The 70,397-nt window shown below is 44.0% G+C and overlaps 5 protein-coding genes across 6 annotated transcripts; 3 read left to right on the top strand and 2 right to left on the bottom strand.

The window, feature by feature from the left end:
* The first annotated feature begins 23,743 nt into the window (after positions 1-23,743).
* On the top strand, positions 23,744-26,221 carry tbxta (T-box transcription factor Ta). Its single transcript, XM_070921897.1, has 8 exons — positions 23,744-23,928; positions 24,246-24,510; positions 24,830-24,964; positions 25,067-25,128; positions 25,220-25,281; positions 25,419-25,592; positions 25,698-25,821; positions 25,963-26,221. The coding sequence occupies exons 1-8, from the start codon at positions 23,744-23,746 to the stop codon at positions 26,219-26,221; spliced, it is 1,266 nt and encodes a 421-aa protein (XP_070777998.1).
* Positions 26,222-33,042: 6,821 nt separating this feature from the next.
* On the bottom strand, positions 33,043-37,917 carry nudc (nudC nuclear distribution protein). 2 transcript variants are annotated; one of them, XM_070921880.1, is made up of 9 exons: positions 37,750-37,917; positions 36,908-36,985; positions 36,589-36,798; positions 36,411-36,512; positions 36,221-36,328; positions 35,394-35,588; positions 35,193-35,276; positions 34,968-35,086; positions 33,043-33,353 (listed from the first exon to the last, which is right to left on the bottom strand). In XM_070921880.1, exons 1-9 carry the CDS (start codon positions 37,822-37,824, stop codon positions 33,302-33,304), a joined length of 1,023 nt encoding a protein of 340 aa, XP_070777981.1. In that variant the 5' UTR covers positions 37,825-37,917; the 3' UTR covers positions 33,043-33,301. The 2 variants fall into 2 exon arrangements, with proteins under 2 accessions (XP_070777981.1, XP_070777980.1); XM_070921879.1 differs by having other exon boundaries at positions 36,221-36,334; positions 36,426-36,512.
* A 1,452-nt stretch (positions 37,918-39,369) lies between these two features.
* LOC139299339 (nuclear receptor subfamily 0 group B member 2-like) lies at positions 39,370-40,264 on the top strand. The gene is made up of 2 exons (XM_070922235.1): positions 39,370-39,916; positions 40,023-40,264. The coding sequence occupies exons 1-2, from the start codon at positions 39,370-39,372 to the stop codon at positions 40,262-40,264; spliced, it is 789 nt and encodes a 262-aa protein (XP_070778336.1).
* Positions 40,265-42,377: 2,113 nt separating this feature from the next.
* Positions 42,378-46,931, bottom strand: kdf1b (keratinocyte differentiation factor 1b). The gene is made up of 4 exons (XM_070922279.1): positions 46,814-46,931; positions 44,746-45,695; positions 44,563-44,649; positions 42,378-43,137 (listed from the first exon to the last, which is right to left on the bottom strand). The coding sequence occupies exons 2-4, from the start codon at positions 45,674-45,676 to the stop codon at positions 43,043-43,045; spliced, it is 1,113 nt and encodes a 370-aa protein (XP_070778380.1). The 5' UTR covers positions 45,677-45,695; positions 46,814-46,931; the 3' UTR covers positions 42,378-43,042.
* A 2,539-nt stretch (positions 46,932-49,470) lies between these two features.
* Positions 49,471-57,649, top strand: zdhhc18b (zinc finger DHHC-type palmitoyltransferase 18b). Its single transcript, XM_070921715.1, has 9 exons — positions 49,471-49,721; positions 50,429-50,589; positions 51,659-51,808; positions 52,051-52,188; positions 52,597-52,648; positions 52,762-52,864; positions 53,196-53,305; positions 53,535-53,628; positions 57,293-57,649. Exons 1-9 carry the CDS (start codon positions 49,471-49,473, stop codon positions 57,647-57,649), a joined length of 1,416 nt encoding a protein of 471 aa, XP_070777816.1.
* The last annotated feature ends 12,748 nt before the right edge of the window (positions 57,650-70,397 follow it).

Raw genomic sequence — 70,397 nt, 5'->3', positions numbered from 1 at the left:
ACCAGTGTTACCAGTTCCAGCCCTCGTGTAGCTGGTGTGTCTGGCGCTCTCACAGTTGAGCCAGAGATAGTCAAGTCTAGATAGAGGTCATAGTACAGCAACCGCTCCCTCCGACACACAGGCAGCTCATTAGCACATGGCGGCTAAAAACAGTAAAGCCGATTGAAATACAAAAGACTTTACATTCACGTTTCGGTGTCACACATTTGTTAGGCCGCATGGAACACTCTCGCACTTCCCTCTGCTAATTTCCCACTTTTAAAATGCGTTTTTGTGTCAGATTAAAATCAAACTCCTGTCCGGGTTTTCCGCGAAGCCGGAGCCTCAATTTACTGTGTGTGCTTTCAGCGCCGCAGCACTCACTGGCAACCTTAAGGATTCCTCCGCGGCTCACTTGTGTGTGCGTGTATGTGACTCTTGTTTTACAGCACAAAACGACAGCAAACGCAACACGTAGCGTCGCGCAAAACCAACTGTAATAGTTAATTTTGATCGTCTTTCAACGGGGTGGTAAATATAATGCGTTTCAACCTCCGTAGGTCAGGTTTGGGGAACTTGGCGCACTATTTTGCCCCAGCTGTCCTGTCTTTCTAACGCATACAATACATTCCTGTGTTGTTCCGCGGTGTGACACGGCCCTGCCTGCCTGCTGTTCCTGTAAACTCCCGCCTTGACTCAATGAGCGAGAGAGGCCGAGAGACACAGGCAGACAACGGAGAGAGTGAGTGGAAAAGCCCTATAAAACAACCAGTCCCACAGCACCCACTCTGGAGTTCATATTCCATTATAGAGCACGCATCAAGTTTGCAGGGTGTAATGAACACAGTAATCACATAATAAAATAATGACTCACACACATCAGTGGAGAAATATCAATTTACTCAACAGAACTGCCCACATGACATATTATTCAGCACTCATTGTTCACTACGTGCTAACAGACAACAAATGAGTAGCTGTACACATTGAAGTATGTATGAATAAACCCCCCTTTATCAGCAGGGATATGTAACTTTTCATCGCCTTAGAATGATGGGATGCAATATTGCGGAAATCAAATAGAATATATTTTAATTCTCGTTATTACAAGCTCAAAATGTCATTCAACTGACATTTAAACCCAAACTGTAACTATTTGGTGTTTAGATCATTTCATTTTGGTAACTAAACCCTGAGGAGGCGATTAGAATAAAGGCTCTCCAATAAAAAAGACACTCATATTCCTGTAGGGACTTTAAAGTACATCTCTGTGTAGTAGTGCCTTTGTCTTATATTTTATCGCCTGTCATATCCCTAAAATATTCCCATAACATGGGGTTTAGAGCTAGTTTTGCCGCTATGTGACCAGGCCTTACTTTTGGTGGTTTTTCTTGGGAGCTCCCCGGAGGAAGCAGCCCCTTATCGGCTTTGCATCTTAACCATCGATTCATTTCTGACCAGGTTCGCAGTGGCGTGATGCGTTTGTATGATGGCCCATGCTGTCGCAGTCAGATTGCGTGCTAAACCAGATTCCACTGCCCCTAAAGTGACAGTTTATGGTCTCTGATTTGGTTTGGCCAGGAGATTGCCAGGCAACAAAACTACCCTGAGTCCTGAATGAAGCAGCCATCTGTTCCACAGGCCGGTAAAACTGAATTCATTTGACGCAGGGCCTAATCCTGGAATTCAGCTGTAGATTAATTTTTTAGACCGGAGTAACGACAAAAAAAAAAGTAGGTTACACCAAAGAACACAGTGACCACGGCGAGACTTGAACGCACGCTGAGAGTATTGCTTGGTCACATCTTTGCTGTACTGCAAAAAAAAACCAAAAAAAAAAACCCCACACTTTGAGGAAGATGGGATGCATGAAACTTTATGGCGAATGAAAAACAAAAGGAGAGGCTATTGTTGGCGATGACTGTAAAGCAGGTCATAGCATGCTAATCCCCTTGTCTGGCCTGTTAGCCACTGGATGCTGGCCATTCCTTGCTCTTCATATAGACCAGAAGACTTCATAAAACTGAGAGATGGTTTAGAGCATGGTAGACAACACATTCAAAGGAATACGACTAATTAGAGCCGATGCTGAAAGCTGCACATATGATCACAGCTCCAAGTTGGTTCAGGAGAGTGGGCTGCAGCCAGCTCCTGTCAGCGACCTTCCCCCCCCCCCCCCCCCCCCCTGCAGATTACCCCGCTGCCCTTGACCCGCGGCACACTGAGGGCAAGGCCCCTTGGCTCGGACGACAACCTCTCCTTCCAGCGTCCCACGGCTTTATCCGCCCCGCTTCATGCCTGTTAAACCTATATGGATTGTTTTACCCTCCGATCCGCGGGGCCGCACAATGCCCATTGAGAGGGAGAGGTCAGAGGCTCACCGCTGCGACCCCCTTTTGTATGGAGCCAAGCTTGTATCCCATTCTCCACCCCGGCTCAAATCATGTAGCCGGGCACAAGACACACTTCTGGGCTCACACTAAATCAGCTTCATAAAGGGTGCAGCCACAATGGGGACAGGGCTGATCATCCGGCTGCTGTTGTCTCCCCTTCTCGAACAGTTGTAGGGTTAACTCGGATGGATCACACTTCTTTTTCCTCTCCTCTCTCTCTCTCTGTGATATTAAACCAATGCTGAGGGAGCGGGGCTGACACTGACAAATCTACTAATACTGCCACGGTGTCAGACACACTTCCAGGCTATCTCCCTGTCACAGCTGGTGAAAGTGCCTGATAACCTACATGCCCCCCCCCCCCCCTTTTCTTTTTCATCTCAGATGTTGTCTAGTGCTCATGCGGGTCGTGAGGTGCAGCAGCAGCAGGAGACAAACCTGCGTGGTGATTATGACCCCTTTGGTTTCCCTGAAAAATGAGTAACAACAACTTGAGTGCTGCCCTTCCTCTTGGTGTGGAGAGCTGCTGTATTCAAATGGGAAAACCAGCAGAGATATGTTTGATTCCCTCAGTTTCTCTCATCCTTTATAATAAGATCACTTTGAAGGGAGAGATAATTAGCAAAGAGGGTCAGGAGGAGAGGGGCAGCTGCTATTTTCAGTGTTGATTTACTGCAATAAGCTCCATTTAAAAAAAAAAAATTCTTGATTTGCAAACTGCTTTGACAGCAAAACAAGAGTGTCTATCTCAATCAGAGGAGCGATGATGGTCTGTGAGGCGCGAGCAGAACAAACAGCTCCCTCTTTTATGCCAGTAATTAAACCAGCAGTGGGTGGGAGAGTGTGGGAAAGAAGCAGGGAGGATGCGAGAGGGCTGGTTGGGGATCACCACCTAGTGGTGTGGCAGGCATAGTGCAGGATAGGACATGCAAAGTGCTTTGTTTCAAGGCTCTTTCTGTTGTTACAGAATGCGCTGAGTGGGCATTGTCAAATGATATTAGTGCACGGTGGAGACACCTCTCCTGAACCCGGCGCTCGCCCTCCTCCAGTGTGTGAAGGCACCCACTGGCAGGATCTCCAGGATCTATCTTCTCCTTATGAATGGCAAAAAAAAAAAAATAATAATTGAATCGGGTGACCCACACTTGGCAGCTGAAGTGGAGGATGGATTCTGATCCCTGTAATAAGTAGGGCTCAATAAAGCGCTCCAGGAAGCCCCAGCTCGGCTCCAGCAGGAGAATGACTGGGTCAGATTAAGGTGGAGGAGTTTAATTATGAACAAGGAAATGAAGTTCTCCAAATCTCGGGCTCGTGGGATAATTTTAGCCGAGAGACGGCAGCGGGTGTCTCGGTCCCCGTCTTCTCTCTGTCTGCACGCCGTAGCTGAAGCATCTTCTGCCACTTCACAATCAGAAGCCTCCTGAAGGATGAGGAGGGAGGAGGAGGAGGAGGAGGAGGGGTGGGGGGGGGTGGGGGGGGGGGGGGGGGGGGGGGGTGAGATGAGGAGGGAAGGGGGGGTGTAGAAGAAGAAGGAGACAGGGATGAAGTGCCACTTAGGATATTGCTTCAAGGACTGCTCCCCTTGTTAAACTCATTGCTGTGGGCATAAATATAGCCAGGCGTCAGATGATTTATTGACACGCGCTCCCTCTCCTCCTCCTTCCTGCCTAACAAGCCTGTGGACAAATGAATTGTCGAACTGGAGGAATTTTGCCTTGATTTACACTCAGCTCCCAGTGCCTGTGGGAGATTGTAAGGGAAGGAGCTGAGTAGTGTCTAACTGTGTGTGTGTGTGTGTGTGTGTGTGTGTGTGTGGGAAACTTGGATTGAGAGTGATAAAAGTTAGGGGACGTAGATCGTTTGTTCACCAGAAACCAAAAAATACAAAACTATTTAGTGTTCGTTTTGTAAAACTTTGTCCTGAAGGGGAACGGCGTCAACTTTCCACATACAGGTCAGGCGTACTTGCCGTGGTGATTACTATTCAGCCTGGGGAAGACGGTTGCATAATGGCTTGTGGTGCTCTTTGTTGGGGAAAATAACCCCCTGATGATGGCAATTACCAGACAGCGAGGTGTCTGAGGAAAAGATGCTATGTGTTGCATGATGGGAAATGTAGGATCCAGTGTGTTTGGAGTTTGAGCCTATTGTAGGAGGGCTCTTTTGTTTCCATTTCTTTTTTTATTCTGCCTCTTGTGAGTCCCCCAACTTTATGGAAGTGCATTACTTGATCGTCAAATGTGCCCCTTTAAATAAATGGACTTCTCAAATTTCCATTTTCATCTTCCATTTCCAATAACCAGATTCTCTGTGCTGATTCCTCAAGATCACCAGTTTTACATTCGCCGTGGACCGATCACTCATGCGTGATGTGTGAAAGGTGCCACTCGCAGAGAGTTATCACCCAGCCAGCAGTTTCCCTGAGCTACACGAAGCGTTTTAGCCTCTTTCAGCTAATTGTGTTGGTTTTCTGGCTGACAAACTGCACTCTGATCAACGCTGTTGCCGACAGCTGTATTCTACCTTCCCAACATGGCAGACAGTTTCTCAGGTGGGAGACTAAAACAGAGCTAAACGGAGGGCGAATACGGGAGTCACATCTGTTAGATGCTTCACATGAACAATCATTTTGCTCCGTATCTGTCTGCTTGATGTGTAAATAGGCAACTCTTTGCCAACACGTTCCCTGTAGCAACTTCATAAGGCTACGTTCATGCACTGTCAGCAAAACGGGAAGAATGGAAAAACCTGCTGCTATTCCGAGTCGGAAGTGTTCGTGTTTTCCCCCTTCTGGGTTTACTTCCGCCTGTGTGCGCCCTCTCAGCCCATAGACTTTACATTGGGATGAGGTCACGCGCTTCAAATAGAGTAGATGTTTTCAGAGAAAGTTGTACAAACATAAAAACCTTACTGGTTTAAAAATTCACAATAGAAAGAGCAAAAGTTGACCTTGTTCGCGGTTGGAGGCGTCCTGGCAACAGCTTTACAGACATCTCTTTTATAATGGCGGTCTATGGGGAAAATGCTTTTTGAGTGCCATATCCAGCTCTCTTAACTCACCCATGGGTCAGTCCAGGTGAATAGCGTACATTAGCTACTTCTATTATGTGTTTTTGCAGTGGTTCGTTAACAAGCTAAACCATGACGCATGAAGTGTGCAGCCCTATTTAAATTAACTGAATCGGTTGTATTTTCATTTCGAGGCCAGGGTCTGTTGATTTCTCCCTAGTTCTTTTCACCAAGTAGGAAGTGTCATAGTGTGAATGGGTTTTTGTCCTACTAGGCTGTTCATAGTTTGCAGATATGAAGGTTAGAAAATCCTAGATGTTACCATTTTAGCGTGGCCCCAAGTGGCCAAAAAAAGGAATGAATGCAGCTTTAAAACAAACATTTTAGACAATGCATGAGCACAGATAAAGTTATTGTAAAATCTTTCTCGGGTCTTTTACGTCTGGTTTTGCCGTCTTGTCTCAAAAGCAGAAGTGAGAAAAAGCAGACTGCAGCTATTAATAAGCTTAAAGCCAAACGGTGGAAATCAATATGTGAGACTTTTTCTCAACTTCAATCATAAATGCTTGTTCCACACCTACATGAACGTTGGCTGCAGTCAGGGAGGACTGTTTACATCGTAATGGTGAGGTAAGATCGTGTTTGTCAGAAACACAGGGAGGCCTGTAAGAGAAGAGAGGCTAATCTCGAGCAAATCCTGGGGAACTCTTCAGAACTTCCTCAGGTTTCCTCCTCCTCCTCCTCTTCCTCACACCGCTGTGAATCTCGACTGCTGAACATCGACTGCATGAAGAGCAGATGAAGACAAAACGATTGTCGACTGCTCGGTGCCACAACGCTGTGCTTTACCCGGGTTGAAGCCAATAATTGTACATCTCATAAGCTGTCAGCACCATGTGCTCACATGTAATTTCTTTGTCTCTCTTACTCCTCCCCCCTCTCTCCCTCTCTGTTTTCTTCTTCTTCATCCTTCCTTCCTCACAGTGTCAGTCCCCACCGTGGGTAGGAGGGTGGCACGTTGGGACTGATTCGCTCTGACAATGAGCCACTCGCACTAATTTACTCATTTATTCTAATATGATTGACATTTCATTTCAGCACACTCCCCTCCCCTGCCACTGATAGGGCCGGCCGCGGCAGCCAGTAATCACTGACAGGCCCATTAAAGGGAGATTGCATGCAATTATCTCGCTAATTCAGAGGGTTCTTTTAATTTGGCAGCATAAAATTGTCAATCTTGGAAGTGTAATCGGCCTCATTCCCGTTTGAGGCCAGGACTAAAAATAAATAAGAGCAGGGTATGTTTCGCTTCTCTGTGGTCTAGTGACAAACGAAGATGCCGAGGCAGCGAATGAAGAGGATGGAGGCCGCCGCCTGTTGTCCGTCCATGCTGACAGGCGTCAGGATGATGCATGGAGGGCAGGGAATGAATATTGTTTTTACCATCACGTCGCTTTTATTGCTGTGAAGCCATCTAGATGAAAGGTTTCATTTTGCATTGTATATTCACCATCATAGACACGTCCGTAAGCAGTAACTGACCCCTGTGTATCACATGCGCGTGATAAAGTGAAACTTAATGATCACTAAGGGAATCAGGGACGCTGCAGGGATGCTGCAAAGAAAAGTATCAGTGAAAACACAGCTAACGGGGTTCAAACTTCAAAGACACCTGAACGTTACATCCTGCAAAATCACCCCAAAGCTGCTGGATGGGGGTTGAGGTCAGGGTGTGTATTTTTCCAACTGCTAAAAGGGGAAATTTTGGACTTAAGGTAAAGGATAAAAGTTAAAAATCCTTAAATTTCGGAAAGCTCCAGTTCTTTTGGTTAAGAGTAGATCCTCAGTGGCGGAGCTGAGTGACACTACAACCCCCCTGTTCATTTCTCTGATACCTCCTTTACTTATCTTTCTTTGTTTTTCATTACATTTCCTACTATTTCATATCCATGTGTATATTTATATGATAAGCATGTGTTAGATTGTTAACTTTACATGTTAAATGCTACTGGGACACAAAAAAATACTAATAATCAGTAATAACATAATCAGTCAAATAAATAATGAATAAAAAGCATGACCAATATGGCAGCTGTAAGGTGAACCCTTGTCTCTGATTGGCTGATCTTGCTGTAGGCATGTATGTGATTGTATGTGAGCAAGTTGCTTGATAAATGTGTCTTATTCTTCATTTTTTGGCGAGGAACGTGTTAACTCCAAAGCGTTCTTAAGTGGAACTCTTGTATATTACAGACATTACAGGCCCAGGCCTCTGTGCAGGCCAGTCGAGCTCTTTAACCACTCCTTTACGGGCCTTCCCCAAACTGTTACCACACACTAGGAAGCAAACTGTCGTCTCAAATGTCAGCGTCTGCTGTAGCTTTAACATTTCTTTTAACTGGAGCTAAGGGTTTGAGCCCAAACCATGTCGGATTCAAAGCACTTTTGGCCACCTAGTATACATGAATGTCTGATCAAAACACGCTGAATAGACTGGTTGAAAAAAAACCCCGAGCATTATGAGAGTATTATGTCAGCATTATGATATGAGGCGAAGGAATAAATGGAAATTAGATTTCAGTGCACCAAAGTTGGAATAAATTACATTCAGAAAACACATTACTTGCAGCATGTAGGGATTCCTATACTGAACGCGTGTTATATTCACATTAACAGGGTGTGTAGATGTGTGTGTGTAGCTGCATTTGCCTCATCAGTACATTCAATTTGCACATGTAGATAACACATGACATTTGCATCTCACCACTGTCCCAATGCATTTCTCAAGCCTGCTTTAGAGGATTGCACAGCAGCAGTTCATCCTATTCCACATTCCCACAGACTGTCATTTCCCCCACCCCTTCTTCCGTGACTAGTTCTCAGGATTTCCAGATGAAGGAGTGATTGGTCATTTCCCCATAAGTGCGAGCCCCACTCCCCCACCCCCACCCCCAACCCCATTCAGCAGCCATCAAACGGGCCCGGAGAAACACTGGAGTGGATGGGAAAGGCTGCGAGAAGTGGACTCTACATGAATGAGAGAGCAAACCCTTGGCATTCAGCGCTTGAAAATGGCTTTTCATGCCACACTCTCGGAGAAGCCAATTGGGGCTGCAATGCGTGGCACGTCCCCTCTCCCCCTCACTGCAGGCGATTCAATTACCTCCCATGCAAATTGGCCGAGGCTTTCATTTCTGGGAGGCAACCCCGGTAACTCATAAGGCATCTCGTTGGTAATCTCAGCAATTAGGGGCGCTAATGCACCTGTTTGTCATGGTTTGGAGAGAGTGAAAGACACTGGTGCAAAATGAAAGTGTCCAATTCAGAGAGCGGTGGGGAAAAGTGGGTCCAACGTGAATGCAAACTCACTTATATAAATTCCATGAAGCCTGATGAGATGTGTTCAGAAATGTCTCCCTCTGAAGTCCAAATCTTCAAAGCAGGGAGGCATATCTCGCCTGCTGCTGCTGACATCAGAATTCAAATTACATTCAGGCTGGGGAAATGTATACATTTCCAAGCGATAAGACTAAGAATGAACGATTATACAACAATCTAATGTGTTTGCTCCTCTCGCGAATCTATTGTGCGGTGGGTGTTTTACGTTTCAGCTGAGATTTTATTGTTTATCTAAGCCCTCATGAATAAAACATCCCCTAGTCATTTTTATTTTTTTTTACTGCATGCTGTTGCATTATATCAATCATTCACACAGCCTGCGCCTGTAATTTGATTCTCAGTGTAATATTCATGGCAACAAAAGCAGGCCTGGAAAAGTGAAACTGTGGAGACACGTGTGTTTTTGTCGCCTCTCTTTATGATTTGTGGCTTATTCATCATCAATCTTGTGCATGCAACATTGTACATTGTTTGGGAGATTGCATTATTGTAACCAGCATAATGCTCAGTAACGTGGAAGGATGGTGCATGAGAATACATCTACTGCAACACAGAGCATTGTGGTGACTATTGTGGCCACCAGAGGGTGACCATGCATTGTTTAAAGACTGGCCAGTGTGTGCGGGAAAGCAAAAAGTCAATAGGCAAACCAAACTGCAAATGAGCATTAAGTCACAACAAGCTGCTGGGGCTGAAACAGCACACAACCAAACATCTTATTCAAAACTCCCTTTAGATTTTTGCACATTTTCCCCGGCTTTTCTGCGCACACCTCAGACAGCTGTATCCGAGCTCTGAGCAGACTCGTCCCAACCCTTCATTTGTACAGATGTTTTTCCTCTCCCCTGTCATAAACACCAGGGGTCCATTTAGCCAGAGATCACCGCGAGGATCAATGAAAATGTCACCAAACGTCGAAAGAGTGTCGGCAGCTGTGTCTCTTAAAAGCAGCGGAGGAGCGACGGCAGAGTTGGGAGAGGCCCTGTGTAAGGGCCCGGTGGTCGATGTTAATCAGCTGGCTCATCTGAATGGCAGCATTTACCTTGTGTCAATTAGTCGTCAGTCACTGTGGCACTGCAGAGGGTGTATCTAAAATCCAGCTTTTTGAAAGTCCACATGTAAAGTATTTCCTTTTGATGTAAAGGTGCAGTCATATAGAAAAGGTGGCATCTTGAATTTGTGTGTTGTATAATAACTTGAGGATGAGACCAAAGCTTAGCTGAAAAATAACTCAGAAATAATAATTCAAAAAGTCTCATCTGAAGGTCCATTTCACTCTTTCTGGAGCTTTCAACTCCGCCTGGATGGAGTTTGCCAAGTTGCCATGGAGATGGCTCCGATGCCGTCACGTGACCGACCGTAATAAGAAACTTTGATAACGCGTCTCGGTTAATAAATGGTCTCTCATTAATGGTTCCACAAAAACAACTAGTAAGTGGACCTTGATTTTTACCATTGTTCCTTTGCGGAATTGTCCTTGTTTTAATTGATTTATTAATTAACAAGACTTCACTTTTGCTCTCAACATTAAAACCCCTGAAAACTTGGATTCAAGTCAAGTCCTAGTCAGGTATTCCTCAGCATTCGTAAGAATGAGAGAAACAATCAAATTTAAAGTTCTGAAAAAAAACCAACCAATTTTTAGTTATTTATAAAAAGTTTACCTAATCAGCTCCTTTAGTTTGAGTCCTGCTTGAGACCCCCCCACCCCCCCCACCCCCCATCTGTCTCTTGCTTGATTTCCTGTCAGCCCTTTACTGTCACAAGCTAATAAAGGCGGAAATGTACCAAAGACACTTAGAAAACTCAACAACCCGTTCTCTTGTCACCAAACCAAGTACAAGAGAACAGTGTCGGGCTCTTTCAACACGCTAAAGCACTTCTGAGAGAACAGTAGCTTAAATGTCAGAAAGCAGTAAAAATGTCAATGAAACCAGAGCTGACAGCCGTGTCTTCAACCTTGCAGTCCAAAACCCCAAAATATTGAATTAGCAGTGATATAATAACAACCCAGAACAGCACATTCTCACATCTGAGAGGCCAAAATGAAATATTTGGCATTGATACATGGTTTAAACAATTTTTTGATTAATGACTAATTTCCTGTCGATCGACTAATCGCTCACTACTAATTTCAGTTTCAGACTATTAGAAAAGTATATTGCTGATGTATATTCATATCATATGTATATTTCACTTAACATATTGGCAATATATTTACAAAGTCATCAGCTGTTGAACTCATATATAATCTATATCAATAAATAATAATGGCGATGATAATAATAATAATAGACAGATAAAGGTATTATGAAGATCTGGGGGATATGTCAATATAATATATGCAGCTGGAATATAGACTGACAGAAATGAATTGCCTCACAATGCTATTAGTGGTTTGCTCATTATGTGTAGATTACTTAACAAGACATCATGTATATTATAACTGTAATCTTTCTGCTATAGAAATGGCTGTATGTAATATGTAATGCAATGAAGGTCTTTACCAGCTCTGGATCATGTTAGGTGTGTGTGTGTGTGTGTGTGTGCGTGTGTGTGTGTGTGTGCGTCTCCCCTGTTGACAGCCGTGGCTGGCCGACTGGTAAAAAAAAACAAAAAACGATTACAGTGCAATATATCATCCCGGGAACCTGCTACCTTTACTGTCACCTGGGATAAAACAATCTCCAAAGCAAATAAACAGGAGGCCTGCTGTGGTGACGGGAGCAACGGCTGAGCCCGCGGCCCGCTCCCAGCCTCGGTGGCTCCCCCCGCAACAAAAGAGCAGACGGTGATTCCGACCTGGCTTTTTTGTCGGGGCCCGCATGGGGCCATGATTAAAACAGTTCAACTCACCGAGGGGGTCCGCTGGCCCTCCCCTTTCCCCTGACAGCAGCACTACCTGCGGCCTTCCCATGGAGGGCCTCAGGAAACCGGGGAGACAGGAGTGTTTCTGCCTGAAGTTTGCCCTTCATCAGGGTGGGAGAGCATCCGAAGCCACTGACATCCACACAGATGATATAAACGAATCCAGTTAAATCAATGCATAACCTACATGTATCATGTGCAGGTATCCTACCAAGCGAGTGTGTGAATCCACATGTTTGACTCTGGTTGTTTGCACGTACCCACGCTGCTCTTGATAGGGCCACTGAGGCTCAGAGGCGGCCGGTCGTTCTCTCCGCATAGATTTATTCTGTTGTCGCTGCATTATCCTCTCGTCACCTCGGAGGTTCAAAGTGAGGCAGAGGAGGCCTGTGATAGGGCACAGTGTGAGAGTGTGAGAGTGTGTGTGTGTGTGTGTGTGTGTGTGTGTGTGTGTGTGTGTGTGTGTATCCCCTCTCCGGCCCTGTTTCTCAAGTGTTGATTCCAGGCGCTCCTTTGACATGTCTCTATTTTGCTAGGTGTGTGTGTTTATTTCAGAATCCACGTGAATGTCCTGTGTATTTGCTCCTCTTGTCAGATTAAAAATAAATAAGCAAGAAGAAAAGTTTCTTGCATATTTCATCCATTACTGGTAGTTAACACACACACAACTGCTTAAAATGTAGCGTACGTGTTATTTATATGTCTATTGGTCTTGGCTGAACTATTTGCTGCGGTGATCCAGTTTCCCCACAGGAGCCATTAATGTTTCCTCACTCTTTACTGGATGATTTACAGGCAAATAATAATAAACCAACGCACTCACCACCCAGCTATACCACTGTGCGTGGATGGGTGCTGAATTCTCAAAATCCAAAATCATAAGCAGGAAAGCTTATTGACTTTATTGACAAAACCACACAGAGGAAAAACATTCTTTTATTTGCTACTGTACAAAAAAAAATGTATCCATCATTTGGTGATTCCGAATTTCACGATAATGTGTCTCTGACTTCTTAAGCTCAATGAACCATTTAAAAACTGTTGGGTTAGCTGACAAATACACTGTCACAAAGCTGCAAACAAGGCTTTATTTTTTTAAATCCCAGCTAATGAAACGTTGATGTTTTGGAGATACGTGGTTGCCACAGGACAGCGATATGTAAATATATAGCGAATGGGGTTATTTCCATCGGCACATAATGTACTCTGGTGTAATATAGAAAACAGCCTCATTCAAACATGCATAAATGGCAGTTTTATCAGAAGAACGAGGTATAAAATACATGAGCAATTGTATGGCAATAGCGTGTATTCTAGCAGTATAAAAGTGTGCTGAAACAACAGCTATAAATCATAGAAATAACACAATGAATGCAAATAAATATTAACTAGGGCCGGCATGAAACAAGTACAAATGGATACAAATATAAATATACATACCTCGTGTTGCTGTGAAAACGATGATAAAGTGATCAGTGGGTGTGTTTGCAGTCGCTGAACTTGATCAGTCAGACATGTCCTCCATCTGAGGTCAGGTCAAAGGTCAGGAGTGTCTCAGGACCCTCCAGTACAAACACTGCTGTGATGCTCTGGAGCGTTTGGGTTGCATTTGGAAGGTGGGAAAGATTCATTTCTATGCCCCTTTTCTTCTAATAATTTCAACATGTAGTGTAAAGAGTGTACGAAGAGAACAGGAGTTTGGTTTCTGCACCCTGAGACGGTCTACATACGATCCCGCCTTGTAAGTCACAGTCTGCATGGACTTCTCAGAGACAGATAGATGGAGAGGGATTGAGCAAGAGAAGAAGGAAAGGGGGGTAAAAAAAAAGAAAGAAGAGACACTCCAAGATGAAGGGGCAGCAGAAGAAAAGGGGCAATTACTGTTCCTTTCTTATGGAAATGGTAATGAAGTGGGACATGGGGCTCGGGACAATAGAGGGCCACAGGCAGGTTGAGCGTCACCGTGTAAACTGCTTCCTGTTAGGGAGCCATTTAGCCCTCACTTTTACTGACTAACAAGCCATCTCCAGGCCAAACTACAAAGAGGCTTCCCCATCAAAGCTGGAGGCTGCTGCTGTCTGCGGAGTCCAGATAGGCTGTTCCCAGGCCAGCTCACATCTAACAGCGCAGCGCAGGCCTTCGGGGTGCTGCTTTCAACTGTGTGTGTGTGTGTGTGTGTTTTCTATCCATTTGCAGGGGATGAGCGATGACGTCTTTTACATCCTCTGACTGATGCGGAAACTCTTGTGCAAGTCACTTTAGGCACCTGGTTTGAAATTCAAAGCGCACATCAGAGACGTAGCCAATCAGTGGTGTAGCTGACGTGAGGATGGGGAAGTGTGAGGCAGCTGTAGTGCAGCCATGGATTTTTGTTTCAGCTTTGAAGTTGTTTTCCTCATAATGATCACTGACTGAGAGAAATTCTAATAATAACAATGACTTTATTACAAAGTGCATCATTACCGTCAGCTGCGCATCTGACAGGTCCCTGTACTGACAGCTGGGGGGTGATACTCGGCTCATGTCAGGCAGATATGTACCGATAATAAGACGTGAAATGAAAGGATAGCGCTCTACCTTCGGTGTGCCATCATCGAAGTTTATTCTATAATTAACCAGGCAGCTTCACTCTCAAGAACGTTTATTTTTCCGGAGAAACTAGAGAAAGAAAGAACCCTTAAGAAAACCACAGGTGCACTGCACATCTGAGAAACAAACAATTGCTATAAAGTCAGAAAAATATGAGACACCATTGCTTTAAAATGAGGGTAATCAGTGACATGGTGATAATCAATAGTGTGTCACGTTAGCGTCATGTCAAACAATTAAAAAAGCAAATAATATAATAAAAATAAGACAATGAAAACACAATGAAAATGATCAAACCACCCACCTTCCATGTTCCATCCTTGAAGGACCATTTGAGTGTGTTTGTGTTTTCTTTTAGCTTTTTTATCTACAAATCGGGTATATTTGACATTTTAATACAGTTTCAGATTTTTTTTCTAGGCAGCCATTGGTTCCCACTCATTTCCATGCGAGTTGTAAATCCATGGGGATGAAATGAACAGTCTGCATTACCTCACAACAATAATGACAAACGTTAATGCAGACTTGATATTCACAGTGATTGATTACACACCAATTTCATGGGTCTGCTAAGTGATTTCCATAGTGTATGAAAATGAATGGAAGCTAATGGATGCCATGAATGGCAAAAAAAAAAGTACATTCAGATTACTACAGTATTGTAGCGTGTTTGCAAACTGATACAGGGAGCTCTGATCTAAAGTGTAGGTGATCCGTAGTAAATGTCTGTGGCACCATTTGTTCCTACTGAAGACATACATCTTTAAAAACAGGTCATAAGTATATACTTTGTTTTAAAAAAGAAGAACACCTTTCTCAAAATAACTGGGCACAGTAGTTTTTAGCTAACGTCACTCAAACGGGAGGAAATTGTGCATTCGTCGAGGGACTATTTTTACCAGCGGATTAATACACATTTGATGTTCTAGTGAGTATTTCCAGCAGCAGGATGTGTGTATGAAATAGTGTTCAATTCATTGTTGGCTTTGGTCTTTTCATGAGGTTTGCAATAAGAACATTTTACCGTATCACCAGATTGATCCTTTAAGGCAGTGGTTCCCAACCTAGGGCTCGGGACGCACACAAGGGGTCACAAGACAAATCTGAGGGGTCACAAGATATTTAAGCGGATAGGAAAGCTACACCAAATGATGTTTCATTTTCAGACTTTCCTTTAATCTTTGCTTTTTTTTCTTGTGAATTAGCAGATCATTATACCTCTAAAACGTATTCAGATAAAACAAGGGGAAAAAGGGTCACTCTTTAGATGAACTGGTCACAACCAGTAAACAAATGCAATCTGTGAAGAAGGGTCGCAAGCAGACATTGCTGTATTTGAAGGGGACACAGGTCAAAAAGGTTGGGGACCAAAATTCAGAATTTGAACTAACCAGTGCTAAGACCTGTTCCCATTATAACTGGATTGGGAGGTTATATGAATGTTGATTTGTTAATGAGATGAACTTGATGATGCTCCTTAAAAACATCAGACGACATCGCCTTTAGCGATAATTAACAATAAATCATAAATAAACGGTCTTTTCGCTCACTGACAAAACCTTAGACGTAGACCTTCTCCTGCCTGTTCTGCTCATAAGAGGACTGGAGCCTGGATGGAGCTGCAGTCCTCCCCTTTCAGCACCACACTGCACGCAGGGGAGATGCAGTGGAGCTGGGAGGGCTGTGTGTTGTGGTAAAAGCCCTGGCAGGACTCAAGGAGGGGGGGGGGGGCAGGGGAGATGAGGAGGAGGGCTTGCATCTATTGTCTTTTAATGAGAGCCTTTGATGTGGCCCCACTGTTTGCTGTTTGTACACCTGGGTCACTGCGCCTGCATTCAGATTGGCTGTCGGCTGGTGGAGGGGGGCCTACTCGGCATATTCCAGGTAACACTTTCCAGTCAGCTGGTGCTGCTGCCTGGCGTGGGAAGGCAGTAAAAGCAGCCCGGCCCCCTTTGTTTATCCCCCCCTCCAGTTTACGGTGTAGCCCCCCACCCCCCCCCCCCATTTTCCTTACTATAGTCCTGCCTGGCCTCCAGACTCAGGCAGACAGCTTGCTGCCTCTTTGGGGCCTCTGGACACCCGTAGAGGTACAGCTATAAGCAGCGATACAGGAAATGAGTGTTACCTGACAACAGGGCCGATACAGAATACAGATCACGAGGGAACAAAGGGTTTTGTGTGTAAAGCAATATGGAGTTATGGCCACAACACCAAATACAGTTACAGTAGCAGCTACCTTTCTAGATGATGACGACGTCCCAGATACCCTGAGTAATCCACAGATCTCACTGTGAACTGTTTTCATGTGAACTCTTTCTAATGAAAAAAATAGTCCCAATGAAAATAATGGATCCACAACAACTGGGACAGTATTTCTGGTGTCATGTTTTCAGTGGTTTGAGTAATGCAAAATTCCATTGACCTCCATTGTACATCTCAAAACCTCAGCAAATAAAAGCTTTTAATGCTGAAGACAGTCAATAGTTTGGGTTTGAATGGAGGAATTTGGAGTCAGATGATGCTCTAAATGTGTTTTCAGGGTCATTCTGACAAGAATATTAAAACAACTGGATATTGATCAGTGGATCCCAATCTTTTAAAATAAAAAAAATATCTATTTGTCACGTTTGCATATTGCATTTTATATTTTCATTCAATCTCCTACTTAATCAGGTGGTCTCACTGTGATCCAGAGGGACCTGTGCAAGTACAGTACATGCATGGACAAACACACGATGCATTTACACACACACCATAGACAATAGTTCTACATTAAAGTCCCCCTCCACTTACGCATTTTTTTGCTTGTTGTCACTCCACTTGGATGTTTGAGCTTCGCTGCGCAGAGTTTGTTTTCACATTCATCTGCTGAAGGGGGCAAAGTTTCTCTGCGCTCACCTGAACTCTGATTTTAACAGGTGCACGTATGAGCAGGATTTAGTGACATCACAACTAGTTCGGAGGCAACGTATGCAAACTGGAGACCTCCGGTGCACACTCACTGGGAATGGACTTGTTCATTCAACGCAAATATACCAAAAAGCTCAAACAGTGTGTCTGTGAAGTGCAAGGACTTTAATAATCAGCCTGTCTGATCCTACTTTTTCTTTGTCTTCGCTGCTCTTTCATTTTTCTGTTTTCGCTGTTGCTTCTTTTTGGCTCTATGGCAGCTGAGCCCCACACGTTTCCATCGTATTGTGATAATTTCTGGTCGCTATAACTTGTGAAATGAATGACCATAATGCTTTGCGTAGATACTCAAGGTTGAAGGCAGACATCAGTGTGTTACCTGACCTGTCTTTATGCCATCGTCCTTCTAACCCCCCGTGCCTGGGGCTCCTGTCATGTTTGTGTTATGTTGTAATCATTAATAAAATAAAAGAGAAAAAGAGTACAGTATTTGCTATAGAGTCATAGATTCTGCATTTTTAATGAGGGAGAAGGAGTAGATGAGAGGATAAGATGGAGGTAATTGATTTTTTTGTGTGGATAAATGATCAGACTCACAGCGGCCTGGAGGAGATATGAAAATGCTTGAACACAATGTTACATAATGTTTCATTTTACATTATTCTGAGCATTTCTTTCAAATCCACATGCAAAGAGCATCTCATTTAAAACCAGTTTTAAGCTTGCAATCCAGTGCTAAAGTTAAAATGTCTTGTCACTTGACACCATGACCACTGTTAGAAGGCCGAAGATGTAAAATTAGGCAGTAATTAACAGACAAAAAACAAAACAAAACAACACACAATTTTGTGGACAAAAGCAAAAAAAACAAACAAAGAAAAACAACCCCTGACCCTGCAGATTTAACTTGCGACTCTTGTGAGGGCCCCAACCCTTAGGTTGACAACCACAGGTTTAGGTGGAGGCTTTGTGGATTACTAACAGTGACACCTGTGTTGTCTTGGTTAATAACCTTTAGTTAGTTCGCTCCTTTCTCGCTGACATTTCCACGTACTGTGCATGAGATGCTATTATTAGCCGTCCATACTGCTGTCATTACCATTATATTATGTGATCAGCAAGTGAGACGCTGACAGCTCATTGGCCATGCATTAGAAGGCGACGCCGCGTTGTGTGAACATCTCATTTTAATTGTGCATTTATAGAGAGAGGAAGTGCCGCCAGAGGAAGAGGGTGATGAGCTCTCAGGTCACACGTCCTCTGACTCTGGGTAAATAATGTTCCTGGCTGCACCTATCATTAATCCTCTGTCTTTAACACTTACTGTTTGTCAGTGGAAACTGGCCTCGCTCCTTTTGATCTACCCCCACCCACCACCCCCCCCCCCCCTGCCCATTCAACCCTCCCACTAAAAACCTCACCCAGAGCAGAGGCAGAGAGAGAGAGAGAGAGAGAGCAGAGACTGAGGTGGTTTTTTAAAAAGTCTTCCCGGGCAGACAGCGGGGCCCGGGTTATGATGATCCGCCCCAAAGCCATGATTAATATCTGCTAATATTTGCTAATGTCTTTCACGGCTTCCCAGCACAGCCGAAGTCGGTCCCTCTTCACGTCAGGAGGAGATGGGCTGAAGTGTGATCTCACTCCACAGGGTCTACTGTTAATATATGTGTCTGTGTGTGTGTGTGTGTGGGTGGGTGCATGTGCACACAGCTGGGGGGCTGCTGCTGCTGCTGCTGCTGTGAGGAGATTTAACTGTGTTTTCTCACACACTGGTGTCCGCTGACCTCAGCTGCTCATATTTACATCAGGCAGCACCGATCGCTGTGGAGAAGGAAAAAAAAAGAAAGAAAGAAGAGGAAACAGGCAAAAACAAACCTGCGAGGAAGAAACTGTGTGTGAAATACAACTTCACTATCTGCTGGGGTGGAAAGCCATAAATTCATGAGACTGTTACGTCTCTATATGGTACAGCATCTATCTTAAAGATTGAGATTTCTGCCTTAGATATGTCTATAAATAAAACCTGTGAGGTCGAATAACTCACATAAAGCACAGGACACTGTATATAATAGAATGTGGGGATGTAGGGAACCAATCAAATGTATTACTGGCACTGTCTATCAAGCTGTTGTTGTGAGGCCGAAGGACTGGATAAGATAAATCAGCAAAGACGGATCAAGAAAATCTGAGATCATTAAGTATAAATCAATGAAGATCAGCTGCATCGATCTTCAAATTATGTATTATACCTCTCATCAATGGAGCCTCTCATGATTTATCATAAGAGGCTTGAACCCCCCCCCCCCCCCCTTTACCTGGCCTGCTGCTCCTGAGAACCTGATTTCAGGGCACATATACCAGCCTCTACTTCACGACATGCCGAACTGCACTACATACATTATTTACTTACATCCATTCCATTCATTCATTCTACAGTCTCCAGGTCAGGCCCCCACACAGCAGTTCATTTTGTGAAATGGCACATGTGGAGGCCGACCCAGAAGACCGTCCTCAGCAGTTCTTCTGCTCTACAGAAGTGGCTGGGCTCAGTCGCTGTAGTGTCAAAGCTCAGCCTCCCATCAATTAGCATGCCAAAGGTCCCAAGGTCTACTGTGGGGCACCTAGATGAGGGGCCGGGGGTGGGGGGGGTGGGGGGGGGTTAGAGGGGACAATTACTGTCCCCACTAATTCTTTTTATCCCTTTCAAAGGGACGGGTGATTAGAAGAGGAAAGTTTAGGTTTCCTGAACTTGAAGTGGAAACGCAAAAGTGACAGACGAAGCTAAGGGCTCAATCCACATCAGGGAGGGCCGGGGCTGAGTGTGTGCGTGTGTGTGTGTGTGTGTGTGTGTGTGTGTTGGGGACTCTTAAGTCTCTGGGTAGGCTTGCTACGGGATGTGAGGAAGTGGTGGCTGTCTTTACATGCACACAGTGCCACAGTCAAATTACTAGAGTGACATTGGAATACAGCACAGTGACAGAGTGTACACCTGCAGGTCAAAGGTCAAACACCTCTATGATCAATCATATCTATCATAAGTACTGTACTAAAGTATGCATCTACTGCACTTGTACTTTACTTGAACTGTACTGTATACTTCTACTTCACTACATAAATATTACACTTTACAATGAAAGACTCACACGTGGGGGGTATTTTATAGAACTGCTCCTGGTATTTTAGATCCAATATGTCTCAATTGGACTCCTTTTAGCCGAGTAATAAATAAACAATTCAGCATTTCTCCACCAGAATTTTAAAATTTTTTTTTAGAGAAACTATAAAATAATAATCTAACATAAAAAGATATATAAATACAGAAGTAAATAAAAGCCCTTTTCGGCGTCTGGTCTAGTTTTTGTGAGTGGTGTAAGGGGTGACCCAACGAGACAGCAACGACAGCGAGTCACAGACAAATAACATGAAACACAAAATATGTCACAGGGTCAGCATGAAACACACAGTAAGAATCACGTAAGAGATCGTTTCCCCTTTCATCACATTTTGTGTGTGTGATCCATCACTGGGCTGTTTATCCGTAGACACATTATTAGATAGAGTATACCACTTTAGGTTGCTTGCACCTCAGAGACTTTCTCATTTCTGGTCCTCATCAGTGACATTAGAGCTTGTGTTACCGTGTTGTTTTGTCCAGTAACTAACTTATGTCATAACTCGTGAAAAAAAATGACTTTGTGTGTGTGTGAGTGTTTTCTCTTCCCAGGGCTGACTCATCCGCCTCGCCGTGTTTACTTATTTAGGCCAGCAAAGTCCTCTGGAAAATATGCATCGTTATAACTGTCCCTTTGTGAAGCACCAGGCCTCTGCAATATTTCTCACCTAGGTGAGTGTGTGCTGATGCCAGAGCAGGGCCCGCGTCGGTTAACTCTCGGCTCGCCGGGGTGTGTGTGTGTGTGTGTGTGTGTTTGTGTGTGTGTGTGTGTGTGTGTGAGGGGTAAAAGCTTGTGGGAAAACCCTCCGGTGGCTTTTCAAGTAAACTTCATATTTCAGAGCAGACGTTCGCTCAGCGTGTGGGATGGAGATGCCCCTCCTCTACCTCAGCCTGGGCTTGGACCTGTCAGTCAAACTGTGAGGATGTTTGGGGCTTTAATAACACCTGACGAGCACAACACACAGCTGAGGTGCAGCCCGAGAGAGTGTTGTGTTGCTACAGCTACAGACGACTCATCCCTGACTTATCAAACAGGCATCTGAACTCAGTCTTAATTTAGAGTTATGAGGCCGCTTCCTGTGTGTGTGTGTGTGTGTGTGTGTGTGTGTGTCTGTGTCTGTTGGGGGTGAGCAGAGCCTGTAGGCCTGGTCTGCGGGGGTTATGTCCTGTATGCAGCCGCTTTTTAACACTCTGTCTCTTTCTCTCAGCCTCCGAAATGAAAAAAAACAACACACACACACACACACACACACACACACACACACACACACACACACAGGGGGAAAAGGAAGAGGCTGCTGAATGATACGGGATGGAAAGGTGTGAGAGAGCCCCTTTACATTTATGGCCTCTGTAGAAGTGGAGGAAGTGGTGTAGTAAAGTCGCGCTCCAAAGCCCTCACTCAATTCCAAGTACATCACAGACTGGAATCAGAGGCGGCGAGAACCCCCCCCCCCCCCCCCCCCCACCCAAAAAAAAAAACAAGAAGGCTCCGAAATAAAAATAAAAAAGCTTTTCTCTGGATCAATGGGGCCGATGTCAGCATCACAATGAGTGCCGTCGGTCAGGTGACGGGCTCAACATTAATACACAGAGGCCTACAGGGGTGGAAGAAGTAAAAATACTCCATATACTGGTCAGTGAAAACCATGTGTCCTGAAGTTTGATGATTTTTGTTTCATTCTGTGTTGAGAAAATGATCAAAAAAAAAAAAAATTCAAATTTAACTGCTCTGCACAGTTTTCTAAAATCATCATCACGTATTGATTATGAAGCCATACTTAGTAAAGAGCAACTGTAGCTATCAATTACTAATTGGTGGAGAGAAAATATTTCCCTGCATGTAAATGTAGTGGCATCGAAGCGTAAAGTTACAGAAAAATGGAAACAGTGAAGCAAAGCAATTGTACTTCACTTCAATAAGTAACTTGAATTACTTATTGAAATGAAGTCCATTTCAAAGTATTCAGACCTCTCACTATATAGAAGCGTGAGCAACAAAATAAAGCTTAAAGCACAAAAAGTAAAAAAAAAATACTCTCCATGCAGCAAAATGAGCACTTTACTACGCATGCGGTAATTTAGATATTATTATTACTGATGCATTAATGCGTCAGAAGCAATCTAACGTTGCTGCAGGTCGAGGTGAAGTTGAACTACTTCATGTGCTTCGTGGACTTTTGATCTTTTGTGGAGCACATTGTATTGCATCTTTTTTTCCTGCTAGATGAATAAAAATGTCAAATTGTCAAATACATGGTCGTTTTTTGTTTTTTATTTCCGTCATGTCCACGTGTTTATCTCTTTCTGGTTATAAGCGTGTTCCGTTTAAAAGGAAAAAGAGAGAGTGGCCGACATAAAAGTGGGATGTAAACTCTCTCACGGTTCTCTCTGACATGTGGTGGAGAAGAAGTGCAAGTACTGAAAAGAAGTAACTCAAAATGGCACTAAAGGACAGTACTTGAATAAATGTACACAGTTTCCATCAGTGGTGAGCACAGGAATCTATTTGAGAGCTCAAAAAGAAGTCATATACAGCTCTGCTTTCAGTGCCACTGTACTGATTGAGTTCAGGGACCTCTGTCTTATGCATGTATGCCAATAAACAGAATCAGACCTTCCCACAACTTTTTCTTTCTATTTCAAATAGTAGAAACGGCCTCCGCCGAGCGCTCTGCCTCCAGCTGGCTGAAATATTTAATATCAGAGTCTCAGAGGGAGTCATGCGAGCCCATTATGCAAATCCAGGCATCACTTGTGGGCCGTCCACACTTTGGCACAACAGGAACACAGAGTCTGCCCTAATGGCCCACACTCAGTAAACACAAGCCCTCTCCCATGTGGATTTGAGACAACAAAAGATTAGCACTATTTGCAAATATACAGCTGAGTTCAAAGGCACGGCTCCCTTCCCTCGCTTCCCTTCTTTTGTTTGAATGTGTAGGGGCATCGGTGGGCAACAGACTGGGTTAGATGTGTAGGTATCAAACTGTAAATTGCAAAGTCAACCTATAAAAGCTGTAAAAATGTAGACTTTTTGAGTGGAGTTTGGTTGAGGGAAACACATTTCAATCTAAATCTAAAAGTTGATTTGATATATTTAAAAAAAAAACTGTTATATTGTAGAGAGAGGTTCAGCCTGGTGTGTGTGTGTGGGGGGGGGGGGGGGGGGGGGGGGGCGTTTGGAGACGTTGAACCCGGTCAGAGACGCGAGATGTGTGCGCACAAACCACGCCCCACCTCCCCATGAGGTCCCTGGGGGCCCTTAAATGATGAGGCCTCGGGATTTAGAAACCAGTACCACTCAGGGCCTTCTATCTCCCTGTCAGCGGCTGTCTCAGAGTCAGTGAGCCTCTCAGAGTCAGTGAGCCCCCCCTGCACCAAACATCTTGGAATTTAGGTCGATCTGCGCTGCTTGGAAATTATGACTTCTTCCAACGCTGACCAGCGCCTGGAGCATCTCCTCAGCGCCGTGGAGAGCGAGTTCCAGAAGGGCAGCGAGAAGGGAGACGCGTCCGAGAGGGATATTAAACTGACGCTGGACGACGCAGACTTATGGACCAAGTTCAAAGAGTTAACCAACGAGATGATTGTCACCAAAACTGGAAGGTAGGTCCAAGGAAGCAGCAAAACTGGCGGTGTGTTTTTACGCGCTGGTTACGCACGGGTTGTTTCATTGTGAGGAGTGTAAATTAGTTTGTAAGACAACATAACATTTATTACATTTTAAAAAGGTAAAAAGCAGGTTTTTAAAGTGATACCAAATCAGTGCGGCTCCAGAGGCCTCAGAGGCCTCGGCAGGTTTATCAAGGAGGCAACGGGAACTCGGGATCTGCGACTGAGCTCAAATAAAATGATGCGTTTGTCAAAGTTCACTCAAATCACAAATCCTTACTAATTCCATCCTTGCTGTTTTTTTTCCCCAGGAGGATGTTCCCGGTGCTCAGGGCCAGCGTCAGCGGCCTGGACCCCAACGCCATGTACTCGGTGCTGCTGGATTTCGTGGCAGCGGACAACAACCGGTGGAAATACGTGAACGGGGAGTGGGTCCCCGGTGGCAAGCCGGAGCCCCAGAGCCCCAGCTGCGTCTACATCCACCCGGACTCCCCCAACTTTGGGGCGCACTGGATGAAGGCGCCCGTCTCCTTCAGCAAAGTGAAGCTCTCCAACAAACTCAACGGGGGCGGACAGGTGAGGAGACCGTTAACGAAAATATTGATTTACGGTGATAAGCAAAGCTTTTTATTCTCTGTCAGCTGTGCAACATTAGACCGAAAACAGCTGGAAAATATATGACATTATTTTTTTTTACACATTAAATGATGTCACTAGAATGTGAAAACATTTCACTCATTTTAGGACATTTTGAAACATGGCAAATAATGAGGCTCATCAGTATCAAGAGAAAGATTTGTGTCACTTGATCTAGGAAAAATACTGAATTGAGGGGGTAAAACAGTATTCCCTGCTGTTTACTACGATGATAATAATAGTAAATTCCCCCCCCCAGATCATGCTGAATTCTCTGCACAAATACGAGCCGAGGATACACATCGTGAAGGTTGGAGGCGTCCAGAAGATGATCAGCAGCCAGTCTTTCCCCGAAACACAGTTCATCGCCGTCACTGCTTACCAGAACGAAGAGGTCAGTTGTGCATGGAGCATGTGCCCTACTTGAAACCTTGCTGACACCGATTTCTCTTGAGTGCTGCTCGGAATGCTAACAGCGGCCTTGTCCTCCCCACAGATTACTGCTCTGAAGATAAAGCACAACCCCTTTGCTAAAGCCTTCTTGGACGCCAAAGAAAGGTAAAAGGCTCAAACCATCAAAGCGATGCCTCAAATGATCGAGTCAGCGTGCTGACGGTGCAGCGTCTAATGTTGTTGTTTCTGATGGCAGGAGCGACCATAAAGAAGTCCCGGATCACAGTGCGGACAGCCAACAGTCTGGCTACTCTCAGCGTGAGTTTCTGAACCGGGGTTCTCTTTGCATCGAAGCATTTCCGCCGCGACAGAGCACCCGAGACGGCCTCGCGTGTCTTCCTGCAGAGGCCTGTGGTATGTTCACTGACCTAACGTTTGTCTGTTTGGTTCCACAGTCGGAGGTTGGTTCCTTCCCGCCCAGAGTCCCATCTGCCCCAGCAGCAGCCCTCCTCAGTTCAGCAGCACAGCGGGCCACTCCTCTGGCTCCTACTGCGAGCGCTACTCCAGCCTGAGGAGCCACAGAGCAGCCCCGTACCCCAGCCACTACCCCCACCGCACCGCCAGCACAAGTAAGACCCCATTCAGACCATATAGTTATATATATATATATACATATATATGTGTGTGTTATGTTAGGAATTGGAATTAATTGGCGGTCTGTGCCTCACCCTCAGACAACTACATGGACAACACTTCAGGGACTCTGCCCACTCATGACAGCTGGTCTGCTCTTCAGATCCCCAACTCCACAGGCATGGGCACTCTGTCCCACACCACCAACTCCACGTCTAACTCCAGGTGAGCCTCTTCAACCACGCACAGTTTAACATGTATTGAACATTTGCATTCATGGGATCTGGGATGATCCGTGATGTCGCCATCTTTGAACCGCTAAAAATAATAAAATCCACCAAACCCTCTTGTCCCTCTCGTCCACAGTCAGTACCCCAGCCTATGGTCGGTAGCCGGCACCACCCTCACCCCTTCGGGCTCGGCCTCAGGCTCCATACCCGGAGGCTTGACCTCCCAGTTCCTGAGGGGCTCCTCCTACACGGGCCTGACCTCCTCGCTGCCCGTCTCCCCTCCCTCCTCTATGTATGACCCTGGCCTGAGCGAGGTTGGGGTCGGGGAAGCCCAGTTCGAGAGCTCCATCGCCCGGCTGACCGCTTCCTGGGCACCCGTGGCTCAGAGCTACTGAGTAACTTCTCTGAAACGCCTCTGAAGGCCGGAGGCTTTAGGAGCGGGACTAAAGACATGAATAAAAGGTCGAGGAGAAGATGTGGAAGTGTTACAAGACCTGCAAAGATCCCTTTGGGCTCCTGTTTGTGAAAAAGTCAAAAAAGACTATTCATTCCTCTTATTTAAAAAAAGGTGTAAAGTGTAAAGTTAGGCTGGAGTCACACTGAACAAAGACAAGCATCTCCTTCCATGTTGGACGATCTCTCACTAGAATATTAAGCCTTAGAACTCCCTCTCTGCTCTTAGTTATTCCCAACATGCTTATTACACATTTATAACATGTTTACGACACCTTTTTTACAAACTCCATTAGCTCCACACAACTCAACTGAACAATCTTTGATGTTTTTTTGTTTTTTTTGTTTTTATCCTTAAATATATAAGATGAAATGGTTCTGCTAACAGTAATGTGTATATGTGTGTAAATAGAATAAATTAACGTCCACTGTTTTCCATGTAAATGTGCCTTTTCTGATTGCAATACATGTTCCACGATCGGGCTGAGAGACGCAAGTGCCTTCTGCATCCTGGCAGGGTTTTGTCAGGCATGAAGACCCCCCCACCCCCCCCCCACCCCTCTGCACAAACATGTGTACATAACTATCTATTTGTATTTGAACTCGCTGTGAGTTTTATTTATGTCATTTAATAATAAATTAAAAATGTTTGTTTTCTCAAAAATTGGGTTTGGTTTTGTCTGTTTGCACAGGAATGGAGGGTCTCTCAGGTTTTAAGCATAGCAACAAGTCTTTTTTTCCCCCCCCTGAAACAAAGCTTTTAATACACAGAGGAAAAGATAAAAGCATAGAACACCATGTACATTAACAACGAAGTCCAATAATCCGTAAGGTCAAAGGGCAAACAAACAAGCTGCGGTTTAATGAAGACAAAAACCATCCAGGGTCATGCAGCATGCAACTTAAAATAACATTTCTTATAATCTCCCTCTGAGCCCGAGGGTTCGGCCCCCGAGGTGTATCCCTCGCATTGTCCTTGCGCACCAAAGTTCCAGCCCCGCGATATGAGCTTTCTTTAAATAACAGCGTCCGCACAGCTACGCTAAGTGAATGTGGCTTCTCCGACATGTAATTGAAATGACGAAGGGATGGAGAAGAAATCTATCGGGGTACTTTTCCAACGCTGGCACCCTTTTGTTACAATCTGCGTCGTGGTGCGACGTACGGCCAACACATTCGGATCTGCATGCGAGGAAAAAAGTCAAAGGTACTGAACACGGACCCAAAATGCTAACACCTGGGATTGAATACAATAAACTCAGATATGCCCATTTCTCCAAAGTTAGCTTTGCTTTACCAGCAGGAACATAGCGGACACACACCAAACTCAGTTTACTGACCTTTTAATTTGCACAGCACGACTTCAACCACCATCTTATAATAATAACAATGTTTATGGCATGAATTCAGTCTTTGTATTATCATAAACAGAACCCAAAAAATGTGTTTGAGTTAGATGAAGAAAGGATCTTTCAAGGTGAGACATATAAATACAGTTTCAAAATGGTTCATAGAAAGTCATTGATTTTGGTGGTTATTTATATTTTGATCAACACAAGGTCATAGTTTACACAGCTTTGAATGCGACACTATTTAATTAATTAAAAACTGTAACTACGAAGCTCAAGTGATTTTACACATTTAAATTATTAATACACTTTGCTGTAAAAGTGCATGTACATATATAAAATCAAATCAGAATTATAATCTTATAACAATATGTGATAACTGAATGTATTTGGAAGATAAAAACAACTAAAAACACATAAAATAAAAAAAAAGATAAGCATTTGCCACCATGCTAGGTATATATAGTAAAACTATTTGAGGGCTGATGCAGCTCCATGCCCAGCTCATACCTGAGGCCGGTGGCTCGGCCGTGCACTCATGATGTCAGTGGTGTGATGTGTGCGTGTCAGCCCCGCAGAGGTTTTCGGCCCCTGAACAGTGATGGAGTGGTCCTCACCGAGGTGCAAATGAAGGCTGGAGGGTCACGGGGCCACAGGCAAACAGCAATGTGACCTGCAGCTGGCGGGGCTGATCGCAGCGGAGCAAAGGTCCCCTCATGAAACACTGACATCTCTGGAAGCCTCCACTTTACTGCCTTTCCAAATTTAGGAATTCATCCCCTGAACAAAACACACGAGATGTCCCTGTTTCAACTGTCGAACGAGACGCGGACTTCTGTGATACACCACCTTCACTTCAGGTTATGAGAACACATGAGAAAATGTACGGTAGGCCAACAGGGCCTTTTTAGCAGTGGCACGCAGAGCTCTTACTTTATTTCAAAATGTTACTGAGGTAAAAGTGCGCTTACAAGACCTCTGTAGCCAGCTGCTCATTTCTGCTTCAGGCTAGAGACTCGATGCTACATTAGCCACTACGAGCATACAGAGCTGTCAGCGGCCGAGTTGCATTGTGGGTAATGTGGGCACGACGTTTTGACGAGGAAGGATGCGTGGAATAAAAAAAGACGACATCTCTGGTTCTGCTACATCGGTTTTGATCCTTTTTTTAAAGCTGTCCATTGTGAGTCCGTTTTCACATTTACATATATGTATATGTATATACTGTATATACCATCTTTACTTTCTGTGTGTGTGTGTGTGTGTGTGTGTGTGTGTGTGAGTGCCTGTTTATGAGTAGCCGTCCAGACTTGGAGGATGGGGAGGATGTTTGCTGATGGTCTTTGCTCAGTCTGGAGCGATAAACAGGTCCTGCTGGGCCCAGAGCCATCTCTGCACTCTCTCTTTTGGTGTGTGTGTGTGTGTGTGTGTGTGTGTGTGTTGATCTGAGGACCCTGAGCTGACTGAAGCCTTTGTCCTCCAAGATGGCTGATCTACTCTGTACACCCCAGCCTGCAGCCTGTGTTGGCCTTCACTAATTGACAATTGGAGTTTGACTTTGCACACTGGCCTCCTCTCCGCCCCTGGAAGTGTGTGTTCCAAATACGCTTTACAGAGTGTGCCCAGCACCCAGGTGTGGAGGCCGGGGCACTCCAAACAACACATGCAGATGTTGGGTTGGGTCACTGTTGCCTTATCGTGGTTGTAGTTACTAGTTTTAGTTGTAGCAGAGACGTAATTCAGGGTAAAACACACCAAAACTACACTTCCCATCTCTTTTAGTGAAGTGAAATGTATTAATTACATGAACTAAAAGTATATCAGTGGCTGAAAGAAAGAATGGAGATGCAGACGGGGACTGTAGATGAGGCACGATGAAAATCTAAATCTGGCACCTGAAGAAGATGCCAGCCTCCCGCCCCATCTTCGCCCCGGCGTCGCCTCACGTATCCCTCCTCCACTTCCAGGAATAAGCCACCGGGCAGCCTTATGGAAGAAGACCGAAAGGGCAAAGCGGCCTCCGCAAACACCGCCATCATGACCGTGAGTCACATTGTGCAGGGCCTTGCGGCTGATTTACGAGGGGCCGCTGCCAAAAAACAAGTCGTCAAGTCTGGAACAGGGAGTCAGCGCAGCGGCGGGGAGGTGTGTTTGCAGAACCAACCCCCCCACCACACCTCGCCCGCCCCGAAAACCCCAACCCCGTCCCTCTGATGTCTGTGTGTCTTCGTTAATGAAGAAATTCTGGTACCTTGGTGAGACATTGCTCTCAGCTGAGCAGACTCTGCCTCCTCCGTGCCCTCAACCCCTGCACAGTCATACAGCCGCCCCACCTGTCCGCAATCCCATCAGGCCTCTGGCTGCACCTCCCTTGCAGTTAATGGAACTACTGGACATTGGTCTACTGCAATGATCCCCAGTCTAAGAATCCTCCCGTCTTTCGCCAGCGAGTGTTGAGTACGCTGAAAACATTTCAGGAAAATCCCAATTAATTCCTCTCTTACGTAGTCTGCAAGATGAAATTCCAAGATCTTTTCCAACCCAGCTCATTCTAGAGTTCTGCAGTGGCCTAGAACTGAGACCCAGCCTGACTGTATATATATATTTTCTTTATCTCATCCATTGTTGACCGTTAGCTTGCTAGGCTAATGCAACACATTGGGCTCTCTGTCTGGGTCTGGCTCTTTTTTTCATCTTCCTTCTGGGTTTTGCGAAATTTCCTTGAACATGTGAAACACATGGACCCACTCGGGTTCTGAACAGGCTGGAACCAAATATAAAACTTGCTTGAGTCAGCAAATAGTCCATCACAGTGGGCATCATTGTGTTTTCATTTTGTCAAAAATACATTGTTGTTGCATGTAACGTAATAAAGGCCAGATGTTTCAAACCAAACTGCACTTATATCCATCTATATTACGATGCAATGACGATTAAACTAATATATAGAGAGGGGAGAAATAAATGGAAATCAATGGCTGTCTGGAACAAAGAATGTATTTATTGTGTTGTATTTATTTTTATCAACAATGGATGAAATTACTACGTGTCATGTGAAAGGTGCCGCTTGTGAAGATGAACCCCATAGAGAATTAAATAAATACCAACGCTGCAGAGTATTTTAACTCGTAGGTCCTAAAGGGTCCGATATTTCCATCAGGATTTCATCAAGACACTTGACTTTTTCTTTTTTTTTCTCATGAAAAATGAAAAACAAACTGGATTCTTTGAACTCCGCAGTCTCAGAAGACTCTTTATTCAAAGTATTCTATGTCCTTGACACAGAATTCTACATTTGAAAGCCCTGCAATACGCCTCAACACCTCACAGCCTGAAAAAAAGGTTCATGCATGGCGACCTGCACACTGTAATCAGCAGGTCAGTCTTTGCAAAACCACTATTGTCCTGATGAGACAGATTTCCGAGGAGTGTTTTTGAACTACATGAGCAATTTCACACATTAGGAGGACTTGCTAGCCAGCATAAGCTAATGTATGTTGCCTCCGGTCACCACAGTGATGGTGACAGCCTCTCACCATCCTGACAGGCCAGTCCAGTTAGCTGTGGACGGTCACACAAGCAGAAAAGACTTGTAAGCAAACTGGTCCTCACTGAAGTAACATTTAGCAGAGGCTCATGATATCCAGTGTGGTCTGAGTGAGAAACCGTGTCTTTCACTCATTGGTAGCAGCGTGCTGATTATCCTCAGGGTTCAGGCGACGTGTCAATCACACAAGTCACAAGTTGTGCCATTTAAAAAGAGTAAATGACTGTATTGACATATATCTGAGTGATAATTATAAGTATGTTCTTATTCCTGGGTAGTCTGTTTTGATGAAAGATTATAGTAAAAATCTTGACATTTAACGTAACTCACAAACGTAAAGGGGAACTCATTTTACACATCAAAGTCTGTTTACAGGTGTTGGGGAATACTACTGCATATGTGAAAACATCTGTATAAAGCCTTTAGTGTGTCCAGAGCGTCGGTTGGAGATGAAGACAACAAGTTTGAAAATGAAAAAGATCTTGGGGTGAGAAGTCAGAAAGAAGTGGGTTTACCAGACCTCTGTAGCCCGCTCCGCATCTCTGCCTGAGGCTACATTAGCCGCTACTAGCACCCAAATCTCCGACTGAACTGTGCAACTGTCGAGTTGCATTGTGGGTAAGGTAGGTGACAAGGACTTTGACGAGAGAGGACAATGAGTGGACTAACAATCCGTCCGACAATGCTACATCAGCGGAGTACTCTTGTAAAATTTAAAGAAATCAAACCCTGTTTTTGACAATTAATGTATTTACATTCAGTAATCATCTGTCTTTATGGTAGTCTCCATCGGCAGTGGCGGAGTCCGCCATTCACCTGCCTACGGTCACGCAAGGGGATCACAGGATCACGATGCATGCATGTAATCTGTTACTACTCTGTTACTGGTCTCACTGGTCAACATCCCATTTGCATCTCTGCTGCTGCTTCACATGCTTTGCACTACAATATAGTATTGGTCATAACAAATCAGAAAAAAAATTATAAACAAAATCATTGTCATCACTGACAAAATGTAAGCACCTGATTGGCTATGCCTGCCCTGTGCAGATGAGATTATTTGAGAGCTGCTCTTAAAGGTCACTCCTACACTTCACTGTACTCTTAAGCAGAAGTCACTTGGTAAATACATCTTATTGTCTGTTTTAGTACCCCTGAAAGTGGATAAATAGAAATTGGATACATATGAGCCAAAAAAAAGATATTAACTTACTCACTTAAAGCTGAGATAAACTGTTATTTCTTTTTCAATTTCCTCGTCTTCTACATCTTTCCAACAGATTTATAGGGTTAGTGTGAGTACTCATTGTGCACATATCGTACAGGGTAACACTCCACCTCTTCACACTTTAAGGAAAACACTGCTCCCTTGTGGTTGAAAATGAAAACTCTTCCTTGGCTGAGCATGGTGCAGTTCACCTTGTCAAAACCTTGGTAGAGAAGCAATATAAAGTAAATGCTTTTTTTTGACAATTCAACGGTTGGTGACATGTTTTACATATAAATTAAAAAGGCTTACTAATCCGTACCATCCACAGCGGCTACACGTCAGGACTTCCTGTATTATGCAATTAACCTGCATGACGACAACTCTCGGAAAACCTGTTCTCATTGTAGGTCAGCAGCTGGATAAGATCCAAACAGAATACATGTCTGAGTTCATTGACTCCAGCGGCTGGTAAAATCTCTTGGATTGTCCTTGAACTCTTCAAGGTTGTGAAATTCTAAATTCACAACCAGTAAAAGATACAAAGATGAGCAGGAAATGGGCTATGAATTTTAATTTTACTGCTAGTCATTCTGCTATATTGAGGCATGGATACTCCAAACAGCGCAGTACATAATAACCACTCATGCATCACACCACTTTGATTTTAAAGTCATTTATTTAAAAAAAAAAAAAATCCAGACACATCTTTAAATATTGAGACGACATGCAAAGGGAGAACGTGGGCATTGCAATCATCCACCTTGTTATCATGACAAAAAACCAAAACCAAAACATGAACCTTAAGACATGTTAGTCAACAAAACCTTGTCCAGTATGGGGAGTACAGATGTTGGTTGGTGCCTGATGGTGGCTTGCGATATGAATCATAATGCGGATTCCACAGGTGAAGCGACTCTCAGCTGAATTTGGCTTTAGAGAAATCCATCTCTGGGTGCTGAGCCATGAACCTGCAGGGACACAAGCAAAGAAAACAAGCAAGATGCAGTCAACCTTTCATTGGAAATCAGATTTCCAACTGCTGTTTAATGCAGAGTCATTTCATTATCATGCTCTTTGTTTAGGGAATTACAGTAAGCGCTGTTAATATGATTGTTTTTATTTTCTGCTAGCATGAAGGCAGCTATATGTGTGCAGCATGTGAGTCCATAAAATATATCATAATCATCATGAGCAACTCCTCATTGCATTTGGATACACATTTTCTAAATGACGCATTGTTTCTGGTGGATGTCACATGTTATAGCATCATTTTGCCGTCTATTTAGCCACATGTCTCTATTTGTTTATTTATATTTTACACAGCATCACATACAACTAGTTTTTCTTTTTCTCTTGCGGGTATATTCCTTTTATCTTTAGCTAAAGCGCCTCCATCTGGCCGGTGAGTGAATTTATTTAAACGCTTCAAAAAGAAAATAAGAGATGACACCATCGGACAACACATTTGATTGGACAGACACAAAGTGAACTTTGTGTCAATAAAACAAACTCTGGGGGCACACACCACAGCTAGTACTGTTTAACCCATATAAAGCTACACAAGACCTTTAGAGACAGCTTTTACAAGCTCAAAGAGGAAGTGGAGGTCAACTTAACAGCAGACATGCCTCCTGTGGTCTGAACTGAGAGCAGTGGAGAAGAAAGACGGGCCATTTACTACCGACAGTGATAAGAGAGCGTCCGTCATCTATCTCTCTCACAGCTCTGACGTTAGTCCACATCCAGGTCTTATCTTGGTTAACTACTGCTCTGTGTGGAGGGGGGGGGGCTACTGTCCCTGGAATGACTGACGAACATCACAGTCAGAGCGTCACGTTCTGAACAATCATGACATTTTGTCAATCAGCGCCGCAGAGACTTCCAACCTGTTTGACCACGGTGATCCACCACAGGGAACAACGCGCTGCCTTTATTCATGTGTCCATATGTTGTGTAACACGGCAAGAAGCAACATACTTTCATACTCTTCTTCATGTTGATGTGTTTAAAGATGTTTTAACATTTGAGATTTCAGAGTCACCTGAACCTTTTAAAAAATGTTATACAATTTGTAGTCAATGGGCTAAAACATGCCAAACCACTGTAATACCTTTATAGGGCACCAAAACACAACTGGATCATGTGGAGGCCCTGTAGTCTAAGTATGAGGTTTCGGTATTCTAGTTACCATGTACCACCATCATACAGGGAAATCACAATATTGAATAAAAACAATTCAAAAGGATAATACGGCAGTTGCTAACTGCTGCTCTGACACAGCTGTAGTAGAGGGAAAACTGATTTCTGGTCAGAGGTGTCTCCTTGAACCAGGTCTGTGCATGGAACACCATCTTTTATCACCTGCAGTTACAGCAGGTGAGCCTGGCCTTGAGCAGAAATAGGTAATGCTGAGGGCAAAACTACACAGGCAGCTTTCAAATGCACTCTTCTTATAAAATCTTTACACACTATAAAGCTTTGGTTAAACTGACTTTGGATCCCAATAAAAACACAAAAGATGTCAGCTGACAAGAGAATAAAAACATCTTTAAAGCTCCACGATAACCAAAACTGAGACTTACTTTTTAAGAATGTCTTGTTTCTTCTGCTCTTCAGACGTAGGCAGGCCCATTGATTTCTGCCTTTGGTCGTACATCATCTTCTCTACCATGCCACGCGTCTCTCCGTCCAGGTCTGACAGCTGCTCAGCAGGAAAAACACACAGCCAGGATGGGACAGGAAGTGGTTATTGCAGATGTTTAGGGGGCAGAATACACCTTAAAGGCTTAAAACGTTCCATCCTTTACCTTTGAGTTCTCTGGACAGACTTTCTTGGTGTTTAACTCCGGATCTGTGGTAACAATCTTGCTCCACCACTCCATTTTATTGATCTGAAATTAGAGAATATGACTAGGCTCAACAACTCGGCAGTTCTCCCAATCACATTGGACATCTGCATTAGAAGCACGGACCAATGGTTAGAATCTGTCTACAAACTCTGTTCCTACCTTTTCCAAGTGGACTGTAACAACCTTGCCGTCGTCGATGAGCCAGGAGCTTTCTTCTACCTTCACCTCGTTGTAAAGCTGGCCTTCGATAACAGGAGGGTGTCCCTTCAGGCCGACCTTGATGGAGCGGCGCTGGATGTCCACCACTACATCTCTCCCCTTGATGCGGAACTTCACGTCAAAAGGCACCGACAGCTGAAGGAGGAGCGTAAAATCGATGTTGCATGTTGGATTCTGTTTTACTCACTACTACCAAAAATGCAATCACAAGCAAAAGAGGACAGTGATGGTGGAATTGTCTGCTGTTGCACTGGATAAAAGGATGCAATCATACCTAGCCATAATTACAAATTGATATGTACATCTGCAGAAATCAGTTTGTGGCGGTAATCCATGTCAAATAAAGCCACATTTAGTCACACTTAGTAGACTGTTCTGTATAACATGGCCTTTGCTACCCAGTAAATTCATTCACATTCAAGTGAACATTGCCATCTCCAACATTTCTGACGCATTCAGGCAAAAGTCTTAATATAAATATGAAATCAAAGGGGTGTAATGCTAAAAATGGACATTGTTGGGCAGACAAGTAGTGCAGGGGCGAGCACTTGCTCATCACAACAGAGGTCCAGGCCAGTACAACTGGGCCCGTAATTACAGAAAAACAGGAAAAGAGGCGAGGATCTGTCCGGTGACATCACCTTTGAGGGTTTTAGGCAAAGATCTGCCAGCAAGATGATCAACAAACACCTACTCTGAGAGGCTTAGTAAACACAAACTGGTGAAGCAGAAGTCAAAGCATTATCCTGGGGTCAGAAGGCACTCACGTCGACTTCAGACAGGGTCTGCGTCCACTTGTAGTTTGGCAGGTCAGCTCCGTTTCCTGCGTTGGGCTTCAGTTTATCTTTGTCCTTCTCATCCTCCTCTCCCTCCGACTCGGACTGGTGAAATGGAGATCAGGATGAGTACGTCAGCAGAGAGCGATTTTGGCAGCTCATTAACAACAAACTATTCAACCAGCTGTTCACTCACCCCCTTCTCCTTTTCTGCTTTGTCAGATGACTTTTCTGCGTTTGCTGTTACATTCACAATTTTCTCTCCTTCCTCTTCTTTCTTTTTCTAGAATACATAAAACACAATAAATAAATAAAGTAATATTCATAATAAAAAATAATAAAAGGACACCACATTTCACCTTGTCAAGTTCAGACTGAAGTTTCTCTGCTTCTTCGTCAGTCAGCTCCTGAATTTTGGGGCCGTCGTCGCTTTTCTTTTTCCCCTCTTCCTCCGCTAGCTTGGCAGCTCTTTCGGCTTTCTCTTTCCTCTCCTTCTCCTGTTTCATCTGCTTCTCTTTGTGGGCATTCAGCGCAAGCTTGTTGTGGTGGGCAAAAGCATCTTTGACCAGCTGAACAGAAAACAGATGGCGAGAAATGAGGTTTCATCTCCGTCGTCACGTTTGTGCGGCACGCAGTCTCAAATGTCACAGAAGCTGCAGACACAGTAACGCAGCTCACCTTCTCTGGAGCGCCTGAATCGCCACCGGTGAAGAAATCCGTTTTGCGGCGGAGGAAGCTGAAAAATGTGTTTACTAACTGTGGAGAGAAAAACAGGCTGTCACTGATTCCATCCCACACTTTAATTTGCACTTAAGCATTGTTGGCATGACCGGACCAGTGTGTATATGCTTCTTTTACACACTTATACGAATCCCTTATATGACAGTCCCTTTAGATTTATCAGCCTCATGGTTAGTTTACATATCAACAACATTAAATTCTCATTTTTTTTTGACCTTGTGTTATTTTTGGTCCATCTATATGCAGATCCTTAAATTAAATATGGTATAGCAAACTACTGAACTAACTAAATAATCTTCATCCTTCCACTGACTCAAATGTCTCAGCCCTCTGATAATAAACACAATTGGCAAGTGTGTGTGTGTGTGTGTGTGTGTGGAAGGAAAAATTCTTAATCTTCTGGATATGTCAGCCATTTGACAGCAGGTTACCCAGACAGGACCCAGCATCTCAGTGCTAACGTTACACAAAAATGTCTCATTGTATGACGAATAGACCCTGTAGAAAATGAGTTTAACAAGAACTAAAATGAGATTTTATTGAAATTTCGTGCTGCTTTGTTAGTCACGTGTGCCGAATTCAACGGAGCACCCCATTAAGGTTATGGTCTGTCCAACAAGAAAGCATATTGATAATGCTAATATTTGCCAAAACCTGTTCCCAACATTTGCTTTCTTTGCATGAGAATGCTTATAGGCGAGGTGTGCCTACTAGCTTACAGGCTAACCACATTAGCTTCAACATTAGCACGGTAGCTTTAGTATGTTAGCAACAGTTACCTCTTGTACCCCGCCTTCGTGTTGTTGCGCCATAACCAGCAACATGCCGTCGTACTTTTCTTCATCGTCCCCCATACTGCTGGACTGAGAAAAAGGCTGAATAAAACGTTAGCTGGGAGATGACAAGCGAAAAGTTCAGTTAGCGACAATGTGAGGCCCGTAGAGTCATGCCACTCACTTCCTGGAAACAAACCCCGCCCACGATTGTTTTGACCAATTGGAGGAATAGCTTTGAACTAACAGCCGAAACATCCAATAAAGTGAGAGCATTGGTTCAGAGAGGAACCGAGGCGCCCGGGAAGAATCAGAAATTTCTAGAAAAGAAACCAAAACTCTAGGATTTTATTGTAAATATCGTTTTAAACCTTTATATCATCGTTTTAAAACGCAATAATACAATTAATGCCCTGGTATGTCCATAGCCACACTGTGGTGGACATTTATAATATTACATTAGCAGCATTTTTCTGCTAAATGTAAGAATGCATTTTTCAGGATATTGCTTCCTTTAGTGTCACAATAACTAATTGTCAGGCGGCAGGTGGCGAGGGTAGTGAGATAAATGTAGTTTAGATTTAAGGGCCACCAATCGACCTTTATTTATTTATTTATTTATTACTTTTAACAAAAGACCATACCAGGAACAGTACAGGTGTCACTAATAGCCATAGTGATGACTAAGATTTGACTAACCCTATTCAACAGAGAGATGTTTTAGAAATTGGAACCAGAGAAAGTTTTGTTGTTTTTGCCTGATGATTAATGAAATGACTCACACCACTATCAAAACTGTCGGTGATTCATTTTCTATCCATCAACTAATTCATTAATTGACTAATCCTGTCAACGTTTAGGTCAAACGCACAGCTTTTTATTACAATTCCCTCTCTCATTCTGTCTGTCGCACTCGTGGCCACGCCAGTCAGTGATTTTCACAAGCAAAGTCAAGTCAATCGTATTTATGTAGCCCAAAATCACAAATCACACATTTGCAGGAAAGGGCTCTACAGTCTGTACACCCGCTGCCCTAAGACCCTCGAATTTGGATTTGGCTCATAACAGAAAGCCTTTAAATCATTAGTCAGGTGAGCCTGTAAGCCCGGAGAATGATGACCTAGAAATCAAGTCATCTCTGAAGCTGGCAGCACAGTTGTAACCCTCAAAACCTATAAAAAAAAAAAAAAAAAGAGTCATTGTGTCCTTTCATGCGGGTCCAACTGGGGCACAGGTCAGGTGGCAGCCTGTGCATTGACCCCGCCAGTCCTTGATAGACTGGTGCAGGCAGAGTTAATGACTCAGGTAAACATGATAAATGTCATTCACCCCACCAGCTTCTGCATCTCCCTTGCCTGTGCAGCCGCTGAGTTTAACCAGCCTTATCGCCGCCACGTGGAGGCAACCTAGATCCCTCTACATGGCAAGTCCACAGTCACTTTTTTTTTTTCTTTCTTTCTTCAAATGCAGGGCCTTAAAAAGGGTCAAGGCTGAGTTTGGCATGAGCATGTGACGTCCTGTATAAATAGGGCCTGAGCGGGTGGAGTCGTCGCACTGTGCATTCTGGAGCCTGCCGGCACTTTTATTTTTTCTTTGCCCTTTCATTCTGCGGACGCCTCCTCCTTCATGATGTTTCCTCTGGAAGAGATTACAAACAGCACTTGCTCTGGTTACCGGAACCAGCATCCTCACGCTATCCTTTACAACATCTTGAGCGGGAGGGAGAGTGGCTACCTCAACAACAAACTGAACCGCAACGCCACGGAACACAACTGCCACTGTGAACAGAGGAGGACAGTTTGCCTCAAGACCCCAAGGGTCACCTGCCAAGTGGCCTCTAGTGTGCTGGTCAAAACCATCTGCTTTGTGAGAAGTTTACCGTCCTTCAGTCAGCTTCCATCAGGAGATCAGTCATCATTGTTAAGACACTGCTGGGTTCCTTTATTTGTCCTGGGGCTTGCACAAGAACACATAGTCTTTGAAGTGACTGATGTACCAAGTTCAAGTATCCTTAGACAGATTCTGCTCGGACCAGGACTCACTGAAAAGGAGGCTGGCCAACCAACTCTTGCTGGAGTCCACAAATTAAGAGCTTGCTTGCATCAGCTGTGGAATCTGGATCTCAGTCCGAAGGAATATGCTTACCTGAAGGGCAGTTTGTTGTTTAACCCAGGTAAAACACTTGTTTTTTTTATTGGTTGTGTTTCAACAGCCACGCTGATTGGTTTGTTGAACACGCGACACGAGCTTAAGCACAAACCTCTCTTTATCTGTTACAGCTGTTCAAGGGCTGAGCGCCTTGGCGTTCATTGAAGGCCTCCAACGGCAAGCTCAGGGGGCCCTCCAAGAAGTCATCCACCTCCTGCACCCAGAGGACACTGTTCGCTTCAGCCACGTCCTTCTAGCAGCCTCCGCCATGCAGACCGTCAGCCACAGCCTGCTCACAGAGCTCTTCTTTAAGCCAGTTATTGGCAACACAAATATGTTACATTTACTGACAGAGATGTTGTTTTTGCAATAAGATCCCAGTGAGAAAGTCAGAGTGTTGTTGTATGGAATTTTATACAGTGAACCTAGTTTGAAAAGCACATGAAATAAACATTTTACATACTGTCATCTCGATGAAGTTATGGTTTTAAGAATGTCACGACTCGAGACGTGAGAGCGTGAAAATGAACAACACTGGTGAGGACATGATCTAAGGGTCCTAACAGAGGGGGGCTGTAAAAGCAGCATGGCCTGATCTTATAAAAAAAAAAGCATACTTTGACTCCCTCATGTGGCCATATGTGGCAATCAACAAGCAAACGCCTCCCTCTTTTTGTTTCACTTCATTTACTTTATTGTTTTTACAATGACACATCAGTTATAAGACGGTGTACTGTCAACATAAGAACCTGCCAACACATGTTTGCTGAAAATATACCATACCTTGGTGAAAGGCCCAAGCGTCATACTTTAGAATTTAGGAAACAAAATGCTGTGTTTCAGCAGACAATTCAACCAGTTTAGTGGAATAAGACGTATGTCAGGATAGTTACAGTTAGCCGTTTCTATGACACAGATACATTCGTCACTTCCTAAATAGTCAAGTTGCATTTTCTCCTTCTTCCAAACCAGAGCCACCAGTTTCACACCATTTCATTATAACCGCCCTGGTGTTGCAGCCAAATTCTTTACACACTACAAAGTTATTATTCTTTATTCTTTATACTTAGAATTGCAATAGGGCACAAGAGTGTAACCTGGACAGTTAAACCATACGTTTAGAATATGTGTATTAGCCACCCGTGTGTGTTAACTGGAGGCACTACAATAGGGTCCATGACAAACAGTAATCATAAGCTAATGCTGATAAGACGGAGACAGGGCTGAATAAATTCCACTCAGTCAGCTGGCCAAATTCCCATCAGCGCCCAGGAGCAAACACAGCGAGCATGACAGTAAGAAAACAAGACATTCACTTCATGAGTCAGCTTGGGATAATGTCGCTAATAAGTTAAGGGTTATCGTACGCGATACACGTCCTGCTGCAGTTCACACCAGCCTAACATGGACTTACAGACAGCATCCAGGATGCATCAAACACCTGGTTAACTTAAAAGCTTACGAGCTATCGGCTTCATATGAGCTTCATGTTATCACACTAATAATTACTGGCTTTGAGAAACCAAACAAAATCACACTCTGCACTGTATGAACTCTGTATGAACATCATAAAAGTCACAATGGAAAAGAAAACGGAATTTTGACATCATTTTCCCGTAGTTTTTAACTTGTCTTACTTCAGGGAAAAAACCCCAGATATCATTTACTTGCTTTGTTGCCAAGAGAACATCGCTCCCATATCTGTATGGTAAACATGAAGCTACCGCTAGCAGCTGCTTGGCTTTGCTTAGCATAGCATAGCATAAAGACTGGAAACAGTGGGAAACGGCTAGCCTGGCTCTGTGGGAAAATACACCCACCAGCACCTTTAAAGCTCACTAATTCACATGTTATATCTCAAGTAGAGAAACAGACCTGTAAAAACAGACAAACTGCGCCCAAGAAAAAGGCTGGTGCATAACCCCATGTAAAACCACAACTTGTCGTTTTTACACTTATTCTGCACAGAAACCAAACAAAACTTAAAGGTGTTAATTAGTGAGCTTCAGAGGTGTTGGGATAAGTCTGCCATAAGTCTGACTGATAAGTCTGACTTTTGCAAGTCAGCCTAACTGTTTCCCTGTTTCCAGGCTTTATGCTTTAAGCTAAGATAACCGGCTGTAGCTTGTAATGCTCTGCAAGAAAGCAAATTAGGGTATTTCCCAAAGTGTCAAACGATTCCTTTGAAAAAAAAAACATTCTTATTTCTAGTGTACCACCAGGCACGCATAAAACTCTCCACCCGAGATTATAATTACAGGATTAATAATATAAAACTGCATTTTACTTCCTGCCAAATATTATTCATCCTTTTACATGATGGCCATTATGTGAAAGGATGTTAAAATGGTAAATGGCTGCATTTATTCAACGCTTTTACCCAAAGCGCTTTACAATTTTGCCTCTCATTCATCCATTCAAACCCACACCGACTGCAGCGAGCTACCATGCAAGGTGAGATATTTGGGGTTCAGTGGAAGAGCCGCTGTCCCTCCTGAGCCAAAGCCACTCTATCAGGCAACACTATGCCTATTACATCAATGCAACATGTCAAATAATGGAAACTATCACAACATCATTTCTGATCTGTAAATCTGTGGTACATCCCCACTGAACTGAAAGCACTAAATACAAATCTCACTCATTTGTTTAAAACCAAATCTATGCTGATGAGGCGAGGTGATGAAATGTGCCACAAAAAATAAGTCAGCATTTTATTTTTACAGAACTAAAATCCAAATGTCCTTTGCCTAACAACAGTAGAGTAACCCTTTGCCTAACAACAGTAGAGTAATCTGAGAATCTGCAAAAATGAATTTCATGGACAAAACTCAGTTTTCCTTCAAGGACGAGGGGATTCTTAATCGGGATACAGCATCAAAGAGCCATCAAGAGCTGAAGCACTCGTTCAAGCAATCCTTCAAACACAAAGAATATCTATCGTCCATAAATATCTACACACAGAGCCCTGAGTTCACTGAAGTCCTTCAGACCATTTCTTTCTGCACAGCAAAGCCACGGTCTCTACAAAGAGCTTGGCTCAGCCAGAGACTCCTGTGCAAGTAGTGTCGCCTTTCAACGTCCCATGTGTGACCTTGCGGTCGCGGCACAGCAAATAATTCAAGCATGGATCGCCGGTGCGGAGCGCAAATCATGTTCTCACAGAGGTGCGAATCAGCGGGACACCTGAAGAATTCGTTTCTGTGTGAGAGGGCGAGTAGGCTGTTGGAGAGCTAGAAGTATGACCTGGGAGAACAAAGACAAAAAAAAGACAGGAAAAACATGGTAATTCCTCTGCATGAATCTTTAGACGAGACATTAGCATTAGCATTAATCCTGAGTGCACTGCGACTAGAAACATGGGATACTTTCATTGTGTGTTGTGTGTTGGAACGATGATGAAAAACAGAGCATTTATAAAAAGGTTTAGGTGAAAAATGCATGCTTGCTAGTGAACATCCTCCATTGCACCCGACGGTGTAACACCACCTAACGCCCAACATTCTCTCGTCCATCCCACCAAAGAGCACCGTGCTCTTTTCGCTCCAGCTTCATGTCAAACCGCTCCCTCGTTATTTTTGTCCCAGCGCGGCTCTTGATGACGCATCGCAGGAGCAGGTTGCATTCATCAAGTTGAAACAAGCCATTCACGACAGAGAGAGAGAGAGAGAGTTCGGTGAATCCCATTTTGAACGTTCGTACGAGCAAGCCTCACAGAGAAACGCTGAGAGAGATTTAGGATAAGAATATAAAAATGTTCATGCAACCTTGCACGCTGATGTATTTCGGAACGGCTGGGACATGCACCGCAGTGTCCAGTCGCCCTGCAGCACTGGACGTCTTGGCTTCGGCGTCACTGATAAAAACTATTTACATTTCAGCCATTGGTGCAGCCCTGTGAATAGGCTCGGGCTCAGTTCAACTCTACTTCCATGTTCAGTTTCTGGGAAGTTAGTGCACAAATGAATATTCATCACCTGACTCACAAAGCCTTCTGTTGTTTGGGCCGTTTCTTCTGCATTTAGACCCACGGTTCTCAAAACAGGGGGCAGGCCACCCTGGGGCACATGTATTACCAGGGGGAAAAAGGCAGAAAACATGTTGTGTTATAAGAAATCTGATTCCTGAGGGAACAATAACCGTACATGGTTGCCCTAGTGATTGACAGGCGATCACAGCTCAGCTGTGTATTTGGACAGATTTCTGACAGGAAGCAGGTGACGTCCAGCAAACACGACGGTCATACCTGAAACATTAAACAGCCGATCTCGCTCTCTCGAATTCCCTTTCAACATAGTGAGAGAGATTTGTGTCTTTTGTGTCTAAAAACTCTTTTATTTCATTTATTTATTAAAAACCAAAAAACAAATATTGAGGTATTTCTAAAATCCAGGCTACTGCCCTGCACCGAGAGACTCACTATCCGTTATCACCAGAAATAATTTATTAAAAAAAAAAAGCATATAATATCGGATCGGAAAATCGGATGTTAAAAATTGGAACAGAATTTATCAGGACGGCACACAGGATTTCCCCTGTTCTAACAGCCGAGTTATGGAAACAAAACATCATTCAAAATCACTGATGACACACTCTTCAAGCTACAATTATTAGCATACGTTATGTAACCGTATACTGTGTGTGTAATAACACAATAAAGACATTTCTCACCTCCATTGTTCCTCCACATCTCTCTGGCACACTTGTCAGAGGGGGTCAGCTCTGATATTTGGATGTTCGGATTTGATTTGTAGTCATCTTGAGGAAACAGAGAAAATGAGAGTGATTACTTGGTGGCAGAAAAGCGGCTCTACGGCGCTCTATGGAGGCGGAGTTAGTGAAACGACGACTTACTGTTGTTGCTGAAGGAAAAGGAGTCGCTCTCCCTCATCGTCTCGTTCCCGCTGTCTGACAGCGTCCTCTCCCTCCTGGAGATGGGCGGCCTCCTCTTCGTACTCTTCCGGGTGCTGATGCGGATGATGCCGCGCACCAGCCGACACTCGGCCTCCTGCTCGTCCATTTTGTGCTCCTCCGCCAGCGAGTTGATGAGCTGATTGATGGCCTTGCTCTTCCTCAGGAACACAGAGTCTGACGTGCACCTGGCCAACTCTTCGATCTGATATTCGGAGTAGAGCTCCAGCAGCTTCTTAGTAATCAGAGAGTCCACGTTCTCCTCCCCGTCCTCCCAGCCATCGAACCCCATAGACTCGTGCAGGGACAAGTGACTGGGCTGCGTTTGACCACCAGAAGGAGGAACATATGAGGGGGATTTGGTTTCAACATCTAAATACTCTCTTGGACTGTCGACTTTGACTCCAGCGATGCGGACTTCCCCTAGCCAGTCGGTCACGTCCTCCTCTTTGTTGTCTCCTGGGTTCACAGCTCGGAGGCTCACCTTCTCTGGTTCGTCTGGGGAGCTCTCGTTGGGCGCCAAGCACGGAGCAAGGACGGAACGCTGGCAGACCCTATACAGGCCGCAGGTGAGCAAGCTGCACACAAAGGTCCCGCAGCTCCTTGGAGAAGCGCAGGGGTTGCAGGTCTGTGCCGCAGAGGGAGGGTCAGCGGAGCCAGGAATGAAGCCAATGGTCTCAGACTCCTTTCCATTGGCATCTTTCAGCTGAGCTTTGTGGACCGTCTTTGGCTCCGGGGTCGGGAGCCTGTCTTCCACCGGGTCGACACAGCGCTCCTCATAGGATGACCTCTGGCTGCTGCTCCGGCTGGTCCCATGCCTGTAGCTGCCAAGCCCTGAGCTGTGTCTCAGACTACCAGTGCTGCCGCCAGACATGACTTACTGGCTCCAAGGTCTGGGCAAGCACCAGAGAACATGAGGTCAATTGAGGTGTAACTAAAGGTTGAAATGGCATCAATAACAGGTTTATTATCAATCCAATCTGTCAAGTAAAACTCAAAATCAATTGTAGCCACCTGAGGGCACCTCTCTTCAAAACAAATGTGAAACTACTATCCCCAGGTGCCAGGCAAAGTAACCCAACAGGTTCTTTTAGGGATGTGTAAGCACACAGTCAAAGACAATTAACTATTCACATATCAAATCCACTGCATGATACATGGAGATTTTAGAAAATTGAATTAACATGTTTAATTGTAACTGAAGACAAAAATATTATATGAAAAGGTTTAAAAAAAAACACAACACGCAGCCAACTGCTGCATGCAAACCCATCTCCTGTGTTAACACTGTGACGCCGAATCAGGCACACCAAATCTAATTTAAAAATCTTGGAATTGAATGTTCCCTTGCTCAGGAAAAGGTTGATAACACCCGCAGGATAACCAACTAGCGTACTTCTTATCATCTGCCTTTCATTTTGAATTCCGCACCTGTTTGACCAAACAACGAGTAGTAAAATACCATCCATCAAACAGATTCAGTCCATTGGCCGTTAGCTAGAACTGACTTATTTGAAGTGTGCCTATTTTGATGACAGACACTATTACACTATTACCTGTGTGAAAACGTCATTGTTATTACAGTAAGAAAGCACTGGCTGTACGTCGCATGAATGCGGAGTTGAAGAAAATATCCTATTGAATCTGAGATTATCTTCGCTTCACTTTTACCAGGTATACATACTCATTGAAAAGATGAAAAGGCTTTAAATTGCCAGATTTTCAGATAGTGTCTGGCGCTCCGTGCCTTGACGGCATGTGTTAGGGCGAATGTTTACAGTAGTTTGTGTTTACATTGTAGCTAGCTAATAAACAAACAGGTGAAAGGAAAATATTATTTTAGTGTTTTTTATTCACATTGAACCACTATAATTATCACGTTACCGTTTGACACACATTAAGCCACAATCCCTTTCGTGTATACAAATTATTTTCACTTTCATGGCGACTTGTCATCGCGGCTCTTTCCTCCATTAGAGGACTTTCGAATTACTCGCTAAACATTACTCACAGTAAACACGGTGCATCCACCAAATGACTCCCGAATTAGTGTTGTCTTCTCCAGCAAACATTAAACATTTCTGTTTTTAATCCATTTTGAACGGCCCCTATATCGACTCCGCTCCAAAATGCCAGTTTCAGTAAAGTTTTCCACCAAATCCGTGTACCTGAGCGTCAAGGTGGAGGAAATGCACCAGGTAGCTACAACAAGAGGTTGGACTTCCGGTTACGACTTCAAAAATAAAATGCAAGTTCAATTTCCACTGGGATACAATATACCACAACATAATAACCCCACCCCACCTCCAAAAACCCCAAATCATCATTTTTATTTTGATATGATTTCAGGTGTTATGCCAAGTTCTGCGTGCCTGCCGAGAACTGCATACCCCTCGCGGGAGCGCGCACAACTAAGGCAAAACTACCACATATTGTAAAGGTTTCTATAACAAAGTAGGCTGCTGGTTAAAAACGATATAATCTTCTTTGTCGGGTTCATCAGTGATGATCAATGATCTGAAGGCTATAGTTTATGAACGTTTAGGGTCATCAATGTTTCATTAGACTCTGTAGAAGCAGCATTTCCTTCATGAGATTGGTGTGAAATGTCCTCGATTAATCTCTCACTATCTCTGTCTTTGTTATTCCTTATCGATGTGATCAGTACAGTTTAATGAATGTCTCGGCATTACATCATCATCATCATGGTGATGACGTCGTCATCATCATCATTATTAATAATTTGCTGGGTTTATTATGTGTCCTGCATGCCAAAGTAAGTTGAAGTTCGACATCGATTTTCCTAAGCGTATAGTGTGTGGTGTGAATGTGACTAAAGTAAATTGCATGAGTCTCACAATGTATGCATGACTGGCAGCTTTGCTAATGAACCTGCCAGTCATCATTTTGGGAACATGCTGCACTTTTGTTTTTGCATTTTTATTGGCCTGGCATGCCAGTTCCTCAGTAGGTTCTTCAGTCCTGTTGGGTCTGTCTGTTCTTTTACTTATTATTAAATATGACCTTTTTCATATTCCTAATACACTTTGAGTGCTACTTTCTACTGAATTGCCATTGTTTTTGTTTTGAAAAGTTGGATGAGGCTACTTATTTTTCTGTGTGTGTTTCTAATCTCACTACAATCAAGTCACCTCCAATTCCGTAAACACTGTGCATGATATGGCCTTTACCTTCAGACCAATTGTATCAACGAAATGCCGAGTCTAATAACAAATGTATGACTCCAAGCATTCATAAACTACAGACTTCAGATCATTTAATCACCATGGATGAACCTGATTGTACGCATCGGAGCTCCGTTTGTCCCATAATTTGGCCTTACAATGTGTGAATATCTGTTTTGGCAACACATACAAATTTTAGGTTAATCTTGCAGCTGTCAATGTGACATGACATGTACTATAATAAGTAATGGTGCTTGGATATGGAAATGGCAGTCTTTCTATCACAGTGTAGTGAAAAGTGTGTTCTGTCTCCAGGGATTCAGACAGTGATTAAAGGCACTGAATGTTAGTTGAAATAGATCCCCTGGTGGGTGAGAAAAAAAAAGAAGGTAGGCTCAGTTATGAGACAGGGCAGGAACAGGTTTCGATTGTTTTCCAGGCTTTGATACGCTCAGTGTGTCTTGGTAATTCATCCCCTCTCTGTCTGTGCCTGCCCCCATATCACAGCTGTCCCTTCCTGGTCGTAAACTCCAGACTTCAGGTCATCTGTGTGTCCGGTAGTTGTCGCTCTAGCTGTGCGCGCTCCCGCGTGCGGAACACCTGCCATAGTGCCGATAACTCCGAAAACGTCCTCGGTGAATCTGCGTCAAGTCACCCGCAGTGGCCGCTTATTTACCGGATATTGTAAGATTTGGCTGCTATTGACATTTGATATTTGTAGAGAAAAATATAATAATGACAGCGCGAGAGGTATTCCAATACATTATGTGGCCATTCCGGTTTTAGAGAGTGCCATCATCATCATCATCATCATCATACCTAAAATGTAGTCTTTTGATAGGATACTTATTTTGAAAGACAAATAACCGGAAGCACACCTTTTCTTTGTGTTACGTTTGACAACGGACTACTCGTTTTATGGTAACGTAAGCTAACCAATACTAGTCACGAGCGTGTCAGAACTCTTGGTAGGAGAGTAATATGCAGACAAAAATAAACGTTACGACATTGTAGTGCTCATTTAAACTACTGTGTTTTGGACCTCTGGAAAAAGGTTAGCTCATATGTGCAAGGCGAGCAAGCTAACAAGCTAGCAGTGGTAACGGTATTTTTGGCTTTCACGTTACTGATGTTAAATAGTCCGCAGCTGGTTGAGTTGGCTAGTCTGAGTGGCACAGCTAGCAAGCTAACTATGACCAGTGGGGCATCTCCTGAATTAGTACGAAGTCTTTCTGGAGACAGACTTTAAGAGGAATAAATGAGGAGGCATGGAAAGTAAGAGGGATGTCATTTCGAGCACGGGGTCTTCGGGTTATTTACAACTGGATACCCATGGTAGAGGATTAGCTTGTTTTCTACGTGGAATGACGACATTTGCACCGTCCAGCTGCCTCAAACGCGGGCGTCGGTGATGCCGTCGGTCGCTGGCCAAATGCCCCGGTTGTCCGAATTGGGACAGAGCACTGTAACTACGTTATAAATCATGAAAAACTGCGAGTATCAGCAAATCGACCCGCAGGCACTTCCGACACCAACCCCGACCCCTCCACCCCATCATGGAAACGACAGCGACAAGAGAGAGGAGCCGAGGAGACCCAGGAGAAAGTGGGAAGTTTTCCCCGGAAAGAATCGCTTCTACTGCGATGGACGGATCATAGTGGCCCGACAGAATGGGGTCTTGCCCCTCACTCTGGGCCTTATTCTCGTCACAAGTGGATTATTCTTTATATTCGAGTGAGTCCATGTTTCATATTAGGTCTACGGTTCTGTCATATATATCACCTGCGAGTTCAGCCGTTGTCCTGGCGACAAATGTATGATATAGGAAGGACATTTCAATGCATCCCAGCTTCCACAGTACGGCAATATGAGGCAGACCAAATTGACATTTTATTGAATTGACTCCTGTCTGGTGTATTAGATCTACCCCGAACCGTAGAGCAGGTCCTAATGATTAATGAAAGATACTTTATTCATGTTCTACAAGAGCAATCTCTTGTCTAATACGCAATTCAACTTAAAAAGAACAAATGTCATAACGTAGCCTGGCAAGGTTTTTCAAAATTGTACGTATCAGAGTTCCATTTGTCCCATAATTTGGCTTAACAATGTGTGAATATCTGTCTTGGGAACACATTAACATTTTAGAATAATCTTGCAGCTGTCAATGTGACATGACATGTACTATAATAAGTAATGGTGCTTGAATATGGAAATGGCAGTCTTTCTATCACAGTGTAGCGAAAAGTGTGTTCTGTCTCCAGTGATTTAAGGCGCTGAATGTTAATTAAAATAGATCCCCTGGTGGGTGAAAAAAATAAAAGTAGGCTCAGTTATGAGACAGGGCAGGAACAGGTTTCGATCGTTTTCCAGGCTTTGATATGCTCAGTGTGTCTTGGTAATTCATCCTCTCTCTGTCTGTGACTGCCCCCATATCACAGCTGTCCCTTCCTGGTCAAACACTTGACCAGCTGCATACCTGTTATTGGAGGAGGCCTCTTTGTATTTGTGGTCATCACCCTGCTCCAGACGAGCTTCACTGACCCCGGCATCCTCCCCAGAGCGACACCAGATGAGGCTGCAGACATTGAAAAACAAATTGGTAAGGGGCATTGCCCATTGGCACTGGAACTCTCCAAGTGGCCTTTATATTTCCTAAACTCAGTCTGCTTAAATTCAGCTAATTTCTTTACAAGTTATCCTCTGCTCAGTTGCATTCAATTATTTCAAACTTCAAGGACATACTATTTTGGGTGTTGTCATAAGAGCTTTCACACGGTTTGTTTTGCTCTGCTAGCATCTGCTATCTTACCTTTTGAAACTGAAACATAAGGCAAATTCTAATGGCGCAGTCACCACTCATTCTGTTGCCAGTTCATTTTAATGATGATGAAACCTTTGACACATTAAAGGAGAATATTTTAACTCAGTGTAATAAATGTCACATTGGCAGCCATTCGGACCATTTTTCTGGAAGAAATGTGTCCTGTTGACATCAAAGGTTGGGACTGGGAGATTTGTTATCCCTCTGACAAGGTCCTGCACACATTCCTTTACCACAATCTGTCCGTTTTCCACCGTAGTCCTGTTCAAAACAGTCCATCAGTTATGTTCACTGTAAGTTTGAAGTCTTGCCAACGGTATCTTTCTTTTTCTAATGGCATGCTGCAGTGTAATGACCTTAGTGTCTAAAGTTGGCTTCATGTGCACCTTGTTAACTCCTACTCGTGACCAAAGTTAAGGCAGCGGTGATGTAAGATCTTCATATTACCCAACTGTACTGCTGTTGTTCCAGCTATTTTTGAAACAAAGACTCTGAACAAGTATTGGTTGTTCAGCTACCATCCTGTCTTTGAGGAAAGGCTTTGGACATTTTATTTGACTCAGTATTCTCTGAACAGGTGTTAGGCTGAATCTAATTACAGATCCCATTACAATTGCATTTAAAAGGAGCACAGCATGGGCCATGGGTTGGACGGACTGGCTTTAAAGTCAAAGTCATCTCAAGAAGAGATGATTTCTGTTTTAAAAGAAAAAAAAAAAAGCCTGTTTAGTAGTTTATGTTAAATGGCAAGTGTTTAGGCGCTACTATTAGAAGGCCAGGCCGTCATCACTTAAGATCAGTTGATCAATATCCTGATGTTTCTCTTTACTGCCCTCCTCCTCTGTAGACAACACTGGAAACACCAGCTATCGGCCCCCACCGCGCACCAAGGAAGTCCTCATCAACCAGCAGGTGGTGAAGCTCAAGTACTGCTTCACCTGCAAGATGTTCCGGCCTCCGCGCACCTCCCACTGCAGCCTGTGTGACAACTGTGTGGGTGAGCCGTGGATACGCGCAGACACGCTGACATTTACCCATGATAAATAATGAACCGAGGCCTCATGGGGGCTACAGAGAACATCATTCCAGTACTGTAGTTCAGGCTGGACTCATTCGAATGACATATCAGTGTTTTTCCCAAACTGTTCAACTTTTCCAAAACATTTTTAATTTAATTAGAATTAAATTAAAATGTCAGCAGGTTCCACTCTGCGTTTATTGTGAATTCTCTTCTTTCAGAGCGATTCGACCATCACTGCCCCTGGGTGGGGAACTGCGTGGGAAAACGCAACTACCGTTTCTTCTACACCTTCATCGTGTCACTCTCCTTCCTGACAGCGTTCATCTTTGGCTGTGTGACCACGCATCTAGCGCTGAGTGCGTGTCTTTGCTCCGGTTCACAGGTGTTTCATGGTTGAAAAAACAGGCAGGATCTTACTGACGATAACTGCTAACACACCTGCCTCAAGCTGCCCCCGTCAGTAAGAGTTAGTGTTTGGTTTTTATTTTCTGGCTCGGACTGCCAGACGGACGAGGTTTACCACATCAGAGCAGTTTGTGACTGTGTTCTTTATTAGGTCGCTCGGCACTGTTTAAATGTTATTTCATCCAATAGCCCCGCTCACTAAAGGCTTAGAATAATGTTTGAGCTGGAATTACTGCTTCCACATCAAGAAAATTAACTGCAACTGTTGGTTCGGGAATCCCAACACGACCACACACCTTTTCTCTTTAATGGACTTTCTCTTGAGCCTCGTGTCAGTGTTATGTTTTCCTCTCTTTCAGGGGCTCAGGGTGGAAAAGGCCTGGTGTTTGCGCTGCAGGAGAGTCCAGGCAGATATCCTTTAATCACAAATGCGTGAAAAGCTTTCTAGAGCGAGTGAGCACTTGTTTTATTTCTTTCTCCCTCCTCCAAATATACTGGGTGCCCTCCTTGACCCAGCCTTGCACCGCAGTGGAGCTGGTGATATGTTTCTTCTCCGTCTGGTCCATCTTGGGCCTCTCGGGCTTCCATACATACCTGGTTGCTTCCAACCTGACCACTAATGAAGACGTGAGTACTACTTTGAGTTGAATTATTACACTACAGTTACAGAGTAGCTGTGAAAGGGATTCTTTTGGTTTCTTGTGGTACAATATTAAGATTAATTAATATTACATTTCAACAGAATTTGAAGAAATACATACAAAATATGTAGAATAATAATGGGTGATTGCAGGGGAAAGCATCTCTTTGCAAGTATTCACTAAGATTTTGTAACATTTGATAGAATTAATGAATACTTAATAAGTCAGTTCAAGGACTACCTTACCTCAACCTAAAATCTAATTATATGTATGTTGAATAAAAACCGTGAAATACTTTTATATGTCGTCTGTTCCAGATTAAAGGCTCCTGGTCAGGCAAGAGTGGAGAAGATGTCACCAACCCATACACTCATAGAAACATCTTTATCAACTGTTGTTCTGTGCTCTGTGGACCCATGCCACCCAGGTTCGTCTTAAATTTCACACGTTGTACGTATATTACTTCAAGGTATCATCCTGATACAGAAGATGTATAGTTCTGCAGTTCAAAATGCTTCCCCCCCCCTTTTTCTTTTAACCACCTTTAGAATCTTTTTGCATAATGTTTGCTGAGGGTACACTAGATGTCCAGGGAAACACACACACACACACACACACATGATGACTTGGATCCTCCTTGTTTCTGTCTGTTTCAGCTTGATCGACAGACGAGGTTTCCTGCCGGCGGATGAATCTTCCCAGACGGCTGGCGCGGACATTGAGCTGCCCACTAAAGGCGAGATAAAAGTGGTAGGAGGAGCTTCCCTGCTGGCTTTTGGCTTGCAGGAATCCCTCTCTCCTGTGCCTGCACCCCCCAACTTCCTCCAAAACTCCTCCTCTGCCTGACAGAAGCTTTGTTGCCTGCTGTAGCCCCCAAACCAGCATCTGTCTGCTGCCTGTGGTTGACTGTTGTGTATGGGTTAATCCCTACATACACTGTATTTGCACTACAGTCAGGTATTTATTATTTTTCTCAGCGCAGACAACACAACAGTGTTAAAGTAGGTAGGTTAAAGAATAATTTTGCTTATTTGCTTTCTTTTCAGAGAGAGAGAGAGAGAGAGAGAGACGAGATGATCAATATCTATCCCACATCTGTGTGTTAAAGCTAGCATGCTAACTTTTGCTGAACAGCGGCCATTAGGGCCACAAGTAGTAATTATGCTGTAAAAAACAGCAGCACAAGTAGAGACGAGTCAAAAAGTCAGCAGCAATATATATTTGACTTTGTAAGCATTAGCCACCACAAGCTGCTGATCCTACCAGACAGGCAGCAAACGTGTGTGTAATTGAGCAGGAGTGCATTTTATTGCTTATGATTTTAACTTGTTAATTGTGAGAGGAAGATTGTGTTATTTCTTCCGTCAAGAGTTACATTCTCGTTTTAAGTACACAGCCTAGCTTAAAACCGAAATAAAACTGCAGGAAAACAGCTAGCATAGCTCCAAAATACCAACGGGTTCCATCTTTTGTATCTAAACAAACCCGTCGCATCATGTAAGTAAGACAAGTGTTGGTTGGTGTATTTTCACTTTGAGTCTGCTGGCAGTAGCTTCATGTTGAGCGTACAGACATGAGAGTGGTATCAATCCTTTCATCTCACTCTAGAGGGGGTAAACAAAGCAAATAAGCCTATTTTATAAAAAGTATTCCTTTGGACTCTGATTCAGTAATGTTTGGTCGGCCGTTGGCTTTGTTAGTCTGAGTTCAGACGCCTGCAGTTCAACACGTCTGAACAGCTCAGCAATGTTTACTCGCGGAAATGATCAAATCAGGTTTACTGACACAATTCTTTTGAAATGAGCAACATGGGCACCATTCGCTATGTATTTTGTATGTTATCTATTTTTTCACCTTTTTTTTTTTATTACAATCTACGCCTCAGTATTTAGTTCCTTGCAGTATGTCGACTCAGGGTGTTTTTTAAAAGCGGAGGAAGAGAGCAGGAGTTGTAATAAGTGAAGGCTCAGGCGCTGTTTTCTCTCTTATTGTTCTCTCAGACAGCAAGGGATATAAAAAGGACGCCTGGAGAGTTGTACAGCAACTTTTGTTTATAAGCCATAACTGCGGTTCAGACAGAGTTGCAGTGTGAGCCACAGTACTCTCATATCAAATAGTAGGGTAGCTGCTGTTTGGCATTGTGGAAGACAAACAGCTCTTTTTTTTTTTTTTTTTTGTTCACACCAAAATAACAAGACCGCTATGAAACCCTTTTTTTATGTGTGTGTACGGAATAAACTGAAAGCCAGTTGGAGTTGTAGTGTTTCTAGTCTGAGATTTATTTTGTTGTTGAGGTTGGGTTTGGCGAGGGTGTAAAAATAGTCTTTTTGAATTCAGTCGATACACTGGGGAAGCTGTGAGGAGAGCTTTTTCTGCACCAACAGTTCCTCTTTTTTTTTATTCTGTGTTGGTTCACTTTCTCCTGTCACACTGCATATAAAAAAGTGCCAAATTATTTGTGAGGCATCAAGCCAATCACCATCATTTCCAGGTGTTTCCATTCATGTCTTTATACCATGTTGTTTTGTTTGATTTGTCCATCCTTTTTTTTGATACATATTTCTATTTTGTCAGCATCTGAAATGTAAAAAATAAAACGTGCATTTTTGTCCATGCAGTTCATCATCAGTGTGTTCTAATTTTTCCTTGTTTTGTTGGTCCACCCACACAACTGACATATTGGAGTATAATTGTATTTTCTAAGGAAAGGTCATGGTATCAGTACGCTCCCCCCGTGTCTATTCACCCAGTCCTAACTTGCTGTTCTGTATGTGGTCTGTCTCTGTGCCTGTGTCCTGCCACCAACACTAGGAGGAGAAATGTCTGGACTTTGCTGTGTCCTGCACTGGCTGATTAGCCGCTGTTAGTGCAGGAAAAGCGATGCTTGAGCTTGGTAAGCCTGTTTAGAGAAAGGGAAAGCAAGAGCAGAGTCTCTGTGCCTGAACACCGTGTCTGCATATCCTCTTGGCTGCACTGCTGCATGGCTTCATTCATACGCTGTCATGTCGAATACATTGCAGAGTGCATAATTTAACAGTACAGGGTGTACTGTATGTCAAATTAGGCCACAATGTACAGACATGTAGTTGCGGCTCAAACGATTCCACTATACTGTGAGTATTGTCTTTAAATTTGACCTTTTTCGTGCCACAGATTTGCCAGAATTCGGTTTGAAACAGAATTTGGGCCATGATGGGTGAGGAAAGCCGTAAGCCATACTAATAGAATCCTTAAAGGTGCGTTCGATGCATTACGCTGTAGATCTTTTCTAGTGGGGCATGAAAATGGTAACGTATCAACTGTAAGAGGAAGTTCATTTAGAGGCGGACGATCCAGTCGTTACAGCCATGGCGTCGCTGAACTGGAGAATAAACCAGCACTTACTGCTACCTGATGGATCCATTCTTTTTTAAGTTTAGGGAGAGCAGCTCCAGAGAAACACACATTTGTTTTTTTGAGTTGTTGGATTGTGTCCCTGTCCTCGGGGGCAGGCTGGATTTAAACCAGCTTTGCCTTCTAAACTGAGGTGTTACACAGAACTGTTTTAAGTTAAGTTAAGTTTAAGTTATTTACACTATTATATTATAGCTTCTTGGCTGAGGACATTTAAAAAAATTATGTCTTAATATAAAAAGAGCATTTCTGTCGACATTCCCATCAGCCTCATCTTTATGTTCAGCGCCAACGTGCAAATGTTAACGTGCTAACACACGATTGCAGGTCGGTAGTCTCTTAGTCAGTAAGGACACATCGCAAAATAACCTCATAAGTTACCCGGATGTAACTCTAATAGCATACACACTTGTGTGTTGCATCATGGGAAGTGTAGGATCCAGGGTTCTTTTGGAGCTTGACTAGCCTGGGAACCAGACGAATCTGCGAGCTCGTGTTTCATTTGCTGCGGCAGATGTGTCTGGCCCCCCCTACCATTCAGCACCTTCTATCCAATTGCGTCCAGAGGCATTTTGGTCTGTTGATAACGCCCCGTGGTCCCAGACCAATTTGCATTAGCTAGAGCTTGACACATCCCAGGGACTAAAAGTCAGGATATTTCAGCATCTGCTGCTTCAACTTTGACCATAATTGTTTGTCTCTTGCAAGCTTGGAGTAGTTTTTCTACCAAACTAGCTGATGTTCTCGGACGTTCCTTGAGCTAAACACCTTTCAGTTTTGGTTCCCTAGGTCTGATGGCTATCAGATTTTCAAATTTCAAATTTGCGATCTCTTGCTTTGGATCACTCACGTGGCCTGCTTGCGCTCCCAGCTTGCCTTTGATTTACCTTGCACAGCTGTTGCCAAACTCACTCAAGTGATTTAACGCCCTGCTGTTCGGCCTGTTAACTTCACTGGCTCGTCTCATCAGGTCTTGTCTTGTTTTTCTCTCCCCCCCTCTTCTTTCTCACGTCCTCCCCAGTGCACACAGGGAACTAAAGGTCTGCTGGAGACGGCCACTCGCTCACCGCTGCTGTCCACCTCGTGTCCTCAGGGGAAACCTCTTACAGCTCATACCTGCCCAGACAACAGCCCCCCGGTGAACTCTGACCCCTCACCGGAGCTCTCCACGAGCTGCGGGACCCGCAATATTGCTAGCTCCCTAGGCGATACCTCTCCTCCACGTCACACCAAGACTCGGTCAAAGAAAAGTAAACGAGCGGCTTTGCATATTCCCAACCCCGCCTTTGACGTCCCTGTTTCCCCTACCTCTCCGGACGCTGGCCCCAGCTCCAAAGCCAGGGGCCACACAGGTGCCAGCTTTGCCCCTTTGCACTGACTGACTTGAATGACGGCTTTATCAAGTGAAAACACACATTGTTTGAAGCTTGCATGCTGTAACACAGTCAGATACAAGTGGTATGAATTCAGTTTTTTCTTTATTGTTTGTTGGTTCTCTGAAGGTCCCGGGTGTTGTGTATGAGGATGACAATTGCAAAGATGTGGAATCATGTGATCAATGTGCAGTGGAAATAGGAACACTGGAGCAGATTGGAAGGTTGGAAGTAAGTAAAGGATGCAATTTAGAATGAAAAACACACGAAAAAAAGATGACATTTGCAGGATGGAGGAACTGGTATTGATAGAGCCATATGTCTTTCTGATGATTCTCATGTAAAACATGAATTTTACCAGCATGTCAGATCCATCAAATATTGTGAAATAGTGGCTTTGATGTGACAAACTTTGTATGGAGGGCTAAAGCTCAGACACTGGATGCATCTGGAAGGAGAAACGTTGCTCTTAAAGGGGAAACTGCATCCCAAACATGGAATTCACACATGTCATTTCTAAAACATTGTGAAGCTCAGTTTATGGTGCGAATGAATTCGAACCAGTTTTCAGCAGGGAGACAGTCTGAACTGTCATGGGACTCTGACAGCGGCCATGGAGCGTAGACAAGCATATGGGGACGTTTTGCCATTCATGTCTGAAAGCTCTGCATTCAAATCAAACTCATTTGGATGTACAGATGGGTGGCAAATGAAAGGAAAACCCAACATAGATAGTTTCGGTAAGAACACCCTCAGTGATTCTCCAACTCTACTGGAGGGATGAACGTCTGTCTTCCACATTTTTTGACGATGTTAGCGGAGACTTTCAGGAACCCCTCGTTAACCGTATGGCGACCAGTTCGTGGGCTACTGCAGGGCTGATGGGGAAAGTGGGAACAGGTGTGCAGGTAGGCGGGGGGGAGGTCAGGTATGGCAGGGAGGACAAAGCAGACATGAAGAATGAGCGACGAAGTTGGGACACCAATGGGCCGACCCCAAAAATGGTCTTGTGACGTCATCGTCGCGGCTTTCTTTGTTCAAAGGTCTTGACTTTACTCTTTACTATCCAAAAATGTTGACATTGCACATGTGAATTCTGTCTTTGTGTGGGTTTCCCCTTTAAACGTTGCACAAACAGCACAGTGACTTAAGTGTGCATCAGTCGTATCGGTGTGTGCTGTTGTTCAGATTTCCGTGCTGTACAAATGGCAGCGAATGCAACTGCATGATAACGACTACAGACCTAATCTTTATGGTATTTTTGTTATTTACGTCCATTCAAACATCACATATATACACCTGAGAGGTCCCTTTACCACTTTATGTAGGGAAGCTGCGACTCGGATTCCCGAATACAGTTGTGTACCTGAAGCAGTGCCGCTCATTGCCCGCGCTGCGCCGCCTCCTGCTCGCGTTCTCATTAATACCACACAATGATTTAAAGCTCCCTTTCAAATGTCCACTTCCTGCTCACACTTTGTATCAGCAACAGCAATACCTGTTCTCTCTTCCTTCAAATTGTTTCACTTTGTGCGCTTTGACAAATCCGAGAAGACCTTTGTGTGTTGGTTTGTTCTCAGGTGGAAGGATGTCGGGGTTAGGTATTCAATATGCAAGTTCTCTGTGACGTATATCATGTTTATCCACGTTGTAACCTGATGGCAATAGCTGCACAAAAATGCAATGATCCGAACAATCATCTCCATGGACTAAAACACAGGCATGCACACACACACACACACACACACACACACTGTTTATCTGTAGCTCACCTAACGAGTGTCATCACTGAGTAGTGCCGCTGTGTCAAAAGTCCTCCCAACACCTTCTGGAGGATGGTGAGAGTGAATGCAAGCAATGCATTTCTGAGGGGGAAAAAAACGCTGTACCGTATTTGTACGAACTGTAAAATGTTATCTAGGCCAATGCTCCTGTCAAAATAAGAGGAGAAGGAAAATAAAAGTTCAGTGAAATGAGGAATCTCAATTTGTTTTCATGCCACTGAAGTGCTGCATCTGGCCACTAGATGACGACGATGACCCACAAACACGGCGCTGCAGTCAGATCATCCATTCACAGTCAGTCATTTGCAGGCATTCATAGAACTTTCCTCTTGTTGCTCAGCGTCTCTAATTACTTTGATTCTCTTTGTCTTCCTCCTCCATTGTAATTACTTTATGTTAAATAAGAAAATTCAGTCTAATCTTTCCCCTTGGATTGTGTAACTGAAAATGAAATGAAAACCTTGTCTTTGCCATTGTGTGACTTTAATGTCGAGTCTCTCCGGCTTTTATGTAGAGAAATCCAAGGAAACAATGTCTGAAAGCAAAGCCGTGCTTAGGGAGCAGACAGGTGTTTTTAAAGTGGAGTGCAGTGGTAGTCTTGAGGCTAGAGAGACCGGTTGGTTGCTGGTCTGAATTCCACAGCTGACTGTGAGACTGTAGATGGAGGAAGTGAATGAATTGCTGTCTCCCCTTCGTCAGCAGCTTTCATTGATCAACATCGCCAGGCTGTAGTTGTGTGGGGCAGTATGCATTGTTTAACCCCCCCCCACCCCCCGGAAAATGAGTTCGAAATCAGTCATGAGTTTCATAAGCAACAATTACTAACTAATCATCATCAGAGCTATGTGGGGGTGGGGGGGTGTTGCTAGGATGGCTTTAAAGGGCATGTCATACTCATGTATGTCATTTCCAACAACCGGCCCCTGATTTGCATTAAAACTCTGCAGTAAAAATGAAGAAGGGCAGGATTTAATTGCCTTGCTCTACTTCAGGTTGCCTAACAGGCAGGGCCGGTTTTTGCTATGGGCAATGTGGGCGACCGCCCAGGGCGCAATCTATGTGAAAAACCCCCCAAAAAACCCAAACTAAACTCAAAACAAAACTCGCCAGTTTTCTAGACTACCGCTCATTTCCATGTCAAGTCAGTGGAGTGGGCGCTGGGGCGCCCTCATTGTCACGTCAACTTGCTGCTGAGAGTCATACAGGTTGTGTGTGTCCGAAGAGGCAGGGGGGAGGGGGGCGGGGGATCAACTTGCGACTGCAGAGGTTGGCAAGGGGGAGGGGGGCGAGGGATAGACTGATGCCAGGCCACACAACACAAACTGCTTCCAAATAAATTGTATTTCATAATTAACATAGACCCATACGCCTACACGTAATTGATTGGGTTATGTGAAAAATGTAAAAAAAAAAAAAAATCATCTACGTAAATTTGTTTACGTCACGTGACTCCGGACTGCGGTTGATTGACGGGTGAACGGACGGTGTTGGCAAAAGGTAGTGCGAAAGGTCATGCTATGATGTCGAGTCCTAAATGAAGATCATGGATCAAAGTAAAAGACCAAAGAAGCCGTCAGGTGGCCAGTTTAGAAAAAGAAGAAAAGAAGAAGAGGAGAAACGGGCAAAAGAAAAAGGTATGCAGATTTCTATGAGTGATGTGAGTGACAGTAGGCTATAGGCTATTTATTAGCCTCTTGCTAATATGTTGCTAAGCCACAGGGGCAAGGGATGGTTCGCCCAGGGCGCAAATCTAGCCAGGACCGCCTCTGCTAACAGGCATGTTTCATATGTTTCAGCTTCAGTGGTGAACTAATGTTCTTAAGCCACATAGCTCAGAGGCAACTGCAGAGAAGGAAAATATGCTGTTTTTCCTTATACTAACCTCTTTCTTAAATGCCCTAAAATGTTCCTCTTTGACATCACCAACGTCTTTTCTCTATTGTCCCTCTCTACCACCCGAAGCTCTTTCGTCAGCCACATCAGTCTTTGTGTTCAGTTGTCTTGCATGTGCTCGGTGATCTTGAATGTTTCTGTGGAAGAGTATTTTTGGGCCATAGCTTTAAAGCCGCACTCATCAATCGACGCCTATGTGTCGTGTGAAAGGTTTCGCTTGTAGTGTCGAACCCACAGAGAATTATCACCCAACTGGTATGGCTCACTCTTACCAATATCACCAATTCATCATCAACATTTTAGCGATAGCAACTTTGTGAGGTGATAGTATGCCAGGCTCAAAAAAAATCAGTTAATGCAGCTTTAAGGTCACTGCATATTTTTCTAGTGGCTTATTTCAGATCTGACCAAGGGAGTTGAAAATGAGCCACTTGGCTAACACTGCTACATATATACGATGATCAATGTGCTTTGTCCCTGAAAAGAAATAAATAAATGACCTCTGGTAGTGTCTGTCTCTGAAGATACTAATTTGATTTGGCGATTCAAATGATGAAGTCATTAATATCGAATGCAACATGTGACATTAAAGCGAACATACGTTTTAATCTTTACAGAGGCTCTACTGTAAACCACACCGATTTGTAATCATCCTCATGTTGCTCAGTTGTTTGTAATCCCTCATTATTAAAACGAACACAATTTAGGCTTAAAAACGTTGACGTGATGTGTTGTGGCTTTTGTTTGTCGAGGCTTTGTCCGAAACATGTGAGATTATCGGACTGAAAAGAGGCCGAGAACCTGGAACATCTTGCACCGACCGTACGAAACCCTGCACATCAGCAGGATAATATTTTAACAAGTTCTTTTTCCAGCTGTCTAACTGGTGGTTTACCTGTCTGTCTTACATGTGTGCAGCTTACGAGGGAAGTGGGGCTCCCCTCTTGCCACACGCTCTCAGGAATGTCAAGACAAATTAGGTCGCTTCGGGCCAAAAGAGTCTGCCATGTTTAATGAGTTCCTCGGGAAGAACAAATAAATGTTTACGGGGAACTGCCGCTTAACAAAGCTGATCTCCCTTTCCTTGTCTGCTGTGTACGGCTGTGTCATGAAAACACGGCGCTGTTGCCAAGGAGATCCCACCTCTCTGCTTAATGAGTGGCGTCTTTGTCTGCGCATTACGCTTCAGGTTAAAACTTTTCATCACCCTTTACTATGAATTCACTTCTTGGCACCGGTAACGTCTCATCAGATGCTGTGACCAACTCTCATTTAGAAGTATAGGCCTCCTTCTGCAGCAGCCGGTGCCAAAGTCAAGATCAAGGGCGGGAATGGGAACATTTCCAGAACTTTATCACGTCACATCATTGCTGACATGGGTTTTAAAGGCTGACGGGTGAAAACCTATAATCAATATTTTACTTTATCTATAAATCTTACATCGTGATATGATTGCGTACGGGGTAGTCGAGTCTAGTCTAGAGACTAGTGGTAGTGAAAATCTGAAGCTCACGAGGCTTCAGTGGAAGTTCTGGACCGCAGAGCAGGACTCCTGGCGAGCTCGTCGGACGGACCCAAATCCGGACACACGCTGGGGCTGACCGTGACGAATACTGGAGGGTTCAGGGGTGAAGGTGGGTCGCATCAGTTGGACACTGAAATGAAAGCTGACAGCAGCTCAGGGAGCTTCGCGGAAAGTCGTTATGGTATATTTCTTTCTAGCCAGCCGCGTGCCGTGCAGTGTGGCTCCAGCAATGGCAATGTTGGTTCTGTCGGTCCGGGAATTTGATCATTTGACCCTGTAAAAGCTCATTAAATACGCTGTTGAAATGTCAGCTACAGGAAGTTAGTGGTATTTGAGCCCCATTTTTTTTTTTTAACCAATATTTGTTGTACATTTTGGCAAATTGACACTATTAAAAGTATGCCGAATTAGCTATTAGCAGTTCCTGTTTGCAATGTACCTATGCATGTACAGACAAGTATCGCTGGATTACTCTGATACTGAAGGACTCTTCAAATGTGATGATTCTCAGGCAGGTTCTGAAGGGTCTTTTGTATGTGACTTCTCAGAGATAATGATATCCTTGAGAAGTGTAAATCACACTGAAGGATATCATTTCTGTGTGTTAAGATTTGAGTGAGTTATGGCTCAGAGAAAGAGTAAGATTTTTGACTCAAATTCCACTTATTTTTGCCTCATGTCTCCCTCCGCTTCAGCTCTGTGTTGTGGACTCCTGTTATTTGCCATATTCATATTTCAGACCGGATCCCAGCAGAGCCAGTTGGTCGTCCTGTTTAGTCAGGTTCTTAAACTATAATCATGTGCAGTTCATTCAAAGCACCGATTGGTGCGTCTGTCAGTCAACACCTCTAGCAGATGCTTCCGCAAGCTCTGTTTTTTATATTTCACTGTATGTATTTACTAGAGTGTGTGATTCAGACAGGCTCAGTCCAAATCTGAAATTCCTCCGGCCAGCGCTGCCTCCCTCAGAAGGAAATGGTTGATTTGTCACATGTCCAAAAGCATCAGCACAGATGCCGGAGAGCTTCAGCTGCTTTGAGAAGACTGGCGCGTATCGGCGACTTCACTTCACGAACCCACTGTTGACTTCGACGTCTCTTCTGTCTGTGAATCCCGAAGCAGATCAGTGTTTGGTCTCGCTGCCATTTTTTTCTGCATCGGTTGATATGCAGAGGCAGGCTGTCAGCTGCAAGATGGAAACTGTGATGGAGCACCTGGAGGCCACGTGTTGACTGGGAGAGTGTTTGTTGAAGAACACTGCTAAGGAATAGATGAGAGGAAAAAAAAAAAAAAGGCGCTTTATTCTTCCCATACACTGCAACAGAATCACTGTGTCAGGCTTTTTTTTTTTCTTCTTTTTTTTCACAGTACAATTAGTATAAACTGTGGGCAGTTTTACAGCGTGGGCTGGCATTGCCTCACCCTCCTCACCACCAACTGCTCAGCTTTTGACGCCGTGTGGGGTCCGCCAGCGTGAAGCCCTGCTGAGCGAACCGGGGGTGGGGGGGGGGGGTTGCAAGGTGAAAAGGTGCTTTCTCTCCTACAGCGAGACATCACATGCAGCCGCTTGACTTGCACAGCAAATTAACTGATTTTGCTTCACAAAAAACCACAAACAAACAAACAAACAAACAAAAACACCAACTTTTGTTGAAAGCAGTTCTGTGTTTGAATCTGGAAATAATTTAGCTGATGAGAAGAGGAGGTAAAACATTACTGCTTATATTATACTACGCTAATAATATTCTCAGGCCTTAACAGAATGTCCGGCACTGACGAGGCAGCTGCCAATCATGGGCCGCCACCTGAACCTGACCAACGTTTCACTCATGTCTTCTACAAATAATGTTCACATGCAACTATCATGGACTACTGATTTACACACACCTCGGTAATGGCCGAGGGGCAGGAAGTAGCATGGCGTTCTTACAAGTTTTGGGTGGTGGATGTGTGCTCGCTAAGTGGAGTAGTGTCGCCTCAGCTGGCCTAAACTTATCCCCCAGTCCCGGAAGACAGCTGTGTCCTGCTCTTTAACAGAATTGGGGAAGTTAACCAGACGTACATTTGCCAAACCAAACAGTTAGTCTCTTGTAAAACTGAAAAGTACTGAGTCCTGAACGGGACGGAGCCTAACCTTATCCAGAGATGTTATTACTGTAGGAATAACCAACTGAAAAAGTATTTTGAAGATAAATAAACCTTTTGCAGGCACTTACAATTCCTGAATGGTGCACCAATAAAAAAAACGTGATCTAGGTGGCATTATGGTTCCCGCATAACATACAGCATTCTGCTAATGCAAAGTAACTCCACCTCCGTTATTTATTTTTTTATTTTTTTCACTAATAATTCATGTGGCATATGTCTTATTTTTATCCATGAGAAGGTGCATTCATGTGTGCAATCGGTGGCGACAGTTAGTTTTAATGGTATGCATAGATAGGATGGGTAGCAGACAACAACGTAGGCTATAGCTTTGCTCTGGTACCAGCATTCCTCTTATGGATAGTCTTTATTGTTTGACTTGATGTATTTTCTGTGCTGTTGAAGTTTTGTACAGTATTCACCCCTGTATGCACCAAACGACTTTCCTCTCTTGGATAATACATCTGAATTTGAATGTTTCCTCAGGTTATTGTCTAAAGATGACAGGTGGTTCAATTTGCAGGGCAAATATCAAATGTAACCAGAGTTCTCTCACTTTTTTTCCCCACTGCATTTTCACACATTCATATAAATACACACTTTCTAGAAAGACCCAACTGTTCATAGTATCAAGGTCACCACAACGTATGGAGAATACATAGGACAAATAACAAAATGCTGTGTCAACTGCTGAAAAATAAAAAGGATGTTTTTGAATGTACTATGAAGACATGCCGCTGAGCTTGTTTTTGTCCTTGGGAGGTTGTTGCGAAGGTTGCTGACCATGGAGGCTACAAATGGACCTGAGTTTTGGTCGGGCCTGCCGTGCAAGCCCGACCAAGAACCAGAAAATAAGAGGCCTAAAATAGAGAAAAGGACTGCAATTCTGTCAATGAGCCGTGTTGTTGCGAGTAAAAATAATCCAGTGGGAAAATATAATCAAAGGGCTCTCCGCTCCTTATCCGTATTTGACTCAATTCTAGTCAAAATAAAGGAACTGCGAGAGGAACTGGATTTCCCACAGCGCAATGCTATTAGGAGAGAGTGGCTCAGAACACAGTTGACATACTGCGGGAAAAGGAGGAATTGTTTCAAGCCAAGCTGAGTGCTGGAGGAAAGTAAGGGGAAATGAAAGTGACCACAATTGTAAGAATGAACAAATGAAACCTCTCAAATTCTATTCAACCCTAATTCGTCTAATTCTGTAAACCAAGTGTTTTTTTTTATAATTGACAGCCGTCTAAAAATGCAAACGCATTCCCACACAAAATGAGGAAAATCAGCAGTCCGGCGTTGAAATAGCAGGACAGAAAATACAGTAAGGGTGTTGTGGTCGAGGTGGTGGATGGGCAGATACATTGGCCTTTAATTCACGTCTTTTACAGAGAACACTCTGAGTCAAGTTTTAATTTCTAGCTCAAGGATTTGACTTTTCACTACAACCAAAGCCTCCCCTGACCTTAGCCAAAATTGTTTTAGGTGCCTGAGCATAACCATAGTCTCGCCCGAGGCATAAATATAGTTGTTTTAGTTGCCCAACCTTAACCAGAGTTATTTTACTTGTCTGAACTTTGGATTTGACTATGAAAAACAGGCATCCCACCCCAAAGAGTTCAATAATAAATCAATAAATAAAATGAGATTATGAAACAGATTGCATTTACAGGTCATGAAACAATAATTCAGTAAGAACTTACTAATACTCACCTTTTTATCAAACGTTTCTTACCTTCATAGTAACAGTTTGACAGGAGTTAACTGTCATTTGAATTCTGTCATTCTCAACGGCACTTTTCATGACAGTCGTCTTGCCACCGCCGCCTCCCCTTTCCGCCAATCGCATGCCCCCCATCCCTTAAGCTGGCCGGCTCAACAGCTGCTTCCAGATGTAGCCAGGTAGCACCTGCTCTGCTAGAGCAACAACACTGTAAAGCCATTCTGCATAAACTAAATCTAGCTGCTGCTGTAAATAAGAACAGTCACACTGACATTGTAATTGGGCACACTGTAATCACTGTGGACTCAATGCACTAGTTCAACATTGTCGATGCAGTGTGGGATCAACACCGTGGAGAGTGAAGATAGCTATACTCTAAGACTATAAACGCTTAATGCACTGTATAAATGTTTGCAAAGGCCGACCGTTTGTGAGAATACCCTCAAACAGGGGAAAGGGCAACGGACGAGAGAAGAAATGTAGGATTTCATGTTGGATTCCATCTTTTGATCTTTGGCCTACAAATCCAACCACTCGCCATCCGCGGGCGCCAACTTAAGACATTATGTTGCACGTGACGTCACGGGTCTGCGAGCGCGTTAAGCACATCTTTTTTTTCATGTGGTCATGTCGCGTAGCTTGCTGCTCTTGACAAAAGTGTGATGTTGCCGCAGCCTTCCTGCTTCCGGTGAATCGTAGCATGTAGTTTCCTCAAGCGTGTGCTGGTGCTGGTATGAAGGAAATGAACTCAGGGCTTGTAGACAGAGCTGCTGGCCTGCCACTAATAGCCTGGGTGCTCTGATACACTTCAGTTCCTACTGCTACAGTAACGTTACGTTTCTTCAAAAACATGAATTACCAACTTGTGTGCACATATTAAGCACGTTCCCATGACACGAGCTGGCTTCCGTAAGAAGGACCCCCAAGCTGCAGCCACTCGGGGGGGGGGGGGGTCTTTATTCCACATTTTTCACAGTTTTCTTTTTCCGTGCCTTCTCTACGCTACTGTGAACACAGTGTGGTGCCGTGGCCCATATCATCTGCCCACAGGCTTTGTGAGAGCGTACTAAATCTGTATGGAGCTCTAATGAGGGAAGACCACCCCTGAAAGACCCCGCTATGCCGTTAAGTCACTTTCCATATGTGAGGCTACACAAAGGTGTATTGTTGCAGTGTATTACACAAGGAACCGTATAATCGCAACAATGAGTACATCCGCTCGTCCCGGATTAAACGCATTTATCACATCCACTGTGTTTCCTTGGCGAAGGCATTTTCCACAGTCGATTACAGCCATCGCACACGTGGGGTACATTTTAGTTGCACTGAAGGAAATGTCCTGCACGTCAGCTATATGTGTGAAGTGTGAAACTTTGGTTTCAACATTTCCTAATTGTTGGTCAAATTATTCAAAGCAGGCCAAGTTTGTTGAACTGCACCAGACCTGTAGGAGATGTGATCTTGGTGTTGGTAGCAGTGATTTCATCCAATAACCTTTCAAAAATACCTGGATTATCACTGCAAGACTTCAAAGACCTATACTCTGTCAATCCCGTGACGTATGCCGTCTCTCTACTAACATCAAACGAGTGGACTCTGATGAATTTATGTGGCTATAAAAGAGGGTTTTGGGCTGAGCGTAAACGGCCTCACATCTGTGCTCAATCTTCACTGTGGCGTGTAATGAGGCTCACAGGGCCTTTGTTCTCTCCCAGAGAAGAGAGGGAGCCAGGTAGGGGTCCTGAAGCTCAGGTAAGCCTGTGTGTGTGTGTGTGTGCCTTACAGCTAATGGAAAACATTAGTGGAGGGCTGTGGAGAAAAGGGCTCCGCTGCTGAACCGGGGGGGGTCTTTCTGGTGGCCTTTAAACCATGTGGCTGGATCATCAGGACTCGGCTCCGACCAAAGGTTTGGAATCTCCCACAGATAAAAGCAAGGAGTGCGGCAGGAGCCTCGACCCGAGTTGGACATAGTTTCGCGTATGCACTGCTCGCAGCTGAACTGTAGCATGCTACAAGGTGAAGGTCAGCGGGTCGGCCTCGAATCTTGCACATACCCCAAGGAGACGAGCGAGCTGAAGAAATACTAGAACACGTCTTAGCTTTTGCTTTCCCTCTACAGTACAAATAAGACCAAGATATTGAACATCCGGGTTTACGTGCCCGTCTATTTCTTGGCTGGGTGCTGTGACTTCCTGGAGTCTTGGCGTGAACTAACCAACCAGTGGAAAAACCACAGCTTGTCACGTTTTTACATTGTGTTTTTGTATGAATTAAACAAACGAGATAACGTGTTCATTCGAGGTGCTGGTAGGTGGATTTTGTTACCTGAGCCAGGCTCGCTGTTTCCCCCTGTCTGTACCTTCATATTTAGTGTAAAGATATGTAAAGGGTATCATTGACTTCTAACTAATAAGCGAATTTCCCAAAATGTCAGCTGTTCTTTTAGGATTCTGTTGGTGTCTAAACTTGTTTTGGTTTGTTTGTCAGGCTGCTCTTGTAATCGTGACCTCAGTTATTTCAAACTGAACGCCCTTTTTCACGTGGTGTTTCTGTTATGTTGTCCATCCATACCGTATCAGCTCACATGCAGCGACGGTCTTCTGTCGTAGATCTGAGGGAGCTGCAGCTCTAAGTGGTCTCGCTGTTTCATATTTACAATAAACCAGAAGAGGCCGCTCAAAAGGATCCTTGAGATTTTCATAAAATAAAAGTGTGTAGAATTGCTTTGCTGTGATTCAGCCACTTCGTGAACGCTTTTACATTTAAAGTTCTACACACCTTGTGTCTGGTGGCTCTTGTTGAAAATCAGCTTATGTTCTAAGTTATGTTCGATTCTATGTACTGTATTCAAAGATACCAAAGCATAAAATAAAATCGGACCAAATTGCTCATGTTTCATATGGACATTACATGGATATTGGTTTTGTTAGTGGTGTGGCTGGTTGAATCTGGTTCAACAGTGTTGTTGCCTGTCTGTAAAAAAGCGTCATCTTTTTCTTACGTTATTACAGAATCCACTCTACCCTCTGGCGATGCAGGAATAAAGCAGTTTCAAATATATTTTGAAGGGTGATGCCAGCACACCTGGAGAGGACGAAAGGAAACCTATTCGCCCACTGTATCCATGACCTCCTACAGGCAGCAAGACAAAGCTATCTGGGCAGAATTAGGACATTAAGTCTTACTACAGGCCATCTGTAATGGTAATGACCAATTTGAATGTTGTAATGTGTTGCCATCCACAGCATTGTGCACCAGATAAAGACGCTGGGCTTTGACTGGCTTGGTTGCATTGGATGATGGTAAAAACCACAGAGGGGGCAGATTCCGACACCACAAAAATTACAGCCATACTCTGGCAATGATTACGCGACCCCACCTGCCACTGTAAAACTAATCCAGTCTGAATGGGGCTGTAATCTGATAAGAAAAGCCACAAAGCCAATGGCTGGGAAGCCGCAACAATCCAAACCCAACAGGTGGATACAATATCAAACCCCAGGAGGTGTTTTTTGTAATAGGGTGGAAATCCTGACACAAGCCACATCTCATCCCCTGGAGACGGACCAGAAAGCGGTGCTTGTGCTGCCTTCAAAGGCCCAGGCAGGTGTGCACGGATCAGCCTCCAGCATCAGCTACTCAACGCTGGGATGGAGCTGGAGCTGCAAGAGGTCTCACTGGACCTGTTG

The sequence above is a fragment of the Enoplosus armatus genome, chromosome 16 (assembly GCF_043641665.1).
Source record: "Enoplosus armatus isolate fEnoArm2 chromosome 16, fEnoArm2.hap1, whole genome shotgun sequence".
In the NCBI taxonomy this organism is placed as follows: domain Eukaryota; kingdom Metazoa; phylum Chordata; class Actinopteri; order Centrarchiformes; family Enoplosidae; genus Enoplosus; species Enoplosus armatus.
This window is presented reverse-complemented; position numbering and strand designations above follow the sequence as displayed.

What these genes read in the sequence shown, in the direction of transcription:
- LOC139299339 (XM_070922235.1), top strand. Translation starts at nt 39,370, where the DNA reads ATGATGTTTCCTCTGGAAGAGATTACAAACAGCACTTGCTCTGGTTAC. An exon ending in CAGTTTGTTGTTTAACCCAG is followed by an intron (nt 39,917 to 40,022) that starts GTAAAACACTTG and finishes TATCTGTTACAG; the next exon opens with CTGTTCAAGGGCTGAGCGCC.
- zdhhc18b (XM_070921715.1), top strand. Translation starts at nt 49,471, where the DNA reads ATGAAAAACTGCGAGTATCAGCAAATCGACCCGCAGGCACTTCCGACA. An exon ending in TGTGGACCCATGCCACCCAG is followed by an intron (nt 53,306 to 53,534) that starts GTTCGTCTTAAA and finishes TGTCTGTTTCAG; the next exon opens with CTTGATCGACAGACGAGGTT. An exon ending in CTAAAGGCGAGATAAAAGTG is followed by an intron (nt 53,629 to 57,292) that starts GTAGGAGGAGCT and finishes CGTCCTCCCCAG; the next exon opens with TGCACACAGGGAACTAAAGG.
- tbxta (XM_070921897.1), top strand. Translation starts at nt 23,744, where the DNA reads ATGACTTCTTCCAACGCTGACCAGCGCCTGGAGCATCTCCTCAGCGCC. An exon ending in ACAGTCTGGCTACTCTCAGC is followed by an intron (nt 25,282 to 25,418) that starts GTGAGTTTCTGA and finishes TTGGTTCCACAG; the next exon opens with TCGGAGGTTGGTTCCTTCCC. An exon ending in CCACCGCACCGCCAGCACAA is followed by an intron (nt 25,593 to 25,697) that starts GTAAGACCCCAT and finishes CCTCACCCTCAG; the next exon opens with ACAACTACATGGACAACACT.
- kdf1b (XM_070922279.1), bottom strand. Translation starts at nt 45,676, where the DNA reads ATGTCTGGCGGCAGCACTGGTAGTCTGAGACACAGCTCAGGGCTTGGC. An exon ending in CTTTTCCTTCAGCAACAACA is followed by an intron (nt 44,650 to 44,745) that starts GTAAGTCGTCGT and finishes TGTTTCCTCAAG; the next exon opens with ATGACTACAAATCAAATCCG. An exon ending in GATGTGGAGGAACAATGGAG is followed by an intron (nt 43,138 to 44,562) that starts GTGAGAAATGTC and finishes TTGTTCTCCCAG; the next exon opens with GTCATACTTCTAGCTCTCCA.
- nudc (XM_070921880.1), bottom strand. Translation starts at nt 37,824, where the DNA reads ATGGGGGACGATGAAGAAAAGTACGACGGCATGTTGCTGGTTATGGCG. An exon ending in TTCAGTCTGAACTTGACAAG is followed by an intron (nt 36,513 to 36,588) that starts GTGAAATGTGGT and finishes TATGTATTCTAG; the next exon opens with AAAAAGAAAGAAGAGGAAGG. An exon ending in AGGGGGTGAGTGAACAGCTG is followed by an intron (nt 36,329 to 36,410) that starts GTTGAATAGTTT and finishes CACCAGTCCGAG; the next exon opens with TCGGAGGGAGAGGAGGATGA.